Here is a 72,089-nt window from a genome sequence, read left to right as displayed (position 1 = left end):
ATTAAAATTAATTTAAAAATTCTGTTACTTCTGATATTGTTATTGTTATTTCCGTGACATAATTTGATTATGAAGAATGGTTTGCTAACGTTTCCATAAGCTTATTGGCAACATCAGTTTTATCAGTTAATAACTCGTCACCATCCTCAAGATTGGGTACAGGCGGTTTTGAACCTTTGCCTTTTATTTTGTGTCATGTTGATGACATAGGAGAGAGGGAATTTATTTTGGAAACATAGTTCCTCCAGGATTGATTTGCTGAAAAGGCGTCGAGTCTTGGCATTTGTAATTTTAACCTTTTCTAAATTATGAACTGTGGAACTTGGGAATTGTTTCATCAGCAATTTCATTCTGCAGGTCCGAAAGCAACTGTATCGGATCTTGAACATCTCTGAAGATGTCAAGTTTTAATTTTCAAGTACACACAATGACCGATCAGCCTTTATAAAAGTCATCTTGTTTTAGTTGATCATCATTAAGTTTAATAGTTTTAAGCATTAAGTGAAGTGATCACGTCATCATGAACTGGCCATTCAAAGTCTCTGTAAAGGTTTGATTCTGTGAGTGACAGATCGAGTGCTGAATATGTTCCAGTGGCAGGATGTGTTTTTATTTGGACTTACCCACAGAGGGTTATGCCTATTTAGATCACCCATGATATTCTGGGCCCGGGATCATGAAAGTGGTCTTAGCTCAAATTTTGCTAAGCACGAAGTTTGTCTTAAGTTTTTAAGATTTTGCTTAGCTAAGATTCGGTCTAAGACTGGATCTTGAAACGGTCTCAGCAAAATTTTAGCTAAGTCTAAGTCTAAGACCGTCGTCATAGGGACACGCGCACGTAATATCGCACTACTGTAATCATTGGAAGCCGAGGTTATTTTTCTGACGCACATTTTCCTAAGATCGGAAAAGAGAAGGTTGTGCGAGAATTGCGCTCACTCGGCACTGGACATACCTCTGGCTATAAAATTACGCAGTGATGTAGAATATTAAATTTCCTATCTGATGGTGTAAATTTAACTGTAAATATTAAACCGGTTTGAAAAAAAAGACGCTGCTAAGTTTTGTCCGAGAATTTATTCTGCGTCGAAAAACAGGAATTTTCTCCGCTTTTTAGCGTACACCAATAAAAGTACAGTGCGACAAGAAAAAAATATTTAGCAGCTTTACCGAAACTGTGAGCAAACAAATTACTGCCTAAAATTTGAACGACATGAATATATATATCAAATGGAGTTATATGAGTATGTATAACGACATAAATTCAATGCAAAGAATAGCCTGCCGTAAATGACGAAAACTGATTTTCCGCTATGACGTCAAAAGGCGACAGAGAGGTTACACACGTTCTAAGGAGAGGGGGCATAACTCCGCTATGCTTAGCACTAATTTATTGTAACTAGGGTCACTTGGTGAGAATTAGCTGTGGGTAAGGTCAGTGTATTTTCGTGGTGTTTTGATCACGAGGAACCAAACTATTCCTATGTAAACCATAAATTAGTCCTTAGATTCCAACATTCTCCTGATTGTGCAAGTGTGATTTGACTAATGTTGCACCTACATGTAGGTCTTCAGCAGCCCATGCTTGTCGTAAAAGGCGACTAACGGGATCGGGTGGTCAGGCTCGCTGATTTGGTTGATGTATGTCATCGATCCCAATTGCGTGGATCGATGCTCATGAAATTAATCACTGGATTGTCTGGTCCAGACTCGATTATTTACAGACCACCGTCATACAGCTGGAATATTGCGGAGTGCGGCGTTAAACAACCAACCAACCAACCAACAACATTCTCGTTGTAATAAAGAAGTTGTATATCCATAGAACTATCTCCCTTGTTATTCATGAAAACGACCAGGTGAGCTAGAGCTTATGGCTCTGTAGTATTTTCGAAAGTGGCTACCGGGTTCTTATTATTCAGCATAACGGGAACGGGAACGGATTTCCTTGTCGCTGTCTGTGGCAGACATTTGACTTTGTGAAACTCCTCCTTCTCAAACTTTTTTCCTGTCAACATTTTTCTATAACTGCATTAAAAGGGAGGAGGGAGAAGTTTTTGGAGATCAATCTATTTATTTCCACGTTGTAATGTTATTTACTGCCCTTTCATACAATAAACATTGAATGACTGAACACCATCATACTATCTACAAATTTTCACCTTTTTCACTCAAAAAGTCTTCACCCCCACAATTGCCATGAGTTGTGATGTCACCCCATACCATTACACTTCCACTCCCAAACTGACGACGTTCAGATCCGCAAACTGCACTAAAACGTTCTTCTGTATGCCTGTAGAGCCTTACACGACCACCTTACACTGCTGAGGCATGATAATGGTGTGAATGAGTGATACTTTTTTGTATTTGGTAGTTGTGGCACTTTCAGATAAACGCACATGTTTTATTTATAATTTGAGGTAGTCCCTCTGTGAATTGGATACATAATATTTCAATTTGGAAATGCTGCCGAATGTTTCGTTTTTTAATTGCACAAAACGGAATGATATTCGTATATGTTAATATAAATAGCGCCTATATTACCTCGAAATTCAATCAAACAATTCCATGCTTTACGGTTAACATTTGATCACAGTTTCATTTTGTTGCAAGAAAACATTTCACTACTTCAACATGTTAAGGTTATGTATATTATGACCTGTTATATGGCAGTCGCAAGGGCAATTTATTTATACAACTCTTTATGTATCTCTATCCTTACCCATGGGGTAAAACATATCAGTGCAAATATGTTTGACATTTGCACAGTGTTCACATATCACTCATCAGAAGGCGTTTGATTAGATGATTGGGAACCATGACCTTGATAGGACTAATTCAGTTACACTGATTCGTCCATATTAACCATCCCGATAAAAGTGTCACAAAACCGGTCACAGATATATCGAACTGAAGTAAAAGTGCTAGGTACTTTGTGATTTAACGTAGAATGATCAAAACAAACAACATTATATTTAGACTCATTTGAAAGATGAGCGATATTTTAGTAGGCTAAACAATACGAATAAACAAGTGTCCGTTAAATAATACCGACACAATAGCAGTATCATTGTACTCTATGTGACGCAATAGCTTTGAATTTATACAGATTATTTCGGTCTGACCGACATGATGTCAACCGTTATACGAGGAAGGTGCAACCAACGGACCATAAACACAATGTCTGTGTGCATGTTTTCTTCTGTATTAACGTGCGCCGTGATATAACTGGAATAGTGTTAAAAGCTGCGTCAAACCAAACTCACTCACTCACTCACTGTATGTACGTGAATCCAGAATGGTTGTGATAGATCGCATCTGTGGTGTAGTGGATAGAGGGTCTGTGTCCGATGAGCTGTGAAAGCTCCACCTCAACCACACAACAGTATCCTTATCAACCAGGAATATTCATCCTCATATCCATTTAAAACAACAGAAAAATTATATGCACGCGAATTAATTTACAAATACGAGATGCATGAAAAAGATCATTTATTAATGCGATTGAAGCACAAAGCTAGTGAGTTGATATATTCGGTCGCAATAGAATTGTTGAAGTTATACAGAAACGAGAACCCTTGCTGAATTAAGGACATGTCATAATTACAAAAAGGTATAGGTTACATTAATTACAAGTCTCAATTTGAATAAAGACACACTGCAATACCAACCACCGAGCATGATTTACAGCTACAAAACATGAATAAAAAAAGGAATAATATAATAAACCTACATCAATTAAAAACTTGTCATAATTACAAAGCAGGTATATGTTACATTGAAATGACACAAATCAAACGACGAGTAAATTAATAATACTAAGTGCAGCAGTGAGTTATGTGGGATAAGAACGAGAACACTATCGTTTTCCTTGTTTATTGTTTTATAGAAAGTACAACTCGACCTTAATACACAATAATAATCAAATGAATAATAAAGCCGTGCCTCCTTATATATTAAAATATTCTGTGTAAGAGGTATCTGACAGTTTCAATTGCTTTCTCCGGGAAGACAGCACAGGCTTATGTGACTACGAGTTCTGTCATAACACACATTTCATTGCCATAAGCTTCAAACTTACATTCCTCGGGAGGAGGCCACGTGCTTCAGAGGTGGGACACATCCTACTCCTTGGTCGGTCCAAATATATGTCGCGGGGAGCTTCTTTGTTGTTTGTTAAGGAGGGAAAGGTAGGTTAAGGTAGGAAGTGGTAGGGTAGGGTGTGGAATGATTGCGCAGGGCAGGAGTGGTTTGGTGGTGGGAGGATAGGACAAGAAAGGGAGGGGACGGGTTGGGTACGGCAGAGGAGAGTAATATGGACACGTGGGGTGGTAGGGAAGGAAATCGCAGGTAAGGGAAAGGTAGGGAGGGCGGGTCGGGATGTGGTAGGCTATTCTGGAGTGTGCATGTGTAGTGATATGGTGTGCTAGAGCAGGACAGGGCAGGGCAGGGTGTCGTTGCGTAAGCTAGGCTAGAGTGTGCAAGTGTAGTGAAAGGGTAAGGTAGGGTAGAGTAGGGCAGGGAAGGATGTGGTAGTAAAGGATAAAACCTCCTCCTCGGTCTTGACACTAGAATGTAAGACCCCGGCCCTTCGGCCCTCATCAATACTCCTCTCCCCGGGGCTTACATTCTTAGTCAAGACCGAGCAGGAGTTTTTTATCCAACATATAAACCATCTGAATGCAAGAAATACCAGAAAGAATAAGAAGACATCGGGATACCTTATGGTGAAACAATACAGTGATTCGATGAAAGCGTGCGAGAGAAATACCACGTGCAGTATGAACACAACTGAAGTCATGACATGTAAGATTTAACACCCTTTCATCACATGTCCCGTGGCTCAGTAGGTAAACAGTACTAGTGGGTAACAAAACTAAATATAATATGTTTGGTTGCAGGTTCGTTTCACGTCATGAAATTTACAAGCGAAAAAAAATACTTTTGAGCATTCCAAAATCAATATTAGATTCATATCAAAAGGCCAGTTTATAAAATTCAGCCGTATAACCTTGGTTTTACAATTCAATTAAAGCTAGTAGAAAGGCCCGGGGTTTCCTGGTCAGTGGATACATTCGCTTTTTTTCAACATGTTAAAGAACCGACTTAAACAGTTGTGGAACGTCACAAAAAGGTTTATATGGGTAAGTTAGGGTAAGGCACGGCAGGTATGGTAGGGAAGGACAGGGCAGGGTGTGTTAGGGTTAACGAGGCAGTAGTGATGTAGTGCGGTAGAGATTGTAGTTTTTATAGTTTTCATTACACCCGAAGAGCCGTTGAACGGCGAAATATATTGTGTGGATAAAGGAGTTTTGACAAGCACGAATATCTGGACTATAAATTACACACATCTCTATTCAGAACTGTGTGAAAACATGTCAATTTCACCTTCTCAATGTCACACACATGTATAAGATGCTTGATGTGCAACAGGCATACATGGCATGGCATTTTATTTCATCTGTTTAACTGCATTTTAGTTGACTCTTTGTCGTACCGAAGTACTCGGGAGCAATAATTGCTGTCACCATCTATGACTTACATTTATAACAGTTATTATGTCCGTAGTTTTAGAGAAAAATGGCACTGTTAGAGACATGTTCTTTAATAGAATTGAAGACATATTACCACTGAAACCGTGTAGGAGTAGGAACGTGAGAGTAACTCTTAGACTGTTTCAAGGACATTTCATTTTGACAGTGGTGACAGTGGTGATGTTTTTTTCAATTTAATGACTAACCTTCCATTTAAGGAAAGGAAATACCCGACATACGGTGATAAGGGCCTTTCTTGCAAACTCATGGAAACAAAACTGTCAAATCTGTTTCTCGTCAGAATGAATTGCGCCTGAATCATATTAAGAGAACGACATACATGCAAACGTCAGGGTTTTAAAATAAGGCAACTTTATTATTGAACGGTATTTAGGAAACAACTGATCCATGTCAGTAGCTTCGCGGCACAACGGTGTCAGTGGTAGATGTGCGTCATATAAGATATTTTACCGTTGAAGAATGTAGTACACTAGTTTGAGTGTTTGTAAGCTGCCTAACGCCGCACTAAGCACAAGTCCAGCTTTGCGAGGTCAGTCTGCAAATAATCGAGTTTGGACCAAACAAACCAGTAATTAATATTATGAGCAACGTCCCACGCCGTCGAGTTACGATGACACACCAACCAATTCACTTAGTCTGACCACCCGATCCACTGAGTCATCTTGTACGACAAATAAATGCGTAGGATGCTGGGGCCTATTCTAACCCGGAAACCAGGTCCTTGAAACAATGTGACATATTTCTTCAGAGTAAATGACCTTCTCGATGTTCTTACTAACAAATAGTTTCATGAACAGAACATTTCTCTCAATCCTACTCAAAGCACATGATAGAATTACATTTCTTCATCAAAACAAAACCAAGAAAGAAAGTGAAACAAGAACATGAAAACGAAAGATGTCTGGAATGACAACTCGAAACATATCTTAGTCCGTGTTTGTTGCGGCGTGTGGATATTGTGTCAATCAAATAATCAGGACACTCAAAAACCACGTCTCTACGAAATACATGTTTGGCCTCTCACCTTTAAATGAACCAAATAAAATGTCTTTCGGTCAAATGTGTCAATACAAATGAAAGCTTGCACGCCATGGTTGAAGTAAAGATGTGGTTGTTTACGTTAATTATTGACGAGCGACAATAAATATCAATTCATAATGTATTGCGTGTAATAACTGAAGACAAAAACGTTTAATGTGTTTCCAATGTACCCAAGCCATATGCATGTCATGCCGACATTTATTTTTATTGCACCTAAATCATATCCGAAACATTAAACGTTCAGTTATGAAACAAGGTCAAGGGCTGAGGTGGACCTTCCAGATCAGTGGACAGCGACATCCAAACATCTTCAGATTTATCGAACTGATCCAGAAGGTAGAAATTTCGGAGAGAGCGAAACTAGCACAGGTGTAATTTGGAGCAGCACCGCCAACCAGGTAGGTTGTCTACAGAGAGAAAGTACATCACCTTGTCCGATTCAAGGAACAGCTTCATCGCCGTGAAAAGACACCCCTTCAGTACCTGGATGCAGTTGGTCCACTGATGATAAACAAGTGAAAATGACTGACAATCATAAATGACAGTGAAATAACATTTGAATAAAAAATTGTGAACTCTACCCAGCTTTCTTTCTTGTTACATGGGTGATACCATTTTACTTAAGGTTACAGGGTACTAAAGACTGATGCAACCAGCCATAACGAGTGTTGTTTTAACGGGTCTGCGTTCTGGCAGGTCTACGTTTTGGGAAGATACCATTCACAACGATGTTGGGACCGCGCTCATTTACTCTGAAGGAAAAGTATTTTGTGTATTAGAAGCTGATTTGTCATCATCAATAGATTTTTTTTAGACAGAATACTATTTTTACCTAAAGTGCCCAACTCGTTTTCTGGTATGCATATCTTATTCAATATCGACAGCAGGACATATTAACAATACGTTTTCCCAAGTCAATGTACACAACAAAACACTCAGATATCTGCAACTTGATTACTATATATAAGAATCAGTATTCATAAATATTTTGTTTCCTTATACAACATACATTTGATTTTAACGCCAGTTGGCATTTTTTTCCGCAAAAACCTCAACGGTAACACCGTTTGAATCAAATTTGTACTTTTTACAAAGATGATTGGAGATGAGCCAGAGTGTGCTCTTTGTAAACATCTTCACGTGCAGTTACAGCCACTGCAACAGAGATGTTGCAATTGTGTTTCGATCAACATTAAAGTGTCTGGCAACTTCGTTTTGTGCCATTTCTGATTGCATCATGCCCACGGCGCGTAGACGTTGATATTGCGTAAGCGTTATTTACGGTTGAATAAAAGTGTTTGCATGAGGACATGATAGCTATACAATCATTCTGCGCTGTTAACATTCAGAAACGACGTACTGTGTTGTCCATGTTTGAGTTGCCTTTGCATGTGTTTCTAAAGGGTGCGACCGATTGGGTAGATATGATCCCCTTTCGCGAACATCTGTTATCGTTACCATATGATAGAGGTTCATAATCCCTTATGCTTATGGAACGGTAGTTGTCATTTGGTACACTTTAGTAAACATAATTGTAAAATAAAATAATTCAAGTTGATATCGTGTAATATCCGGTTCTGGTATAACGGTTCTATAATAAGTATACGTCCACATTCATCACACAACAGGAAAGGAATTCCATTGTAACCATTGGGCCCATGCGGTCTGTAAATAACAGAGTCTGGATCAGACAATCCAGTGACTGACATCATTAGCATCGCTCTACACAACATCATATATCATAATGAAATGTCATAGACAGAAAGTATCAACGTATAATGTAATGAACATGTGGTAAGGATGTCTGTTGTGAAAAAGATTGTACCTTTCTGATTTAATTTGGTTTTCAAGAAAATATTCTTTAAGTGGCATTTAGAAGTTTGTATGATGAACAAGGGAGATAGTTCTATGGATATACAACTTTATTACAACGAATGCGATGTTCGGTGTTACATTCTCATTGGACCCGTGAAGATTCCGGGGTAGCATAGGTCTTCAGCAGCCCATGCTTGTCGTTAAAGGCGACTAACGGGATCGGGTGGTCAGGCTCGCTGACTTGGTTGATGCATGTCACCGTAAACCCAATTGCGTGGATCGATGCTCATGATGTCAATCACTCGATTGTTTTGTCAAGATTCGATTATTTACAGACCGCCGTCATACAGCTGGAATATTGCGGAGTGCGGCGTTAAACAACATTGGCGGTGGATGAGTTATGACTCAGCGAACCCCATTCCATATTGCGCAAGGAGGCACGGGTGGCCCAGTTGTCTAAGGCGCGAAGATTTGCTGTGCAGAGTTGCGTCCCTTGGACACGCCAAAAACCTATGATCGTGTGTTCGAATCCCAGTTCGCCCCAATTATGTTTCTAGGTTTGTCAGCACCATACCCGTGCTCGTGGGTTTCACCGAAGTGGTAAACGTCTGTGACCTGCATCACTTCGGGCTTTCATCCATTAAGCTGACACGCCGTGATATGACTGGAATACTGTTAAAAGCGGCGTTAGACCCAACTCACTCACTCACCATATTGTGCAAGGAAGGGTCACTGGACAGTACTATCGGGACAACATACTGCCACCCTTAAATTTTTGTCCCATCTTTCAGGACGACATCGTCCCTGCTCACCGTGCATGAATATTCAATGCTCACCTCCAGCAGCACACCATCCATAGTGTTCCGTCTCACCCATGGCGGGGATCTGGCGGTTTAGATAACCCCGGTTCGGGAGCCTCACTGAACATGTACAATATATTACTCATGACAGCTTAACGTTCTTTGCATGTAAGGTTCCAGGCTCTTCTGTCACACCCTGTCCCACCCTGTCCTACATGCCCTGTCCAACCCTGTCGCACCCTGTCGCAACCCTATCCTACGTGCCCTGTCACACCCTGTCGCACCCTATCCTACATGCTCTGTCACACCCTGTATTACACGCCCTGTCACACCCTGTCACATCCTATCCTACATGCTCTTTCTCACCCTTTCCCACATGCCCTGTCACACCCTGTCGCACCCTATCCTACATGCTCTGTCACACCCTGTATTACACGCCCTGTCACACCCTGTCACATCCTATCCTACATGCTCTTTCTCACCCTTTCCCACATGCCCTGTCGCACCCTGTCGCAACCCGTCCTACATGCCCTGTCACACCCTGTCCTACTCTGTCTTACATGCCCTGTCACACCCTGACCTACTCTGTCCTACATGCCCTGTCACACCCTGTCGCATCCTACCCTATATCCTCTATCTCACCCTATCCTACATGCTCTGTCCCACCCTGTATTACACGCCCTGTCACAACCTGTCACACCCTGTCCCACCCTGTCCTACATGCCCTGTCCCAACCTGTCCTACATGCCCTGTCACACCCTGTCGCATCCTACCCTATATCCTCTATCTCACCCTATCCTACATGCTCTGTCCCACCCTGTATTACACGCCCTGTCACAACCTGTCACACCCTGTCCCACCCTGTCCTACATGCCCTGTCCCACCCTGTCCTACATTCCCTGTCACACCCTGTCCTACATGAACTGTCACACCCTGTCCTACATACCCTGTCACATCCTGTCCTACATGCCCTGTCACATACTATGCTACATGCCCTGTCACACCTTGTCAACCCTGTTTACGTGCCCTGTCGCACCCTGTCATACATGCTCTTCCCCACCCTATCCTACATGCCGTCCAACAATGCCCCATCCTAACCTACATGCCCTGTCCAACCCTGTCCTACATGCCCTGTCCCACCCTATCCTACATCCTTTATCCCACCCTATCCTACATGCTCTGTCCCACCCTGTATTACACGACCTGTCACACCCTGTCCAACCCTATCCTACATTCCCTGTCACACTCTGTCCCACCCTGTCCTACATGCCCTGTCCAACCCTGTCCTACCTGCCTTCTCCCACCCTGTCCTACATGAACTGTCACACCATACCAACATATCCTGTCACATCCTGTCCTACATCCCCTGTCCCACCCTGTCCTACATACCCTGTTACATCCTGTCCTACATGCCCTGTCCCACCCCGTCCTACATGCCCTGTCCCACCCTGTCCTACATGCCCTGTCTAACCCTGTCCTACCTGCCCTATCACACCCTATCCTACATGCCCTGTCCCACCCTGTCCTACATGCCCTGTCACACCCTGTCCTACATACCCTGTCACATCCTGTCCTACATGCCTGTCACATACTATCCTACATGCCCTGTCACACCTTGTCAACCCTGTTTACATGCCCTGTCCCACCCTGTCCTACATGCTCTTCCCCACCCTATCCTACATGCCCTGTCCAACAATGCCCCATCCTAACCTACATGCCCTGTCCAACCCTGTCCTACATGCCCTGTCCCACCCTATCCTACATAAACTGTCACACCCTGTCCTACATGTCCTGTCACAACCTGTCCTACATGCCCTGTCCCGCCCTGTCGCACCCTATCCTACATACAATGTCCAACCCTGTCCTACATGCTCTGTCCCACCCTATCCTACATGCAATGTCAAACCCTGTCGTTCATGCCCTATCTCACCCTATCCTACCTACCCTGTCACACCCTGTCCTACATGTCCTGTCACACCCTGTCCTACATGCCCTGTCCCACCCTGTCGCACCCTATCCTACATGCTCTGTCCCACCCTATCCTACATGCCCTGTCCAACCCTGCCCCATCCTATCCTACATGCCCTGTCCAACCCTATCCTACATGCCCTGTCCATCCGAGTCCCATATGCCCTATGCTCCCTACCATGCCCTGTCCAACGCAGTCCTATATACCCAGTCCCACCCTGTCCTACATTGCCTGGCCCACCCTGTCCTACATGCCCTGTCCCACCCTATCCTACATGGCCTGTCTCACCCTGTCCTACATGCCCTGTGCCACCCTATCCGACATGCCTTGTCCATCCAAGTCCTACATGCCCGGTCTCATCCTGTCCTGCATATCCTGTCCCACCCTGTCCTACCCAGTCCCTAATGCCCTGTCGCACATGATCCCACCCTATCCTACATGCCCTGTCCCACCCTGTCACACCCTGTCCCACCCTGTCACACCCTATCCTACATGCCCTGTCACACCCTGTCCCACCCTGTCCTACATCCCCTGTCAAACCCTGTCACACCCTATCCTACATGCTCTGTCACACCCTGTCCCACCTTATCCTACATACCCTGTCACACCCTGTCCTACATGCCCTGTCACACCCTGTCCTACATCCCCTGTCACACCCTATCCTACATGCTCTGTCACACCCTGTCGCACCCTATCCTACATGCCCTGTCACACCCTGTCCTACATGCCCTGTCCCGCCCTGTCGCACCCTGTCCTACATGAACTGTCACACCGTGTCCCGCCCTGTCGCACCCTGTCCTACATGCCCTGTCCCACCCTGTCGCACCCTATATCCTACATTCTCTGTCCCACCCTGTCCTACATACTCAGTCCCACCCTATCCTACATGCCCTGTCCAACCCTGCCCCATCCTATCCTACATGACCTGTCCCACACTATCCTACATGCCCTGTCAAACCATGTCCCACATGCCCTATCACAACCTGTACGACCCTATCCTACATGTTCTGTCCCACCCTATCCTACATGCCCTGTCCAACCCTGCCCCATCCTATCCTACATGCCCTGTCCAACCCTGTCCTACATGCCCTGTCCAACCCTGTCCCACCCTATCCTACATGCCCTGTCCATCCGAGTCCCATATGCCCTATGCTCCCTACCATGCCCTGCCCGACGCAGTCCTATATACCCAGTCCCACCCTGTCCTACATTGCCTGGCCCACCCTGTCCTACATGCCCTGTCCCACCCTATCCTACATGGCCTGTCTCACCCTGTCCTACATGCCCTGTGCCACCCTATCCGACATGCCTTGTCCATCCAAGTCCTACATGCCCGGTCTCATCCTGTCCTGCATATCCTGTCCCACCCTGTCCTACCCAGTCCATAATGCCCTGTCGCATCCGATCCCACCCTATCCTACATGCCCTGTCACACCCTGTCACACCCTGTCCTACATGCCCTGTCACACCCTGTCACACCCTGTCACACCCTATCCTACATGCCCTGTCACACCCTGCCACACCCCGTCGCACCCTATCCTACATGCTCTATCTCACCCTATCCTACATGCTCTGTCCCACCCTGTCCTACACGCCCTGTCACACCCTGTCCCACCCAATCCTACATGCTCTGTCACATCCTGTCCTACATGCTCTGTCCCACCCTGTCCTACATGCACTGTCACACCCTGTCCTACATGCCCTGTCACACCCTGTCACACCCTATCCTACATGCCCTGTCACACCCTGTCACACCCCGTTGCACCCAATCCTACATGCTCTATCTCACCCTATCCTACATGCTCTGTCCCACCCTGTCCTACATGCCCTGTCACACCCTGTCACACCCTATCCTACATGCCCTGTCACACCCTGTCGCCCCTATCCTACATGCCCTGTCACACCCTATCACACCCTATCCTACATGCCCTGTCACACCCTGTCACACCCCGTCGCACCCTATCCTACATGCTCTATCTCACCCTATCCTACATGCCCTGTCACACCCTGTCCTACACGCCCTGTCACACCCTGTCCCACCCAATCCTACATGCTCTGTCACATCCTGTCCCACCCTATCCTACATGCCCTGTCACACCCTGTCGTCCATGCCCTATCTCACCCTGTCCTACATGCCCTGTCCAACACTGTCGCACCCTATATCCTTCATACTCTGTCACACCCTATCCTACATTCCCTGTCCGTCCCAGTCCCAAATGCCATATCCTACATGCCCTGTCCAACCCTGTCCCACCCTATCCTACATGCCCTGCCCAACCCTGTCCCACACGACGTGTACCACAAGATCCCAGATGCCCTGCCCCACCCTGTCCCACTTGGCCTGTCCCACATGACCTTCTTGTCTACTCGTAAACCCAGCATTTGACACCTACTATGAACACCTACTAAAAAATCATTTTGATTTCCGAACAGACACTATGCATCATGCGCAAATTATCTGGCTTCAATTTCAAAAGGGGACAAATTGAAATGTACAGGTATTCTTAAATTGTATAATATCCTTAATAATCCTAATGTGTAACACGAAACTGTAACGTCACTGAACCCGCTTCTGTTAGAATGTATAATATAATGTGTGCTTACTTTATTTGTTTTTATTTGTAACTGTACATGTTTGGGTCTCATCGCATTGGAAACAAGGTTTCATTAGCGACAAAATAAATTAGTGTAATCACGTTAAATGAGAATGGTGAAGGTTGTATGGACAATTATATCATGGTGAAACAATCTTCTCACTGACAAATTGTTCTTGTAAAAGCAGCATCCCCGTAACCACCATTCCCTGAATAATCTAGAAACGAGTACATTGAACGATGGACATCCAGTCCGATATCAATACAGTCAGTCCATGTGAAAATAGTGTTTTCAAAATTATAAGAATGTCGGGGTAATGGCCTTTTTGTCCGCTTTGCATTATACCAGTTTGAAACAGAAAGTAGCATGCATCTTGTTTCCTTAATTTGATAATCAATTTCTCAATTTAGAAACAATGAAAACAATATTGGGGACAAATTTTCTCCTTGACGGACCCCAATAAGACAAAGGGAATTGTTCTAAATATACACTGTTTGAACACACACATGATTTAATGCCATCGTACATATTGACAATAATACGAATGAGTTTTCCATCAATACCTTGGGCTAATTTTGTTTCCATAAACCTATACGCCAAGCATTGTCAAAAGCCATTTGGAAATCAACGAAACCACAATACAATTTTTTCTTTCTATATTTTAGTAAATCAATGATTCCATACAGGGTAAAAATATGATCATTTGTGGAGTAGCCATGTCTAAAACCCGATTCGGACAGAATGTTATTACTTTCAACATAATCGTATTATCTTTGTAAGTTATAACTGTGGTAAACACTTTTCCGAGGCAACTTATAAGACTTATTGGCCGAAAGTTTCCAGGGTTATCTGCAGCTCCTTTACCTTTGTAGATCGGACAAATAATTCCGTTTAAACTTTGTTCGGGAAACATCCCAGTGTTAGATATAAGATTAAATAGTCTGGTATACAAGGGTAAAAATGTTGGCACCGAAGCTTTAAAATATTCATTGATAATGTTACCCTGACCAAAATGCCTTGTTATTCTTTAGTAGTTTGATGGCGCATCAAATTTCTTGTTCGCTTATATCAGTGTTTAAAATATCATTATAATTATTGACATCAAAATTCATATAAATATCAGTTAAATCATAAGGGATAGAGTCTACATTATCTGCATTTAGGTTTTTGAAATAGTTCAAAAGTGTATCGATAGGTGGCAAATCTGCATCATTATCTTTTTGGCGTAATATTTTCCAAAATGAGCGGGTGTCATTTATCCGTAAATTAGAAATATTGTTTTGCATTTTGAAATGATGACTATTATAGAATTTGAGAAGGGGCTTTTTTATAACGTCGACTACTTTTTAGAAGTTGAGTTTTGTTTTGTAACTTTTATGTTTATTAAAATTCCGTTTTGCCAGGTGATACCGTCCCCTACTGATCTTACATTGGCGTCCGAACCAGGGCTTAGATCTATTGCATCCGGGTCTACGCCGGTGTCACGAAATATATTCGCCCCCAGAATAAAATCTCCACCCCCCCCCCCCCCCCCCCCCCCCCGGCGAATTTATACCGGTACAGTTCCGCCCCTCTCGAAATAAACTCTCCCCCACCCTACGAAATAATATATAATATATAATTTCCGATTATCATTCTTAGTTTTACTTTTTCTCTTCTGCTGCAGTGATATCCATCCGAATCCAGGACCTTTGCATAGTCCAGATTTAAAGATTATATATCTAAACGTACGCAGTCTTAAAGACAAAGTAGATTTTATCAGTGCTGAATTAGATAGTTATGATGTTGTATGTTTAACAGAAACTTGCTTGCACCATGATATTCTAGCCACTGATATTACACTGATACCATTTTCATATTGTAGCCTGTATTAAGGAATATATTTTAGATCTAAAATCAGAGTATAACGGACAGCATGAGCTGGAGCCGCGCGTGGATATATTGACAGTTTTTACGTAGTTAGTGTTAAAACCGAATGTTTGTGAGGATTAATAAGATTTCTGAATTCAGTTACAACAGTAACCATACATGTATTTGTTACATTAAGTCATTTCATTCAAATTTGTTTGTTATGATATATGTCTTATAATTATTTTAGGATGGAAGGTACAGTTACCAAATAAATTATGCTGAAATATCAACTCATAATGACCATAATTCATAATCTATTTTTTAAAGTAACCCTCCTTACATTAAAGATAACTATTTAAAGAATATAGTACTTAAAGACATTGCAACAAACCGAATAATCAGGGGGGAGACTTTATACTGAGGGGGGCGCGAAACATATCCGCCCGGGGGAGATTTTATTTCAGAACAGATTCTCTGGGGGAGAATCTGTACCGGTATAAAATCTCCGGGGGGAGAATTTGTACGGGGGAGAGTTTATACCGGGACACCGGCGGATACCATGATTGACACGCTTCAGGCCAAATGCTGATTTTACTGTGAGTAAGAAAATGTTGTTAAAATAACATACAATAAGGGACATTTGATGGTTTATCCCACAGGACTTCATTCCTTGATCCATGGGACATTTGTCACTAAACGTGATGGCGATAGATATAATTACAGTGAAGATCCAGTGTGAAATAGGTCTGCAGCAACCCATGCTTGCCATGAAAGGCAACTATGCTTGTCGTAAGAGGCGGTTAACGGGATCGGTCAAGCGATCGGTCCCAATTGCGTGGATCGATGCTCATGATGTCAATAACTGGATTGTCTGGGCCAGACTCGATTATTTACAAACCACCGCCATACAGCTGGAATATTGCTGAGTGCGACGTTAAACAACAAAACAAGGACCATTTGTCAAACATGAAAGCAAATATCATCTGAAGTTAATAATGATAATAATTAATAAAAATGAGAGCAGTGATGCGCCATCGGATCAAAAGGCACTTAATGTGGATATTTCCCATATTATATTGACGCTTTGTCTTTGTGTCGAAAGAAGAATCAATCAAATCAGTTCGAAAACATATTTCTCTGCATCGACGGAGGGACATCTGTTAAGTCAAACAACGAAATTGATCAGCATGTAATCATGGTGTCACATGCCAATATGGAAGCTATTTGACCGAAAGCTATTGATATATATCATGTTTCATTCCGATTTTATGAATTAATGCATTCAGTTATTCAATCCAAAATGGCTCCAAGTCATACTATAAAAAAATACTGGGATCGTATGATACCAAATAAGTGCCAATTCTGGATGAGACAGTGAGGAACAATAGGTTACAAGATGTTGTTTTGCATGATTTATGTTTTATTTGTTTTAACCGTCGTGATGAGACCGGGAAAAATGTTTAAGGACAGTCATGGCCCAAATCGGACTACTGGTTTCTGAGTTGCAGGTGATTAAAAAGGGGTGTATTTTAGACTCAGGTTCCGTATTTCTTGTGGCTATGGAAAGGGCTTTTTGTCTCTTTTGTCACACTGAACGGATCGCAGAAACATAGCTTAGAACCCGTTCTTGAACGAGCGCATAGCTGTAAAACAGCAGAGAGGTTGCGTGATCATTGTTTAATGACAGTTAATTTTATTGTTTAACAGTTGTCACATTGTTTCTTTTGAGATTCGGTAGACGTTTTTTGCATTCTGTTTGGACAGTGATCAGTCGTCAGGAGGTTACTATATTTAGATGCTAGTGTGGTGTGTAAACTTCCAGTTCGGTATATCACGGGCGAGGATAGTATGTTATAGAAACATACAGAATGTTCTATGTTGTGAGGGCACTATGTGGAACTTTCCAGTAGCTGGTTAGACTATAAATATATCATTTTAATGCTATAAGATTGTCTTCATTACTCTCTTGCAAGGATCTTATAACACAACATCAACTGGCTTTGTACATACATAATGCTCTTTTGTTACGAAGTAAATTGTTACCTTGACTTTGTATTTTATAAAATATGTTATGTAACTCCGTTGTATATGGGCCTGTGGCCTTTCATACAATAAAGAATTGAATATATGAGGGGACAAGAACGTGTTTACGGATCTCTCACGCATTTTCATCACATCAAAACCAGCTTTCATGTGAAGATCGCTGATCATCCCTGATTCACTGCCTAGCCCCCCACGGAAAATTGACCACTGTCATCGCTGGGTGAATATATATTATTATCACTGACTTTTGTTATCACCACTGTATTTGTGTATTTGATACTGACCACTGCCATTATATACTGAACCAAATTAAAAACTTCACAATCCTAAACTTTTAACATTTTGACCAGTTATCATTGTGGGCCCTTATTGTGTATTTAAACAGTAATGGCCAGATAACACCCGTTTTTTGTGCAGATGATTCGATCAAAATCATGTGCACAGCACTATAGTGGCAAAAGTGTTTTTTCACGTGCAAACTGGTCACGTGGCCATAATACCGCACGTGTTTTCAGCCATACTTGTTAGCAGTAATTAACAAAAAAAGAAAAACACAAGAAAACAAAAGTCTTTACGGCCATTTGTCATGCCACGTCTTTCAAATGTGCAACGTGAACGTGTGCATGTTGCAGACGGGAAAGTCCGTAGCTGAAGTCGCAAGGACGATGGGTTGTAGTCGACGGACTGTTTATGATTTACAGACGCGTCTACGGCATACGGGTACCACCGCTGATCGCCCTCGGCCAGGACGACCACGTGTGACGTCACATGCAGAGGATCGTCAGATTGTCTTACGTCACCTCCGTAACCAATTTTGACGGTTACATCAACCAGAAATAAACTGTTTAGGGGTAGACTGGGTGCGCAAACTGTTCGAAACCGTCTGAGAATTGCTCACCTTCAAGCACGACGGCCATACTGCGGGCCGATTCTGACTCAATTACACAGACGTCAACGTCAATTGTGGGCACAGCGACACTTACGATGGACTCAGAGGAATTGGGGTCAAGTCCTCTTCAGTGATGAATCCCGATTTAAGCTCCGATTTGCTGATGGTAGGGCGAGGGTGTGGAGGCGCCGTCATGAACGTTACGCCCAGTGGTGTGTACAGGAAGTTGACAGATTTCGAAGCGGAAGTGTCATGGTGTGGGGTGCTTTCTGTGGCAATATACGTTCCAGGCTTCTTGTCATCCGTGGCAACCTCAACGCTGCTGCTTACCGCGACCAGGTACTGGCACCAGAACTTCTGCCTTTTATGGCAGCACATGGACCCGGTTTGATCTTCCAACACGACAATGCCAGACCCCACACAGCAATTTTGACAAGGAATTTCCTTCACAATGCGGGAGTCAAAGTCATGGACTGGCCGTCAAGGTCTCCCGACCTCAATCCCATCGAACACGTCTGGGATGCCCTTGGCAGAAGTCTGCGCACTCTCCAGAACCAACCACAGAATTTGCAAGATCTTGGCACCATTTTGCAGCAAGAATTGCGTCGTCTTCCCAATCATGTGTTCTCAAGCATCACAAGGTCCATGCGGAGGCGTTGTGTGGCAGTTGTCAACGCACATGGTGGCCATACACGCTACTGAACTTGTGTGCCATCAGATTCTCGTGCTTGGGACTTATGATTTAAACTGTTGATGTTATTACCGAATACCGTAGGTGCTTGGAACAAATAATGCTTACCACCGTTAATTAAAATCCTTCTTTGGACATTAATGATTAAAAATTACCTTCTCTGATACATTTGTCCGTTGTATATCATATACGGGATTACTTTTAAAAATGTGAAGTTTTTAATTTGACTCAGTATATTATATATTGCCATTGAATATTGTACTACCAGTCCGTTGGGTACTGCCATTGTAATTGCTCTTTGGGACTATTTTGAGTTTGGTATTCACATAATTTCTGTTTCTGTATTGATAGAATTTCTATTTTCGAATATTGACATAATTTCATTTTTATCTTTGGTTGCTCTGTTTATATACGTTCGAGTAGCTGCCCATCTCTCAGAAATAGAGTTAGTTTGGCCTTCGCTATTGCATCTCTTGGCTTTAGCACGGGCTGGGGCGTGGTCTTGACATTCCAGTAACAAGATGGACAAACCTTGTCATAGTGCTTTTTGTGACCGAGTCTGAGGCGTGAGCTGGCAATTTCAACATTCCTTTCATTTGAGTATGAGTTTGGCTTTTGGTGGATCTTGGGTTGAATTCTGTCGATCCTACTTGCGTCCCACTGGGCTTGCTATCTTTGGGCTATGGAGGCTTTGATTTTGCTTTTTATATCTAGTTTACTAAATTGAATAGGCTGTTGGCTATGGATTTACATTTACAAAAGCACAAAGGCATTTCATTTTACGTAAAATTATAGGTATAGCAGATGATATGATAGATGTCTGGTTGGTTTACTCCATACGATAATAAGGGCCTTGCTTGCAAACCCATGGAAACAAAACTGTCAACTCTGTTTCTCGTCAGAATGAATTGCGCCTGAATCATATTGAGAGAATGACATACATGCAAACGTCAGGGATTTAAAATAAGGCAACTTTATTATTGAACGGTATTTAGGAAACAACTGATCCATGTCAGTAGCTTCGCGGCACAACGGTGTCAGTGGTAGATGTGCGTCATATAAGATATTTTACCATTGAAGAAGTTTTATGACATGATACCAAAATATTAATAGTCAAATAGTACACTAGTTTGTGTGTTTGTATGCGGCCTAACGCCGCACTAAGCACAAGTCCAGCTTTGAGAGGTCTGTCTGCGAAATATCAAAATTTAAATTGATATTATGAGCAACGTCCCTCTCCGTCTCGTTACGATGACACACCAACCAATTCACTTAGTCTGACAACCCGATCCACTGAGTCATCTTGTACGACAAATAAACGTGTAGGTTGCTGGGGCCTATTCTAACCCGGAAACTAGGTCCTTGAAACAATGTGACATATTTCTTCTGCGTCATTGAAACCCCTTCCTTGAAATAAACGTTCTCAATGTTATGACTAACAAATAGTATCATTAACAGCACATTTCTCTAAATCCTACTCAAAGCACACAACAGAACTACATTTCTTCAAGAAAACAAAACCAAGTGAGTGAGTGAGTATGGTTTTACGCCGTTTGTAGCAATATTCCAGCACTATCACGGTGGGGGACACCAGAAATGGGCTTCACACATTGTACCCATTTCGGGAATCGAACCTCGGCCTTTGGCCTGACGAGCAAACGCACTAGGCTACCCGACCGCCCCTAATAAAACCAAGAAAGAAAATGAAACATGAACATGAAAACGAAAGATGTCTGGAATTACAACGCGAAACATCTCTTAGTCCTTGTTTGTTGCGGCGTGTGGATATTGTGTCAATCAAATAATCAGGGCACTCAAAAACCACGTCTCTATGAAATACATGTTTGGCTTCTCACCTTTAAATGAACCAAATAAAATGTCTTTCGGACAAATATGTCAATACAAATGAAAGCTTGCACGCCATGGTTGAAGTAAAGATGTGCTTGTTTACGTAAATTATCGACGAGCGACAATAAATATCTATTCATAATGTATTGCGTGTAATAACTGAAGACAAAAACGTTTAATGTGTTTCCAATGTACCCAAGCCATATGCATGTCATGCCGACATTTATTTTTATTGCACCTAAAACATATCCGAAACATTAAACGTTCAGTTATGAAACAACTGCTTCCATGCTCTCTTGGACTATATGAAACGATGTACCAAATTTTCCATGTTTGACTTGTGCGAACACCTGTTATCATTACTATTTCATAGCGATTCAAAATATCTTATGATTATGTAAAGGGTTTTGGCATTTGGTACACTTCAGTAAGTATATACTCAACAAAAAAAGAAACACAAAAGTAGTAAAATCGTAAATATCTGATCGAGTGTTGCCAAAATCCAAACAAAAATTAATATCAAAATTGAATTCATCACTTGGGATTGATTTGTCTTGGGGAAAAAATAGCTTGTGCAGAAATTTGGTGTCAAGATGGAGAACTCGCAGAAACACAACCACATGAGAGCCTGCCGCCGAAATACACCAATATGACATGAGATTCTTCGGCGATACGCCCGTCCCATTATGCAACAAGCGAACGTCATTTCCCAACAAGACAACGCCCGACCTAACACGACAAGAGTGGCAACAGCCTTTTTCAGTAATCAAAACATCCAGGTCCTACCGTGGCCTTCCAGGTCTCCAGATTTAAACCCAATCGAACATTTTATGTTATGCAATAGATCAACGACTGCGAGCACGTCAGCACCAACAAACACTGCAGGACGTCTTCAGCAACCCATGCTTCCCGTAAGAGGCGGCTAACGGGATCGGCTAGTCAGGCTCAATCCAATGATTGCCTGGTCCAGACTCGATTATTTACAGACCGCCGTCGTATATGATAATTTGCTCTCTTTATATTTCTTGTTGAATAGATAAATCGCCTTGATAACGGGCGTCCCATTGGGACTGGTCGGCAGATAAAATTCAAAAAACCTATCAGGGGCTGCAATTCCCTCAATTTCACTTTAGAACGATCTGCAAAACCGTGAAGTAAGTTTTTACATTGATTAATTTTGTCTGTCGGTATTCTCAAATACATTGTGACTGTATCAGTTTCAATTCTAAGGAATGTCAAACAAGGCCATGGAAGGACTGTCTTCTCACCAGGAATAGGAACTCCCAACTTCTGACATAGCGACATAAAGGTGTCAAGAGCGCCTTGGCAATGATTAAGGTTAGGTGAACTACCAAAAAGAAAGTCATCCGAATAGTGAAGTTATGCCCCATGTTTCTTATAAAACTTGCCACTTTTTCAAATACTGCACAGCTGGTGCGGCATCCAATTGGGAGGCACATAACTACATGATAGTTATCCTGGCATAATATACCTAAGAGATCAAAATCCTGCTTATTGATTGGACACAATCGAAATGCGTTTTTAATGTCTGCTTTTGCTTACATTGGACCTTTGCAAAATTGGTAGACTAAGGCCACTGCTTCGTCAAAACTTGCGTAAGAGACTGAGGCATGCTCATCATCAATATAACCATTGACTGAAGTACCCTCTGGGTATGACCAATGGTGAAGTAAACGACTTTCTCCTGGTTCTTTCTTTGGAAAAAGCCCAATTGGTGACACCCTTAAGTTTGGAAGTGGTGGGAAACTAAATGGCCCTGTCATCCTACCTGATGTAATTCCTTTCTGTAGTTTCTGCTTGACTTCTTCTAGTAGCTCTGTACATGATTTGAAGTAATGGGAATAACATGATTCCTTTGGACCTGATTCCCACAGGTATTTAGACGTATCTCGGTCTGGGTAATTTGTTAACCGAGCCAATAAATATTCTAGATTGACTGGTGATTTACCTTCATCAGGCAAAACTAGGTTGCTTTCCAATTTGGGGGGTTTACATGTGCCAACTTTGACATACTCTTACAAAGGTGAGGCTTACTACAACTGGTACACATATGTGCATATCTACACACACACTAGATTTCGTCGGATTGAAGTCATAGCATGGAAGCTGGCGCTTTGTCTGCATTTTGGGCTTAACAACTTGAACTTGGCCTTGACCTTGCTTGGAGTATGGATTGATACTAACACTGGATGATGGGGTTGGAAACATAAGCCGGAGTTCATTATTGATGACAGACCATGTAGTATGGATTGATACTAACACTTGATGATGGGGTTGCAAACATAAGCCAGAGTTCGTTATTGATGACAGACCATGTAGCATGGATTGATACTTACACTTGATGATGAGGTTGCAAACATAAGCCAGAGTTCATTATTGATGACAGACCATGTAGTATGGATTGATACTAACACTTGATGATGGGGTTGCAAACATAAGCCAGGGTTCATTATTGATGACAGACCATGTAGTATGGATTGATACTAACACTTGATGATGGGGTTGCAAACATAAGTCAGAGTTCATTATTGTTGACAGACCATGGTTCGTTAGGATTGTGAGCGTGGCAAAGTCGAAACTTCCATAGGAACTGATCATAGGAACGCCAACCATAACCCTTCATCCTTGTAGCTGCCAGGCCTACAATATTCATGTATTTGAGCATGTGCTGTGCTTTGCCCCCAAAAGTCTCCAGATGAATGCTAACAAATATCAAAATGCATCCATCCATTCCTCGATTGTGTTGATTCTGGGACAAGTGCGCCTTATAACCTCAATATCCCCTTGTGCATTGAGGCCCATGAGACCTACTGGTTTGTTGTCATAGTTCTCCTGTCTGAGCCCTTTAGTTATCATGTACACCAAGCCCCTGTGACGGACTAATGCCGGTTGCCATAGAAACCGTACCCCTGTCGCCGCTATCAAACGCATGAGGCCCATCGCTTACTGGGTGGAAACTTACTGCCGTTATACTACTGTCGGTATTTCTAGACCTAGCACTTGTAATATTTATGCTGCTGTCAGAACTGCTAGGCAAATCATCAACTACGGGGGATGACTCACTTGTAACTGGGTAGAAACTGGCGGGCGTAATCCTTGTCTGCTTGGCCGACGTCGCTACCCCGCTGTCCGCTCGCTGAACAACTTTCATCTTTCTGCCAGACCCTCCAGTCTGAACATACGCCCTGCCTGTCGACCCTAAGGATCTTGGAACACCCTTTTTATATTTTTGAGACCTTGTAATTAACAATTATACAAATAGCTGGTAGACAGACTTTGAACATTCTCATTACAATTAAGTTAAATGAGTGTTTGCTAGCAGCAGGTATCTACACGACCCTTGCTGTGTCTGTTAGCTGGGACATTTTTCATGCAATCGACTCCTGTCGATTTTTCCAGCTGATGATGCGACGCCCTTACTTGAATATTACTATACCACACCATAAATTCATATTATTTAGTATTATTTATACACTCATCACCTCGAATACATCGCTCACGTAGACATTTGAGTTTTTATTTACGTTTTTTTACGAGAGTCGTTACTGTATCTCAACAGCAGATGGCAGAGAGAGAGTCTGGCGACGCCGTGGGGAACATTATTCGGATGCTTGTGTTGATGAGAGAGACTCGTGTGGTGGTCCGAGTATCATGGTGTGCCGTGGAATTGGTCTTGCACAGAACATCGGTCCAGGGAGAGGCAATGGTGTCCCAGCAGCTCGGTACATTGATCAAGTCTTGAGACCACACGCCATAACTCATTGAGCACGTCGCCGCAACCACAAGTTTCAGCATGATAACGCCCGTGCCCACACTGCGAGAGCAACAAGAGACTTCCTCCAGCAGAATAGCACCAGAACCGTACAGTGGTCTGCCCTCGGTCCCAATTTAACTCCCATTGAGCACCTGTGGGACGAGATTCAAAGACGGCTGAATGACATCCGACCAAGGCCGACAACTGCACCTGAACTGCGTCAGGCGTTCCTATGGCCTTCATCAACCACCTCATCTATTCCATGCATCGACGTTGCACGGCAGTCATCAATGCACATGGCTGACACACGGGATACTGACTTGTGATGCCATTTTTTCAGAGACTAGTGTTGTGTTTCACTTTAAGAAATATTGACACTTTAATTTCAACCTTGATGATCAGTTTTGCCAAGTTCCATCTTTTTAATATGTCTCAAAGTATGTTAACAGTGTTTGGACAAATAGGTTTTCTCATATATCCATCCATGGTGACGTTTCTTTTGCGGTTCAGTATAGTTACCAGAAAGAGGTAATTGTATTTGTAATATTCAATGTAATTTACAACCATGGACCATGTTTATAGTGTCTCTTATAAGTAATGTCGGAATAGAGTTATCGCCATTGATGAATTGTCTGTTTACTATAGGGTTAAGATATGGATTTCATATATCATTGATTTTTAAGTTCATGTTCATGTACGGAATATAGACGTATATTTAAATTAAATGAATGTTCGCTTTGTATTGTATGACTATGTATATGTATGAAACATGTGTTCTATTGTCTTTTTATAATGTTATTGCTTTGTACATGACAGGGTGTCATTATCTACACGACTCACGTCTGGTAATAAAGAACCAAACCCGTACCCGAACATTGTGTTTCCATCACAAACCCGGTTAAACATATTTGAATGGTGGTGTGTTGTAGTTAAAATAATATGTGATACTTTACTTAATATATTGTCCTTTGGTGACAAGTTTAATATGTATATGACCATATGGCTGCAATATTGCCGACGCGGTTTAAAATTATAACTCACTCACGCATGTCAATACACTGTGCCAAACCCGATTTCGTCGTTTGTCTTTTGTGAGGCACATCAAACAATGAACCTCTCACATATCATCCCATGGCAGGCTTACAAGAAGTCGAATACATACGTTCAATCCCGTATAGAGGATCTGGACACTACCCCACACGAACAATACTCCACCCCGCTTTGGCGTGGTCGTGCCCATGTGTCAGGAGAGTGGGGTCGATTGTACAACTTTAGTTTAAATGTCTGTGGTATACGTTACATTCATATAATTTATCAAGAACAATCACGAGTGTATGAAGCATGTACACCAAGGGAACCTAACATCAGAATCGTTGGGAGAGTTGGAGAAGTGACCAATGATAGGAAGAACACAACATCAACACACTGTCAATCTAAACACTGCCTGAAGATTAGATAACAAGGCAATGGTCATGAGATGCGCAGTGTCTTTTGTGAGCAGATGTCGATTACTTCCTATGTTACGGAGATGAAAGAAACAAGTCTCTCAGATTTAGCTTACATGCGGTTGATCAAGGCGAAATGTAACGCGATAATAACGCGGAATCGCAACCCAAAATTTATCTCTTGAAATGGGGGGGGGGGGGGGGGGGGATTTTCGCGGGTACGTGACCTTGATCCCTTCGTAATCTGAAGTTTGCACACTTATTTATATCTAGTAATATCTAGCACATTAGATATAGTTGCACACACAAACGTGTGCTTGTCCCATTTAATTATTGCACTGGTGCAACCACAAAACTCTTCTACATGTAGAAAGAAAATTCAATGTTTGTATTTCATCTATATTCAAGTGGCGGCTCCAGCAGTCATTATGCAATGATCTTGCAATGCAGGATCATGCCAGGGTCAGTCAGGAAAAATCAAGCTCTTGACGCGTGTTGTGAAACTTCATTATACCTTAATAGGAAGAAGAGGAACGATTACAATCAAGCAGTTTACTTTTCAACCATGTTGTGTTTACAATAGAGAATACAGGAGATAAGACAGAAAAAACATGGCGTATGGAAAGAATACATGAACTATAGAATAACAATTTCAATAAGTAATGTCAATGGTTGTAATACTTAAGAGGGGAAGGTAGGGGATATAGCTACAGATAGATACATATATTAGCACACTTTCATGTCTAGAGGGGGCTTTACGCCACGCATATTAGGACCTATTACTGCATTTGTAAGTTTAAGCAATATACATGTGCTTGGATTACTACTAAGTGTAGATATACATGATAACAGATAATAACAATAACCTCAAACCACGTATAATAAAATGTGACATGATTGTATTTCGCGCATAACAATAGCAGCTGTAGGATATGAACATATTGGTATTCTTAGGATTATTAGTTGCAGGACGTTGATATATGCGTCAGATTTGATTTCTAAGTTCATCAATCCTTTGTTATCGTGTGTATCAAAATATAATACGTTGAGTATCTTAGTAACAATTTCTGAACATTACGTGTACATAGTAACTGTATGTGTCTTTATCGTTCACTTTACAGCCCGATTAACGTTACTTTCATAACATTTATTTGATATATAATGTATTCTAAAACTGTATATATTCGGCTATTGATGATGGAAAATAATATTCAAATGATAGTGAATAACTGTTCATTAACGTACACATGTGCCGCTCAATGCATTTAATAAAACATACAAAGTATAGTAAAAATTTGTTCATAATACATACAAGTTCTGGTAAACAAGTCTCTGAAACACACAGGTTACTGTGCATGATCTTTCATATAAACATGGGTAATAATGAACACTTCACTATGTAACCATACAAAGGGACCAGAACATGTCTCTACCGTCTCACATTAGATTGTTGAAGTTAACCACCTCTAAAAAACATAGAATATACCATATATAATGATATAACTACATAACAGTCTAATATACAAGAAAATAATCGAAGGAAAAAGGAAAAAGTCGAAGCAATGAAAAAACCTCGAAATTTCACATACTTTAAACACACTTGAAATAACGAGAAACTAATCGAAATCACGAGAAAAACCTCGAGGTAACGAGAAGAAACAATCGAAGGAACAAGAAAAAAAACTCGAAGTAGCCTGAAAATAACTGAAATTACGACAATATATTCGAAGTAACATGAAAATACTCGAAATTTCTAAAAAATAAACAAATAATTAAAATAAAAAGAAATTTCAATTTAAAGTGGCTTTCGTACCATAAGGCTATCGTATCCTGCATAACATTTTTCCTCCCTTTACTATATACACAACACTGTACTTGTTATTTTCGGAGCCAAAATAGCAATAACGATAACGATAAAAATAAAATAGCTATTGGAAAGAAACGTGTTAACGTACGGAGTCCAGAGATGGGAGGTACCTCCTTTCACGTTCAGGTATCCGGATATTCAGATGCATGTTGATTTGACAAGACTGAGGTGTCTGGATAAGTGGAATTTCTCTGTACTTCTCTTCAGTGCTGGCCGCAAAGAACAATACAAGAGCATTCATGTTAATAACATTGTCGACCAATCAGTCTTGATTGTCAGCTGATGATATATATCTGACATTTGTTTTTGAGTTTTCAACAATTTTCAGACGTCGTACATTACATGACAGTATGAATAAGAATTTCTGGTTGAATTGTCAGTTGTATCCTCTTCTGGATCAGTGTCATTTGTTTCATTAAAGTGTTCTGCTAGTACAGGCATGGAGTGAACGCTCGCTTCTTCCTGGCTGTGTTCTTGGTCCTGAATGGGTGGCATGGCTATGTCCATATATTCCTCTCTGATATCCACGTATACGTGTAGCGACTCGTAGCCTGTATTAGAAGTATCCACCTGTCTTGATACAGTATTGAGTTGGACGCCGTTTCCTTGATTTAACCTGAGTTAAGAAAATGTTGAAAGCTAATTAGAACTATGCAAGCAGTTAGATAATAAACATAGAATACTGAACGAGCGCCCGTGAAAAACCAATTTTATGAAAAAATCACGAGTATTTTATTTATTACTTGCCATTAATAACTTTTTTTAAATTCCGTCGTGTATGAACAGCTAGACATCCTACGCGATCCACAGCATAATCCAATTGAGTTTGAATAATACCAAAAAAACGACAAAAGTTGATACGAAATCAACATCATACAATGGCCGACCTTTAGAATTCAGGGGTCCATTCCACAAAGCTATCGTAGCGCTAAGGTTATCGTAACTCCCATACTATAACATAGACTCACGACTGCACTGCACCATAAAGTTTACAATACCCTATGACGTAATTTGTGGAATTTTGTTGCACGATCCATCGGTAAAACTATGCTGGGGTAATCGTTCTGTTCAGATGTTATTTACATTATATATATGTAAACATGGTATGGATCAAGCATGGTGAGTGAGTGAGTTAGTTAACATTTAACGTAACATCGGCATTATTTCAGCCATACAGCGACGGATAAAACATAAGCTTACTTACAGCCTTACATAATAAAATATAAATTGTCAATGCAAGAGAAAACTAACCTTCTTGTTCGCAGACAAGACACTGAGACAGCGACTGTGAGGGCAGCAATCAACAGAGAAATAACTATTCCTGCCACAAGCACTTTATGACTTATTCCAGTGTCTTGGTTGGGGCCTTTGAAGGAGAATACTATCAATATCATATTTGAATTTGACATGAAATAAAATCAGTCATAACCGACAGAGTAATATGTGTGTTTATGTGCACCTGCACTATCTTGCAGTCAAGATGCCTATCGTTTCGATGACTTTTAATATACACAATATAAATTTTAAAAATTATATCCATTTCAACCAGAATAGGAATGATCACTTTTTGTATTGCTTTCTTTCCGGTCACTTTCCCTTAAATTCATTGGCATAAATTAATGTTTACCTTTAGCACAGATATCCATGGTCCGGCAGTGTGATATGGAACAGTTGCTGGAACAGTTATGTTCACATCTTCTACCGCCGAAATACACTTCGCATCCTTGGCTACACTCGCCAGTCTTCTGGTGGCAAATACCATGAATACATGTGAAACAGCTCTGGTTACAAAATTCCCCATAGAACCCCTTTACACACCCAATTACACAAGATCCGTTGTCTGGGTGACACATGTGACTGACGCAATTCTTATGACATTGTGCGCAGTTTGCCCCAAAGTAACCAGGTCTACAGCCATTTGCACACGCACCTGTTACGTCACATGGGCCTGAACAGTTCTGGCATTGAGGTTCACAGTCTGAACCTGTAAATGATTTGTGACACTCGTTACATTTTCCTGTAATCCTGTTGCAAGATTTACATCCGAGGGAGCAGTTCTTACAATCAGAACCATAGTAGGAGTCACTACATCCAGAAACACAGGAGGAACCGAGCTGACAATACTGTCCATCACACTTCTGTGGACATTTCATACAGTTTCCAGAAGTGCTGCATGGCCGACTGCAGTCTGTGTCTTGATAACCTGGATTACAACCATCTGTGCATTTCATCCTGCTGGATTTGATGACTTCACAACTATTGTTCCTGCATCCCATGTTACAGTCACTGCATTGTTGATCTTCTTTACATATATTTGCTGAAAATAAATGATGGAACCAAGCTTGTAGATCAATGAAATTAAATAAATAGAAAATCGTCTATTTATAACTGATCATGTAATATATATCACACGCCGAGTATTATAGCCGTGTCCTTGAAAAGGACACAGCACAGTTGATCCTGAGAATTGAGATGATCCCTCCCCTCTCCCCGCGACACGAATGTTCAATCTCTGAAAGTAATTACTCTATTCTGACTTGTATTATCGATGTGAGTTTTTGACATTTATGTTTGCCCCGAAAGAAGTGGAACGGGGGTTTTCATAGCGATTGAGAAACACACAAAAACGAAAGGCTGTAATTTCAAGAACATTGAAGTATATGGCAATTTTCAAAATGTTCATTATGTGCAGTCAGTATCAATGGAGGAAAATGAACTGTAAACTCGTTATGTTTTAAGGACGCCAATAGCTTATATTTAATATCCATTAAAGTAACTTCTGATTCAACGTGAGTTTGAAAAGGTTAACTTTTGTTAAGAACTGACGATTCCAAAAACACCTCAATATATTTTTGCAATAGTGGACTCAGCACATATATTTGCCAGCGATGCCTAATGTATTCAACACGATGCAAGCCCAGTGTGACGTACAACGTTTATATTTATCCCCATGTGTACACCAGCTCGGATTTTAGGTTTGCATGCATCCAACTGTCAAAAGCTCATACAACATGGTATTTACGAAATTAACTAATAACCATCTCAGATTTATATATTGCGCTGTCGTCATGAAGAGAAATACAGCCAAATCAATCACACATTTGATCTTAGTAATTTTTTTTTTTTTTTTAAATTTTTATTCAGTCATATACACAGGATACATAAGCACTCGGAAAGCAATACAGCTTTATGAATACAGGTACTTCTTAAAAGGATATGGTACAGAGGAGGCCTAAGGCATAATCCACATCATGGTACAGATGAAGGCATAATCCACATCATGGTACAGATGAAGGCATATTTATGTATACAATTAAGAAGATGCGGTATTTATGGTACATCAAATTATGTTGCAAACATCAAGTGAATAAGTTATTTTGCAGTTTGAGGAAACAAAGCCCATTTTCTATTAAAGGCAGATAAGTCGTTATTTCTACGTGCAATATGATATTCAACGTCATAGATACTTCTTATTGTGTTCTTAAAAGCAACAAAGTCAACATTTTCATTCTTAATACACTGGACAAAGATAAATCTTTTAGCAGCTACAATCAAATGGTTAATCAATACATCCGAGGTACCAAAGAGGAGCTCGTTGTCAGTTATAAGTATTTTTCTATGCAAGATATGAGTCAAGTAAATACAGAAATCTGACCAAAAATTCTTAACAACATGATATTCGATATAAACATGAAAAATATTTTCTTTGTGAGTATGACACATAGAACATTCATCGTTATCAATAAGTTTCATTCTTAATAACTCACGTTTAGTAAATATTACTTTATGAATAAATCTAAACTGGAAATCCCTGAGTTTTGTGTCCCTTAACCCATGGCAATATACACTGAATATTTGATTCCATGGAAAAGAGCATCCCAGCTGATTTTCCTATTTCAAACAAGATTTAGGGAGAGGGAGGGAATTCCCTATCAGTTTATTATAAAACACTTTTGTTCCTTTAATAGAACGTGTAAGATCATAAATCCAAGGAGATACTTGAGATTAGAAGAGGAATGTAGATTTTTATCAATATTTTGTCTCCAACTTCTTGGAATATTAAAAAACATACGGTTATAGTCGAGAAAAGTTCCTTTAAGATCATAAAGTTGTTGTAAACGTGGGAAAGGGATCCATCCGTTTTCATCATACAAGTCTTTTATCGTAACTATACCTTTTTTAAACCAGTCATTAAAAATTAATACTGGTTCTCTAAAATAATGGTTTAACCATATGGGTTGGGAAGCAATTTCTGCTTTTTCTAAGTACTTAGATCTTAGTACTTTAAGTACCTGTATGGTTCTCACAAAAGTCTCCCACGCGGTTTCTGGGGCAGCCATGAGTACAATGTCCGTTATGTTGATTACAGATGTTCTTGAGACAGTACTTGGAACAAGGGCGTCCGCATTGATCACCATACCAGCCAGTTAAACATCCTACTGCACACTCTCCGCTAACCCCCAAACAGAAGACTAAGCCGTATATAGGCGCACAATTAATACTGCAGTCCTTTTCACAGTTTTTGCCACACTTTCCGACTGGACAGTTACCTGCAACTGAAAAATATAGATGTGATTGAGAGTCGACCAACACGTCCCATAGCTGTTAGCATAGCATTGTAACCTCACAATGAGATATCATTTTGCTACCGAGTGAGTACGCTGATCTGAGCAATATAACGTTTATCTCACAGCTTGTCAGTTTAATTTGGGAGGAAGGCTCGAAATGAGGCAGTCCTTAGACGTTTACCGCTAAATCAATCATCTGGGAACGTCGCCACATCTACATATTGCAAGATAACAAGTACGTTTTTGGCAAATCGAGGGTATTCCACCGGGGGTCATTTCCACCGGTAAGTGACCCGATTAATGGTTAGCATAATTACAGATCGAGGTTGTCCTCTAGGCTCAGGTAATACATAAATAGCACTGTCAAAGTGAATAATGAATTTGGCATCCATGAACAGTGAAAAATATCAAAAACATGTAAGTAAATAATCTCGAACTTAAATAATATGTTTTATGCCTGTCACTATCTATGATCGGTTTTCGGGATGTAATATAATAGCTAGCCTATTTGCTCATGTGTTCGTCCCCTTTCCAAGAGATCCCCGTTTTCAAAGCGCCCTTTTATAATAAAGCGTCGTTTTATAATGGCGATAAGCCTACTGTTAGACTACCTCAAATTTCCAAACACAGTAGGTTTATCTCCCAAAAAGAGCCCGAGATTCAAGATTGATATAAACTGTATCAACACTGGTCGATAAGTTAGAACGACCCTCGGAGGCTTTTTATATATTTAACATTAAACGGCATAGTAATCTAACTTCTATATCGTTTACGCGGTTTAAAGCTAACTTCACACATTTGTGATATCAAGAAAAGATGACTTTACCTTTTGTGACAATAATCGCAAAGACCACACCACGAAACACCAAAGCAACCATTGTTTTCCTGTAATAGGAAGTGGATGAAAATATGCACTGAGGTTAAAGTGTGTTTAAAGCAGTGTCATCAAACCTTTCATGGTACGTAATTTCTGAAAAATTCGCAAAACGTAGCTACGTATTAAGATACAAATCTGCATGATGAAAGATGTACGACTTTGTATATTCTACATAGCGTCGTTGCGGTATAGCGGACTTTTTGTGGTAATTATAGGGTTTCCGTAAAACCGGATTCACTCATTAAAATATTTCCAAAAGGGTTTTTCGCAAAGCATAATGTTCTATGGTATAGAGACATCATACGTATATGCTATTGTGATATCATACTTGTATCGTATAGGAAGATCATACTTGTATGGTAGAGCGGATCATACTTTTTATGAAATAGCAACATCATACTTGTATGGTACAGCGACTTCATACTTGAATGGTTAAGCGAAATCATTCTTTTGTATGAAATAGCAACATCATACTTACATGGTACAGTGATTTCATACTTGCCAATGAGTTGTTATTTCGTATTTGCCTTATAGAGCGATTTCAAACTATATGTTTTTGTGACATCATACTTGTATGCTATAGTGACATCAGACTTGTATGGTAAAGCGACATCATTCTTGCATCGTGTAGTTATTTTTTATGTTTGTGTAATATAGCGACTTCAAACATAATGGTACAGCAACATCAAACGTGAATGTATAGCGGCATCATACTCGTATGGTATAACGATTTTTAAATTGTACGGCTTAGTGACATCCTACTTGAATAATATAGCGAATTCAAACTTTATGGAATTGCAACATCATACTCGTATGGTACGGGAACTTCATACTTGTATAGAATAGTGACATCGTGGTGTCTTTGTCAGTCAAAAGCACCATATTAAATTCCGGGAGAAAATGATTTTCATGCTTGTAAACTAATGGTACAATGTGTTTTTTAAGAATAGTTTTATTCCATGTGGCAGGTGATGTCGCTTTCCCCTATGACTTTGAAATGCTATTTCATACAAGTATGAAGTCGCAAAACAATACAAGTATGTTGTCACTATACTACACAAATAAAAACACTTGAAATAACAATGTTTGGAGATGGTATACAAAATATTTCCGGGCCCACATTGACATGTTAATACTGCTTAATGAGACTGTTCGGGAAATAAGTAATACGCCAAGATTATGTTTATTCAATTTTTAGGTAAACTTTGAGGTTGGTATGTTTAACAACCCAGTTAATAAAACACGATTTACATGTTTGCTGGCAGATAATATTATGAAATTTGGGTAATATCTGAAAAAAGTAAACAACATGAACATGGTGAAGATATTCTATCTGCTTAACTTTTTATGAGATATATCAATGAATTAATACTTGAAATCATATTACAATGACATAATTTCAATACTTCGAAAATCAGATGTTTTTCTTGTAAAACTTAATAACCTGCATGTACGATATTGTATATATAATCTGTCTTGGATAATGCATAAACAATGTAATATTTACATATATCCAGCTTTCGAGATAGTTCATAAATATACTGTTAATGTATATTTGTATATTTATTTTGAAAGTTTACGGGGTTAAAATTTTAATATTTGTGTCATGAGTAGTATCAAAATCATACATTTGTCTGCGTGAACTTCACTATATAGACCAGACACATTGACAAGTACATTTCGAAATCTTTGTCACTAACTCTAATCCTGAAGGTTGCCAAATTTAATTTCCATGGTCAACAATAGTTGTGTAAATTTTTAGTAAATTTGATGTGTTAAGGTTTGGTAGCTAGTAGTTTCATGATCAGTGTCAAAGAAAGAATATACAAAAGTTTGTAAGAAGCTAGATTTATTCTTGTCACTCTGAATTGAAGTGTACCAAATCTTTCTACAGAACCAGATTGCTACCTTAATTGTTTTTGCAATCAAATGACAAGGTGTATATTGTCATTCTGAAATGAAACACATAATCAATTATTGTCCTTCTACGACTTAAAAAGAACAGCCAACTTATGTTTGGCTTTCTATTTGATGTCATAAATGAGACATTACATATTTTTACCTCTTTCCAAGGATGATATTTGCTGATTAGTATATTTTTCATTTTGTTTCTTCCATCAACAAAATTAGCAGCGGTACACTTGTTTATCTTGGTTTGATTACCGATTCAAGTTGATTCCTTTTCTTATTTTAACTGTCAGTTCTTCAATTAGGAGATAAATATTTCGTTTTGTAAGATTTGCGTGATGTTATGCTGAATGGATGTACTGAAATTTCATTTGAACACGACGCCGTAAGGCGGAGTGTTCAAATGAAAAATTTCCGTACATCCATTCAGCATAACATCACGCAAATCTTACAAAACGAAATATTTATCGACATTGTAACATGAACGTTAATTAAATCGATATTTAGGAGGAACTAATTTACTGAGCGCATGACACAACAAGACTGTCGTTAGTAATACGTCTCCTCGTGCTCACCTTCGAAAAGATGCATGATATGGGGTGCCGCGAAACCGATCAACGGTTTCGAGGTACTCCAATAATGATGGTTCATTTTACGAAAGGGGTGGCCACATGTTCAAGCCCATTTCTCAGAAAATAAACAAACAACAGGAAATATCACAAATTCAATTCTTTATCACAGTTCCTCATTTGTATCTTGGACAGGCACCAAATTACGTTCGTTAGCGAGCTGCTGCTGTCCCTGAAGAATGTTCGAATAATGTCGTTTTTGAGACGAGCTCGAGTCAATGGAATACGACTTCAACGATTCATCGGTTTTGTGGCCGGTAATTTTGCAAATCTCGCGATTTTCAATGCCTGCGTTTGACAGCAAAGTGATGGCAGTTGCCCGAAGACAATGGTTTGTATACACTTTGAGGCCAGCGTTGGTAGAAATTTCCTTCATCATGTTGCCAATGACATTTACACCAACTGGCCTCGTGGTGTACCATTCGGTGTCGTCGACGTGGACTCGTCTCTTGGGAGCCTGGTAAAAAGCACCATTGTTGGGATTGAGGAGAGACATGTATTTTTTTAATGAAAGTACAGGACAGAATTGATCCGATGTTGCATAAATGCGTTTGTTGGGCCCATTTGTGTCTTTGAGGTCCCCCCTGTGATTTTTTGTGACTTCGGAGTGTGTCATTTCAATGAACTCAAACCCCTGTTCATCGGTGGATACACGAAAGGAAGATGCTGTTAATTCCCTTTGGTTTTCTTTACCACGACGAGCGAAACCGAGTGTAAGGTCGAACCACACTTTACGAAGCAAGCCGGAAGGAGTTTCCGTATCCAAACTTTCACGAATTTTTTTTAAATCATTCTCTCTCGGGAATAGCAGCATGATGTGTTGTCTGGTCAAGGCCATCGCGCTTGAGTTTTTTTTATCATGGACAGAAAAACATTGTTTGCAGTGTGAAATTCCCGGTCTTGGATAATGTTTATGCTGCGCTCAAATGGCGGTCCCCTGATGTGCCTGTGTATGGCAGCACGCAACCCAACAAAACTCGATTTTGAGTAAAGATCTCCCTCAGCATTTCTGACTTCGGCATAAAAGAACCTCAGTCTCTCATTCAGTTGAGAAGCAGGAAGCTCTTCGAACTTGGGTTCAAAACCTCGGAAACCAAGCCATTCTGGAAGTGAAAAAGATTGCCTTGTTCAGGGTACAAATGTGACAGTAAGTGGGAGTAATTTGTTATTAGTCCTATTACGGCGTCGTGTTTAAATGAAATTTCCGTATATCCATTTAGCATAACATATCTCAAATCTTACAAAACGAAATATTTAATTTACGTTAAGATTTTGATTAATCTCGTTATATTATTGCCAATTTTTGCGATGACACATTGGTCACGCTTTACATTGCTATCATGGCAATGGTGTAAGGGAGGTAACTCTCGCTGATGTTGATCGAATCTGCGTAGGAATTTTAGGTATGTGTATTTGTATTCTTTTATGTTTCAATGGCTTACGTCGAAATATTTTAACTCCCCAGGAAGTATTACGCCCAGTAGATTTGGAGAGGTTCCCATCCACGATGTCCTGTACTGCATTTGCATCAAGGGACGCGAAGCGGTCACTGGACGCTTGAACTTTTGGCTCTACTGAAACGCTGGCTGTATTTCCTAGTTCAGGGGCCATCTCAGAAAGGTTTTCAGCTTCAACAGCTGTTGTGAGTAATAATAATAACAAAATTAGGTGGGTGTATGAAAGTCATAACTATTATAGAGTTGCAATAAATGTTTTTACTCTGTTAAAAAATGATTTTCTTTTCTTTTCCCGTTGGCCAAGCCCAAGAAAACTACATCATTTATGATTATGATTGGGTAATTAATGAAAATAGGTAAATTTCATTTACCTTCAAATTCTTGAATTATCTCTGAAAATGTCTCGTCGTCCCAATCACTCAATATTTCATCGAAATCTCCTATGTGGAAGTCAGGGTAAATTTCCATCTGTTCATCCATGTTGATGATTTCAAAAATAGTTCCATTAATTAATGTATACATACACGGTGATGAGACCCCAAAAATTCAGCGATGTTATGCTCATTCGACAACACTTTTTAACCAATCAGATCAGAGAACATACCTACTTTTATGTTACAATTTCTTATATCTCATGCAATTTTTCAATATTATTAATTTTCATTTTAACGTATTTTAAATTTTCCACACATCGTTACTTTTATTGTGCACGATGCAGTCGTAATCGGTTAAAAACGTGATGTTTGAAGGAATAGAGAAGCAAACGTAAAGTTCCATCTGTCATTGTACAAACCGAAAAGAGTTATCCATCCTTCAGAATATTTATTTTGATACACGAGTTATTAGGGCTCCAAGCCGAAAGGCTGGAAGCCCTATTGTAATCGGCCGATTTATTATTTATTATTATTCCGCCGATTTTTGTACCAGAGCTAGCAAAATAACCACTGCCTCAATTCCGTTCAAATTTTGTATGTGTATGAAAATAGTTGAGTTCTAGATACCACAATAATTCCAAGGACGTAGGCCCAAGGACCAAGGGCAGATAACTGAAGTTTTGGAATGTATATTTTGCCCTATTGCTCCACAACCGTTTGTCTGATTACTTTCAAACTTTGCATGTGTCTGCTGCTTTGGGTGCTTGACATTTCATATTCTTTGGCAGCCATTTTGGATTCAAGGTTTTCACAGTGTCTTTTGGGTACCTGTCTTCTCCTCTGAATCCACTACATGAAATGCTTTCAAACATTCTGAGAATTGTCTCCAAACATAACACATCAAACGTTAATAGCCGATTTTGGCTATCGTTTTTACTTGCTACCATATATGATTTTGATTTTGATCATTTCTCTCTCATAAATTTTACTTTAAAAGATGATATCTTGTAAGGTTATTAACAGAAACCATTGGAAGTTTGCATGTAGTTATTGTACCATATTAACATCATTTTTGTCTTGGTTTGCATGTGAAAGTACCACCGTTGGGAGGAAATATTTGATTTAAGATTTGCATTGTGTTTTTTGGGGTACATGTCTTCAAATGCTATTCCTCTGGATCCACTGCCTGAAACACTTCCACACTTTCTGAGAACATAGCACATCAAACTCTGTTAGCCGTTTTGGGATATCTTTCTTTGTGACGGCCCTATTGGATTTTGATTTTGATGATTTTTTTTCACCGAAAGTGCTCAGATCACCTAGGATTATCTCCCTTTCACTGTCAAGTGTCTTTTACTTCATGTGTACTACCCTTGAAGATGAGTGCTGGTCTGAAGAAGCGATTACCGGGATCGGGTGGTCAGGCTCCCTGACTTAGTAGTTCATTTCCCAATTGCCAAATGCTACCGTACCTTACTGTTGATGGCATTGTTAAAAGCAAACCCTTTGAGGATTCGCACATGAGGATTCGAGGTCGGAAATGGCCTTGGACACCCCGGCACATGCAAATGTCGTAGCGGTTATGTCAACAACCGGTGCCTACATTTGACGGAGTTGGTACAAGCAAACCCTTTGAGGATTCGAACATGGTCGAAGTCACACATGGGTTAAGAACACACTGGGACACATGTGGTGATGTCTCGCAAGCGGTTTTATGACGTTTGCCGGGGTTGGTACAACCAAACCATATGCGGATGCGAACATGGATAGCGTCTGAAATGGATTTTTGTACCAGAGCTAGCAAAATAACCACTGCCTCAATTCCGTTCAAATTTTGTATGTGTATGAAAATAGTTGAGTTCTAGATACCACAATAATTCCAAGGACGTAGGCCCAAGGACCAAGGGCAGATAACTGAAGTTTTGGAATGTATATTTTGCCCTATTGCTCCACAACCGTTTGTCTGATTACTTTCAAACTTTGCATGTGTCTGCTGCTTTGGGTGCTTGACATTTCATATTCTTTGGCAGCCATTTTGGATTCAAGGTTTTCACAGTGTCTTTTGGGTACCTGTCTTCTCCTCTGAATCCACTACATGAAATGCTTTCAAACATTCTGAGAATTGTCTCCAAACATAACACATCAAACGTTAATAGCCGATTTTGGATATCGTTTTTACTTGCGACCATATATGATTTTGATTTTGATCATTTCTCTCTCATAAATTTTACTTTAAAAGATGATATCTTGTAAGGTTATTAACAGAAACCATTGGAAGTTTGCATGAAGTTATTGTACCATATTAACATCATTTTTGTCTTGGTTTGCATGTGAAAGTACCACCGTTGGGTGGAAATATTTGATTTAAGATTTGCATTGTGTTTTTTGGGGTACATGTCTTCAAATGCTATTCCTCTGGATCCACTGCCTGAAACACTTCCACACTTTCTGAGAACATAGCACATCAAACTCTGTTAGCCGTTTTGGGATATCTTTCTTTGTGACGGCCCTATTGGATTTTGATTTTGATGATTTTTTTTCACCGAAAGTGCTCAGATCACCTAGGATTATCTCCCTTTCACTGTCAAGTGTCTTTTACTTCATGTGTACTACCCTTGAAGATGAGTGCTGGTCTGAAGAAGCGATTACCGGGATCGGGTGGTCAGGCTCCCTGACTTAGTAGTTCATTTCCCAATTGCCAAATGCTACCGTACCTTACTGTTGATGGCATTGTTAAAAGCAAACCCTTTGAGGATTCGCACATGAGGATTCGAGGTCGGAAATGGCCTTGGACACCCCGGCACATGCAAATGTCGTAGCGGTTATGTCAACAACCGGTGCCTACATTTGACGGAGTTGGTACAAGCAAACCCTTTGAGGATTCGAACATGGTCGAAGTCACACATGGGTTAAGAACACACTGGGACACATGTGGTGATGTCTCGCAAGCGGTTTTATGACGTTTGCCGGGGTTGGTACAACCAAACCATATGCGGATGCGAACATGGATAGCGTCTGAAATGGGTTGAGAACATCCCGGGACGTTCTGGGACACGTCAGTTTCGTAGCAGCGATGTCTCGCAAGCGTTTCCTTACCCTTGACGCCGTCGGTACAACCAAACCATTTGGGGATTCGAACATGGACGCTGTTAGAAACAGGTTCAGCACTTAATCTATGCAATGCGACAGAAACCCGGGGTCCTGGCGAACTCAGAACGCTAATCCGATTGAGTGACGCTCAAATGACAAAGAAGCTACGGCCTGTTAGAGAGTCAGCAAGCCGTTCGATTTAATATTACTATTATTCCGCCGATTTTTGTACCAGAGCTAGCAGCTTGCTCGATTATGTTCAAATTTAAATGTTCAGATTAGTTACGGCCCTATTGGATTTTGATTTTACTAATTTTTTTCACCGAAATTTCACTTGGAAGATCATATCTTGTAAGATTCTCCACAGAAACTATTGAAAGTTAACATGGAGTTAGTCGGACATATGTACATCGTCATTTGTTCTCGGTTGCATGCTAAAAGTAACACCGCTTGGTGGTAATATTTGATTAATATTTGGGACACCCCTGGAACACGCCAATTCGTAGCGGCGATGTCAGGTGACTTTTTTTGGAGTTGGTACAAGCAAACCCTTTGAGGATTCGAACATCTTCAAGGTCGGAAATGGTTTTAGAACAGACTTGCCCCAGACCCCTGCACATGACAATTTCGTAGCGGCGATACCCTGCAAGTGGTGCCTTCATTTGACGGATTTGGTACAAGGAAACCCTTTGAGGATTCGAACATGGACGTTTGTGCACTGTGTATCTTGGAGCCCGCCATTGCTGCTTTGCAGCCATATTTTTGTAAAAAAAATTCATCTCCATCGTAATATGTTTGGATGGAAACCATAGCACAAAAAGTGCCCTTTGTCAACAGGGTTCATGTAAACACCACACTAACTAGTGAAATAAACATGACGATCTCGAGTTGATTGTTGATTTACGAAACAAAAATTCAGTCTTTGAATATACTATCACACTGTATACATATGCCGTCGTGGTTATGTCAAAACAATCTATTTCGGAGCAACGTATTTCGAAATGCAACTTTCGATTCACTTCCGGGGTCTTGACGCCAAAATGTGAATTCCAGTGTATTACAAGCATATTTTAGTTGGACTTAAATTAGAATTAAATGTGCAATATCTTCTGTATTAGACAAATACAAAAACAGTGGTAACATAAAGCCAGTGATAATAATATATTCATCCAGCAGCGACAGTGGTCAAGCCTCCGAAAAAAGGCATAGGCAGAGAATTCGGGTGATAAGTGATCTTATCTGATATAGTGACGTCATACTTGTTTGGTATAGTGATGTCATATTGGAATGTAACAGTAAATGAATAGTGTATTGTATGCGACTTCATATTTGGATGGAATAGCAACTTCATACTTATATTTTATAGAGGCGTTATATTTGAATGGTATTAGCGGCGTCCTATTGGTATGGTACAGCAACTACATACTTGAGTGGAATTTGCGCTGTCATACCTGTACTTGTATGGATTTCATACTTTTATTATTCAGTGACGCCATATCCGTATCGTGTAGAAACGTCATGCTTGCCTAGTGACTTCGTACTTTATTGTATAGCGACTTCATATTTGTGTGGATTAGTGACTTCATATTTGTATGGTATAGCGACGTCATATTGATGTGGTACAGCAACTACATACTTGTATCATACAGTGACGTCATACATGTACTCTATTGCGACTTCATAGTTGTATGGTTTAGCGACTCCATACGTATATGGTTTAGCGACGTCATATCAGTATCGTACAGCGACGTCACACTTGCCCATGTAGCGACATCATCTTGTAAGGTAAACATGCAAAGGCGAATCAATTGTTCAACTGAAAAAACACGGAATCATCTGGCACTATTTAAAATAGTGAATTGCTCATTTTACAAAACTCGTACAGAGGTGTGACAATTCAATGTGTTCAAAGGTATGTCTTTAATAAGAATAAAACATAAACGTCATCCATTACCACTGATCGTCCACTTGTCCTAAGTTACCATTTGCTTTTGCTGGCGGTGCAATGGACAAGCTAATGTGTTCACGTTATATAACAGTAAACAGTCGACAATACCACTTCCTCTTGCGCATGAATGTCGATTGATATGATCTGAGGTAGTCAATAAATGTCAAGGTTACTGTTACATGGACAATTGCAATGACTTTTACATTCATTTGCCCGATGCAAGGAAACCATCTCGACAAAGCCTCGCATGTTTCCCTGTATAGTCCCAGGGAAATCTTTTCTCTTTGTTTGCATCTCGAAAGGAGTATTTTCGTCACAATGAAAATGACCCGTGAAGATTCCGGGGTAGAATTGGTCTTCAGCAACCCATACTTGCCGTAAAAAACGACTATGCTTGTCGTAAGAGGCGACTAACGGGATCGGGTGGTCAGGCTCGCTGACTTTGTTGATGCATGTCATCGATCCCAATTGCGTGGATCGATGCTCATGATGTCAATCACTGGATTGTCTGGTCCAGACTCGATTATTTTACAGACCGCCGTCATATAGCTGGAATATTGCTGACTGTGGCGTTAAACAACAAATAAACAAACAAACTAATGTGTTTATTTGTTGTTTAACGCCACAGTCAGCAATTTCCAGACTAGTCGAAACATATCCCATTTGTTGATAAACCTAAGATATTTACTTAAGGTAAACACATTTTAAATGCTGAGAATACTGACAGGTCCCTGTTTTGACCCCTTAATGCCGAGCGCCAGGCAGGGAAATAATAAGTACCATCTACTAAAATAGTTTGGTATGACAAGGCCGGGTATCGAACCACTGACCTTCATCTCTCCGAGCAGACGCTCTGTCCACTACACCACAGAGGCGGTCCATTCATATTTAAACTTAATACGAACAACATGGGATACTAGACATGCACTGAACATTAGATGGTTTTGAGCTTTCCTGAAGGTCTTCTTGACTTACAAAACAGTGTGATTCCTTTCTAACCCAGTTGTAGCCATGTAAATCGCCTCAGCTAAATGCGTGTACTTGTATCTGTGATAGAGGTTATGGTTTTACACTTCCGCCTAGTGATTATCTGATATTTACAGTCTAAACAGAATATCAATATCAGTGTTTGAAAATAACCTAATATCAACAATATGCAACCTAAACAATGCAGATTAGCAAGGCATGGTAATTATGATGATAATTCCAGAATCCCACATCAATGAACAAGGACACTAACACAGTACGTTGTACCGCAAATATAGCACAAGTGTGACCAGATAGTAGCTCTATTGAGGCGCAAACGTGGACGCAATAGTGTCTCGAAAGTGGCGAAAAGTCACGAGATAGTGGTTCGAAAGTGGCACGACTGTGGATAGCAAATGCCGCGAATAATTGTGTCTTGTAAGCCGCACAATAATTACGCGTTAATGCTTCAAAACTGACCCGACAATATCGCGTTCGTGCCGCATTAGTGGCGGGGACATTTCGCGGATATAGCAGAAGTTACTTCTGAAATGTAAAATATTTCTACATAAAACAATCTAGGAATCAGGAATTAGGTAATGATAAATGTCAAATTTATCCGCTGGGATCCAACAAAAGTAACTATATGTATTTATATGGCTCCTATAGAAAAGCGAGACAACGACACGAGAGAAATGTATGAGTGAATGGCTCTGCTTGTCATTATTTCTTGGACCTTACCAAAGGATTAATCGTTTCGAATACCGAGATTTCTCTTGAAATATGTTAATACGTATATAAAGAAACGACATCATTTCTACATTCATAAGAAATCTCTGACAATAACATATGCCATTATGATGCGTTAATATCAGGAATCAAACGAAATATCAGTCGAGCTCATGATTAGCAAATAGTAAGTTACATGGGCACACATCAATTTCCAGACTAGTCGAAACATATCCCATTTGTTGATAAACCTAAGATATTTACTTAAGGTAAACACATTTTAAAAGCCCATTGCTCTTACCTGCCTTTCATTCACGATAAACGATGTCAGCTGAGATGATGTCGAGAACTGATATTACAATCTATCATTCAGGTATTACTTTTTCTTTAAAATGTACGCGTCACATCTGACTAGCGTTATCCTGCAGCGTTTCCCTAATGTACAAGTATGATACGTGTAGCAGCATGATATTAAATACGTCATGGACATGAACAAGGAAAACGAAAACATTATTTTAATGGAGTATGTATATTTTTAATTCTTGCGGAAATGTTGTGGTGTTTAGTGAAGGGAAGGTGTTTTCAGATGAAACCGATCCCTTCGCCAGGATGTTTGTAGTTGTTGTTACATTGCCAAGTACAGTGTACTCAAATAAGTAATAAACGTTAATCGTGGAAATAAATGTGAAATTAGCGCTGTAGTTAATTATATTCTGAAATGTTGTCACCATCATCAGAGTCACTGTTTCAGTTTCTTAGTACAAGTATTCCTTGATGTTCATATCTCCTTAAATTGATTGCGGAACTTAGGTCACAACAAATTAATTATTTAATCTGTTCACAACAGAGTGGTAGTACAATATTGAACGATTATAAATAATATGAAGGCAAACTGGTACCGAATCGTTGAAAATGCCTGAGTGACGATAGGTTTGAGAGATACGTAAACACACTGTTGTCTCCTTGTGTACAACCTACCTAGAACCTTCAAGACAATGCTGTAAAGCAGCTCTCACACTTTGCCGAGGTGGTTGCCGAGCTCTCCCGAGCCTAATTCGGTTAGCACACTGAGATATCATGCCGCAGTTTAACATGGATACCCCACTCAGACACAGTATACTGACTCCGAACCGACCAGTCTTTGCTTTAGCCCTTTCATGCCGAGCGCCAGACAGGGTAGCAACAAGTACCATCTTTTAACGTCTTTTGGTATGACGCGGCCGGGATCGAACCCCGGACCTTCCGGTCTCCTGGCGGACGCTCTACCACTAGACCACGGAGTTGGTCTTAATTCGGTTAGGACTCGGGAAGAGACTACATATATACGAGTATCATACGAGTACGCTACGAGTGTTACGAGCACCATAGGAGTCCAATAGGAGTCCAGTAGGAGTCCAATAGGAGTCTATTCAGAGTTGCATACGATACGAGTTGCATTCGATACGAGCTGTACGACTTTGGTACGAGGTGGCTACGAGCTGCTAAATAATTCGGCGGGAATTACATTCGTATTGCTCGTATTAGACTCGGTCAACTCGGCAATAAATTTTGCATATACGAGTTTGTTTCGAGTTTCTTAGGAGTTGGCTGGCGGCCCGACTGTTTTGAGCAGTTCCAAAACTCTCGTAGATCAGTACGAGGTATCCCGAGTTACCCCGAGTTTAGTACGACCTCGCTACGAGCTCCATACGAGTAGCCCCTAGTCAGCTCGGGTCCATACTCGGGACGCAACTCGGCAAAGTGTGAGAGCCCTTTAAGGTTCAAAACAATGCAAGTCTCGCCGTTTTAAATATTTTACCTTCTTGACGACTCCTTACCTTAAATAGTGCTACATTCCTGACGACTAATCACTGCCCAAATACAATGCAATGAGCGGCTACTGAATCTCAACAGAAACAATATAACACAGTTACAATCATTGTTAAACAATAAAATACGCTGCCATATAACAATGAATAAAACAGAGTTCATATAGAGATTTGCTTTCTGCTTCTTTGAGAGGCATTTAACTGATATCAGCCATGTTCATTTTCGCCACATCATCAATTCATACAACTTCATTGAAAATTCGAAAGTTTCTTCTATTTATCAGAGGGGTGGTCGGGTAGCCTAGTGGTTAAAGCGTTCGCTCGTCACGCCGAAGACCCGGGTTCGATTCCCGACATGGGTACAATGTGTGAAGCCCAATTTCTGGTGTCCCCCGCCGTTGTATTGCTGGAATATTGATTCCGACTAGTGTTTATGAATCACTATCGCAGAGTGATGATACAATAGTGATGAAAAGGTGAGCCTATCTTATCTGTCATACCGGCCGCACCCATCACTTATATACCATAAAATTTTATGAAACTTCACTTAGGCCTTGAATGCTGTAACGCTGAACAAACAACTTTTGAGCAAGTGTCGTATGACGCTCTTTGAAATGTTCGTAGAAAGAGCCTCAAAAGTTGTGAAATTTAGACATATTTAGAGCTGCTGGAATATAACTAAACATAAATGGAAACTTGAATGTTGGAAATTTAAAAATAAGTGACAAAAAGCATTTCCATAATCGTAAACAAATCTCTGCTGAAAGCAGTCTAGTCGATTCTGACTATAGCATAAGCATGTGACTATTTGAAAACCTCTTGTCGTACTTGTGGAGAAACAACGTACACTTCTTTCATGAATGTCCCAATTACACTATTTCAGGAAATATCATGGTCGCTAATATTATAACAGCTGGAAGAACATGTACAATAAAAATATTCATTATAAAAATATATGAATCTCCAGCTAAAGGTCACAATAATCTCATTTTCAACAGCGTTTAAAAATATATACTGTCAACTAACAGATTCGAGTACCTCTTTATCATACGTATACAATATCGCTGTGCGAACACTTATTATTAATGTAGAACTTGGTTGGATATGGTATGTAGGACTGGGTGAGACATGGCAAGTGTGACAGGGTGGGACAGGAGATGTAGGACTGGGTGGGGCATGGTATGTGGGGCATGGCATGTAGGACAGGGTGGGGCAGGGCATGTAGGACAGGGTGGGGCAGGACATGTAGGACAGGGTAGGATAGGGTATGTAGGACTGGGTGGGGCAGGGTATGTAGGACAGGGTGGGGCAGGGCATGTAGGACAGGGTGGGGCAGGACATGTAGGACAGGGTCGGACAGAGCATGTAGGACTGGGTGGGGCAGGGCATGTAAGACAGGGCGGGGCAGGACTTGTAGGACTGGGTTTGACAGGGCATGTAGGATAGGGTGGGACAGGGTATGTAGGACAGGGTGGGACAGGACATGTAGGATTGGAAGGGACAGGGCATGTAGAAAAGGCAGGGGCAGGGCATGTAGGACTCGGTGGGACAGGGCATGTAGGACAGGGTGGGAGAGGGCATGTCGGACTTGGTGGGACAGGACATGTAGGATTGGAAGGGACAGGGCATGTAGGACAGGCAGGGGCAGGGCATGTAGGACAGGGTGGGACAGGGCATGTAGGACAGGGTGGGACAGGGCATGTAGGACAGGGTGGGACAGGGCATGTAGGACTTGGTGGGACAGAGCATGTAGGACTGAGTGGGGCAGGGCATGTAGGACTTGGTGGGACAGGACATGTAGGACAGGCAGGGGCAGGGCATGTAAGACTGGGTGGGGCATGGCATGTAGGACTGGGTGGGACGGGACATGTAGGACAGAGTGGGGCAGGGCATGTAGGACTGACTGGGGCATGGCATGTAGGACTAAGGCATGTAGGACAGGGTGGAGCATGGCATGTAGGGCTGGGTGGGACGGGACTTGTAGGACAGGGTGGGACGGGACATGTAGGACTGGGTGGGACAGGGCATGTAGGACTGGGTGGGGCAGGGCATGTAGGACTGAATGGGGCATGGCATGTAGGACTAGGGCATGAAGGACTGTGTGGGGCAGGGCACGTAGAACTGGGTGGGACGGGACATGTAGGACTGGGTGGGACAGGGCATGTAGGACTGGTTGGGGCATGGCATGTAGGACTAGGGCATGTAGGACTGGGTGGGACGGGACATGTAGGACTGGGTGGGACAGGGCATGTAAGACAAGGTGGGACAAGACATGTAGGACTGGGTGGGACAGGGCATGTAGAACAGGGTGGGACAGGACATGTAGGACAGGGTGGGACAGGACATGTAGGACTGGATGGGGCAGGGCATGTAGAACAGGGTGGGACAGGACATGTAGGACAGGGTGGGACAGGGCATGAAGGGCTGGGTGGGACAGGTCATGTCGGACAGGATGGGACAGGGCTTGTAGGACTTGATGGGACAAGACATGTAGGACTGGGTGGGACATGGTATGTAGGACAGGGTGGGATAGGGTATGTAGGACAGGATGGGGCAGGGCATGTAAGACGGGGTGGGACAGGGCATGTAGGACAGGGTGGGGCAGGTCATGTAGGACTGGGTTGGACAGGGCATGTAAGACGGGGTGGGACAGGGCATGTAGGACAGGGTGGGGCAGGTCATATAGGACTGGGTTGGACAGGGCATGTAAGACGGGGTGGGACAGGGCATGTAGGACAGGGTGGGGCAGGTCATATAGGACTGGGTTGGACAGGACATGTAGCACTGGATGGGACAGGGCATGTAGGGCTGTGTGGGACAGGGCATGTAGGTCTGGGTGGGACAGGGCATGTAGGACTCGTTGGGACAGGGCATGTAGGACTTGGTTGGACAGGGCATGTAGGGCTTGGTGGGACAGGTCATGTAGGACTTGGTGGGACAGGTCATGTAGGGCTGGGTGGGACAGGGCATGTAGGACTTGGTGGGGCAGGGCATGTAGGGCTGGGTGGGACAGGGCATGTAGGGCTGTGTGGGACAGGGCATGTAAGGCTTGGTGGGACAGGGCATGTAGGGCTTGGTAGGACAGGTCATGTAGGACTTGGTGGGACAGGGCATGTAGGGCTGGGTGGGACAGGGCATGTAGGGCTGGGTGGGACAGGGCATGTCGGACAGGATGGGACAGGGCTTGTAGGACTTGATGGGACAAGACATGTAGGACTGGGTGGGACATGGTATGTAGGACAGGGTGGGATAGGGTATGTAGGACAGGATGGGGCAGGGCATGTAAGACGGGGTGGGACAGGGCATGTAGGACAGGGTGGGGCAGGTCATGTAGGACTGGGTTGGACAGGGCATGTAAGACGGGGTGGGACAGGGCATGTAGGACAGGGTGGGGCAGGTCATATAGGACTGGGTTGGACAGGACATGTAGCACTGGATGGGACAGGGCATGTAGGGCTGTGTGGGACAGGGCATGTAGGTCTGGGTGGGACAGGACATGTAGGACTTGGTGGGACAGGGCATGTAGGGCTGGGTGGGACAGGTCATGTAGGGCTGTGTGGGACAGGGCATGTAGGACAGGGTGGGGCAGGTCATGTAGGACTGGGTTGGACAGGGCATGTAGGGCTTGGTGGGACAGGTCATATAGGACTGGGTTGGACAGGACATGTAGCACTGGATGGGACAGGGCATGTAGGGCTGTGTGGGACAGGGCATGAAGGGCTGGGTGGGACAGGGCATGTAGGACTCGTTGGGACAGGGCATGTAGGACTTGGTGGGACAGGACATGTAGGGCTTGGTGGGACAGGTCATGTAGGGCTTGGTGGGACAGGTCATGTAGGGATGGGTGGGACAGGGCATGTAGGGCTGGGTGGGACAGGTCATGTAGGGCTGGGTGGGACAGGGCATGTAGGGCTGGGTGGGACAGGGCATGTAGGACTTGGTGGGACAGGGCATGTAGGGCTGGGTGGGACAGGGCATGTAGGACTTGGTGGGACAGGGCATATGGGACTGGGGGGACAGGGCATGTAGGACTTGGTGGGACAGGGCATGTAGGGCTGGGTGGGACAGGGCATGTAGGGCTGGGTGGGACAGGGCATGTAGGGCTGGGTGGGACAGGGCATATGGGACTGGGGGGACAGGGCATGTAGGACTTGGTGGGACAGGGCATGTAGGGCTTGGTGGGACAGGGCATGTAGGCCTGGGTGGGACAGGGCATGTAGGGCTGGGTGGGACAGGGCATGTAGGGCTGGGTGGGACAGGGCATGTAGGGCTGGGTGGGACAGGGCATGTAGGGCTGGGTGGGACAGGGCATATGGGACTGGGGGGACAGGGCATGTAGGACTTGGTGGGACAGGGCATGTAGGGCTTGGTGGGACAGGGCATGTAGGCCTGGGTGGGACAGGGCATGTAGGGCTGGGTGGGACAGGGCATATGGGACTGGGGGGACAGGGCATATAGGATAGGGTGGAACAGAGTATGTGGGATAGTGTGGGACAGGACAGTTAAGATATGGTGGGACAGTCGCAGGGTATTCAGTTGAAAATGGCATGAGGATCAATTATTGGAAATATACATCTGGACATTCTCAGGAACATTATGAAGGTGTGTGATCTTAACACGAATCCTCTGACGTGCCGCATTCCATGTATTCAGGTTGCTGGAAGACGTCTGCGAGAACAATCACAGCTTCCTTACTCTCTTCACGAGACGTTGCACAGTTCTGGCCGACATATTCACCGTCGATTTCACAGTATGTGTGTAAAGATCCATACATCACGCTGAGAGTGTCAACCCGCCCAGGTCCAAAAGTTGACTGGTGACTTCTGATAACGTCCTCGTTGATTGTTCTGCTAACAAACATGCATTGCATTAGAAGACAGATGAATATAAGACCACGGACGTGTTTCATCACACAAAATAACGTTGTAGATGTGACTATGAGGGGTATTTTACCACGGAAATAGTATTGCAATAGTTGAAATAATATTGTGAAACAACAGCCAATAATACTACTAATACATATATTGCAATACCATGGCGATTCGTTGATCTCACTGCTTCATTTGGGTTGATGACAAAACTTAACACTTCCGCCAAAATATTCAACAGACTGCTTGGGAAGTTGCAAAGGAGAAATTGAGCTACATCTGCTTATTGCCTGTGATGTTAATGTATCAACGTTTTATAAACGGACACGGGCAAGCATTGCGTAGTTTAAACAACGCCCAACTGGCATGGTCGGGAAGACAGTTGTCACTGCACTCATCACCCCAAAGAGTTCCATAAAATCCAGGTTCACAGCCTGCTGTACATCCATTGATATAGGGTCTTAGGCAGTTTTTGGATGATTGTTCACATGTTGGACCAACATACGGCTGTTGACACACCTCACATGTTCCTGTTATCCTGTTGCATGACTTACATCTCCTGGAACAGTTCTTGCAGTCAGAACCATAGTAAGAGTCATGGCAACCAGAAAAACAAAATGAGCAAATGTTGCAATACCCATGGTTACATCCGTTCTGACACTGCGTACACGTTCTTCCAGGAGGAATACACTGACTATTGCACTTCAATCCACGATACCCTGGTTTACATTAAATAAAATGATAAAACGAAAAAATTTAAACAGATTAAGTGTACATGCATACATGAAGAACCTAAAAAATTATATCAAACGCCAATAATACGTATTAATAGCTTGGTTAGTCATCATTATTTCATTTTGCCCCTCTCATTATTATATCCAATTGTGTTTAGAATATTTGGACTAAAACAAAACATGAGCTTGTTGCCACTGATACGCGGACAAACGACCCACAGAAATAAATAGTTGAAAATAGATTTATTTCTCGGAAAATATTTTATGTTTGACATAAATTTTGAAGCCAAGAAAATATACAGTTAAAACAAATACACTATGTGATCCTCTACGATAGAAAAATATCACAACGAAATAGTCCCGTCCGCGCATGATGATATCACTCGCTGTTTAATAAAGGTACCGGTGTATTGCCACGTGGGGATTCCAAGAGGGATATAGGAGTGGTTCCTAGCAACCTATGCTCGTCCAAATGGATCTGGTGTCAGGCTCGGTGACTTGCTTCATTGCGTGTCATCGTTCTCCAAGTGATCACTGGATTGTCTGATCCAGAATTGAATATTTACAGGCCGTCTACATGTGGCTGGAATATTGTTGAGTGCGGCGTTGAATCCCCTGGATGTCGAGTTATTTTTCTGAACCACATAAATCTGAAAAGTGACATCTGGTGTATCGTTAGACATCAATGTTCTGTCAATCAAACGACCAAATACTATTCCAAGACCAAGAAAATTTCTTCTGTGTGCAGTTATATTTATTGGAAATATAATTCATGTTGTTAAAATAATATAGTCAGTTTTAGTTATATGATAAAATCAAAAGGCTATTCATTAAGCTATTTATATAACATATCAGTATTGAATATAACAATCCAAAGGAATTACGTACATTCTAAAACTTATGTAAAGGTAAGAAATATGGCATACGACACTAAATTCGTCCAGTTCTTCTGTAAATATTGTTTAAACAAACAGGAGATTATCAAAGATCCATTCGTTACAGGGGCTAGATCTACGTATGATATTATTTTGAACATCAATAAATATCCATATTGTAATTCATTGCGTGAAACTAATATGTAAAAGATATGCAAAATTTACATCATGATTGAAACTGTAAGCAGCAGGATAGAATGATCATGAGTACTTTTTTCACCCACCTTCACCTCAAAAAATAACCAAATATGCATTGCATTGTTTAGGTATGACATCACTACCGGTGACCGACTTGACGTGTTCACTGACAAAAGTTCTCGGGATTCTTGTTGACTGAGGATTTTTGTTTAACGAGTGATAGTATATATATATACATGTGTCGTGCATATGATCAGGAATAATTTGACAAACTGCGTATTGTTATTTACGTTTATGTTTTCCAATGCAACCAAGGTAATTAGTCAGATATGCAGATAAATACCGTCGTCGTTGTGCGCGATTTTGCGCCGGTCATGACACAGGACGGAAACTTTCACAATTTCTGTTGAATTTATCAAATCATTGTCATGTATCTAATTTAATTCCTTTATTCTTGCTACGATACCCTTCCCATTAACATGAATGGGTCTCTCAAAATAAGAGAAAATACTTCACAGTGTAAAATCAAAAGTTTGCTTTGTTAACATTTCAAACAAGTATAGTTTCCCGAGTGCAGTGTTTGTTTCCCACCTGATTTATGTCGCTTGATATCATCTAGATCATTTGCATCAGTGACAAAGACAGTTTGTCATTTGATGCTAAAGTGTATGGGTAATTCAGGGATGTATCGCAGCTGTGTGTGAAATGTATGTCACCTGCACACGCGAAACATGATTTTGTAAACACTATCCAATATGGCGGAAAATTCGAGTTTGCGTATTCTCTTTGGTGGATCAAATGTTTTTGTGACTGTGATTTTCACGCTGTATCGCGATTTTCCTGCACTTATCATCTTCCCGAGGCAAGGGAGTTAACTGACTTTAAAAGTCCAGTTTCCAACCTTGCCGAACTAGGCTGAATTTCTGGGCTTGATTGTAGCGCCGACAGTGGCTGTTACGAGTTATGACCCTTCTATGCCTAGCTCCTACGGACCAATCAGATTCAATCTCTCGTGTCACTTGCATTTGCTTCAACAAAATGGCGGCGCCCAGTCAAGACGATCTGATCGATAATCAAGATCTATATTGTGATAAAACGGGTCTTACATCGCGAAGTGCATCAAATCACGTGAGCACCTTGATTAAAAACATGAAAATATTTGGAATATATCTGTTGACAAAGAGTTGGCGGTGCAAATGATTAGCAAATCCTGCAATCGACCGAAATCTGCTTGACAGTTTTCAAACCGGATTTCGATTTCGTTGCGCGATTGTGATCGGACTATAGATTCCAGCCAAAACGTAACTCCATAATACCAGCCTTGTTCGGCAAGGGTGGAAACTTGACTTTTATAGTCAGTTAACTCACTTGCCTCGGAAAGATGGCACTTATATATATTTCCCATGTCTTCATGATCATGTTTGCCTCCTCAAAAATTGTACATATCTGGAAGTTAATCTTTAGTGGTACCACTGGATAGCTTATGTTCAGAGCTTTATACCTTACATATTCCGTATTGGTTTAGTAGTAAGTTTGCTATTTGGGTTTTCCCTTTGTTAAGAAATACACTTTAGTTCTCAGGTCTCCAGACTATAGCTTTCTCACGGCTGACCAGGAAAGGTTACCCTCTCCGACCCTCCGCCCACGCATAGGTTAGGTAAATTAGCTCAGATGTTAATTGGTCGCGGCCGCCTTAATTATCTGTCAATATCTTGTGAAAGTGTGATTTTATTTACTCTTTTTTTTAGTAGTAGTAGTAGTAGTAGTTCTAGTAGTAGTAGTAGTAGTAGTAGTAGTAGTAGTAGTAGTAGTAGAAGTACACTATACATTTATATACCGCAGGTATCCAGGTACTGGTCATTGCTCAAGTGCGGTTTAATTTGTTCCCCGATCAGTGGATCCGCATAGTATAAAAACGGCGTTCAAAGTTGAACTGTTGTGCGAAAGATGGTGGCAAAAGGAAGCTTTATCTCATGCTATGCAACTTCGGTAGATGGTGTTAAGAAACATTGTTGAAAAGTAGTTAATTATATGATGTTTACCCGTTCTCAGTATGTTTTAGATATATTAGACTGTTTACTATATCTAGGTGAGCTACAGTGCCTTGTCACTATTATTTCAGGATTTAGATCCATTCACTGATTCTTATTTGTTTGTAGAGACACGATGCGGAATGGGCTTTCAGATCCAGCTGATCATTGTTCTTCTGTTCTGTCAACTTCTGAGTGAGTATTTCTATGCATGACAGAAACTATTTTTCCTTTCATATAATGTATTGGAGGATACTTTTGAGCTGAGAAATGTCCATTACCTATAATTCATCGGGTAAACATTTATGTATGAATGTCCCAGTCATCCGCTATTAAGTGCAGGTTAAGATGTCTCTGGTCTCAAAGTACAAACGTTTACCCAACAATGACCTCTGAAATTCGAATTCCGATAAGATTTTAAACATGGCCACAACGGCAGCAGATATATCAATCATGTTAGTTACTTAGCCAAACTAACTCTATGTAGGCTGTTGTTGTTTTTAATTATTTGACATTCTTATTTTATGATAAGTTTGGTTTTAGATTATTCAGAATCTTTTCAACATTCGACATATAAAACATATATCAGTAGGTGAGTAACAGAGGTCGAGGCTATACTCTTCCACAGAAAGAAAGCTATGGGCTTCACACATTGTACCCATGTCGGGAATCGAACCCGGGTCTTCGGCGTGACGAGCGAACGCTTAAAACACTAGGCTACCCGACCGCCCCTTGGATTGTGTGTTTAACGTTTTTACGCATGCATGTGCACAAAGTCAAGCGTCATGAAGCCTTTTCAAGAATGATCTGTTTATACGTAACCAAATAATAATAAGGTAATTCATTTAAGTATGTGCAATTATTTTATTGAGGGATTTCCCATCTTTCCTTTCACATATGTGCGAAAAACTCAGAAGGTACATTGTTGTCGCATTGTTGCAATGTCTCCAGGCAAAGATAATGAATCAATGAACGATGGTAGGGTTGGTTTCCGGGCCGTAACTTGAAAACCGTTCAACATATTTCAACGAAACTTGGTATATGAATTGTTCATCAGCTTAACTGGTGCTTTTAGCTATTTTCAAATATTTCAAGACTTTACGTTTATTTCCATAGAAACAATTTGGACTTAGTCTCTGACAACTCTAGTCTTCGTTTCCGAGCCATTACTCTCACTCTAATGAATATCATGAAACAATACATGTGCAATATCAGCCTGTTAAACTATTGCCATTTCATATTTTTAATTTTTAATTTCTTTTATATCTTTCCATAAAACCAATTTGGACTTAGCCTCAAACAAGCAGCGTTTGTTTCCCGCCAAGCTTCTACAGCTAATGAATATTTCTGCGTGAAATCATTATCTTTCCGGGCTATTGTTAATGAGTGAGTGAGTACGGTTTTCGACGCTTTTAGCAATATTCCAGCAATATCACGGCGGGGGACACCAGAAATGGACATCACACATTTTACCCATATCGGGAATCGAACCCGGGTTTTCGGCGTGACGGGCGAACGCTTTAACCACTAGGCTACCCGACCGCTCCTATTATTAATGAATATTCATTTACCATCAGCTGAAGTGTTGCATATTGCAAACAATTATTTCTCACGTTTTCTTATGAACAGCAGTGTTCGCACCGAGTTGACAACATAACTCAAATATGTCCATACAAATTGACTGTTTGTCAGCCCTGGTCTACCATGTATATTGTTACTGTGACCTACTGTTTTTCAGTTTATTATAATGCTCTTGCTTAACGTGACACGCCATGCTGTCATACATTTTATGATGTTCATATATCTGCATTAATCAGAATCAGAATCAGACTAGTATTTTGGCTATTGTTGTTGTTGTTTCGGATTTGTAAACACATTTATAGTCATAACATTTAATGTATCAAAAGTAAGGAGGGCGGAGTCATTTGTTGTTATGAGCAAAACCCAATTCTAGTTAAACTGCGCATTTTTTTTAAAATCCACTTATTCTTTTTCAATTTCAATGAGTATACGACAATACAAGTACCAATGATAATACGTTTAACATATGATATATTTGGGATTACAAAATATTGCCCAATATAATATGTGTTACATTTGACCACTTTCTATAAGGCATTGTCTATTTATAGATAATATAGGTTGCTTTTCCCAAAATGGAAACCTCTTTGATCGTATCTTTAGAAATTATTTCATATATATTTAATGTCGGTATCGTTTTCATAAACAAACTTGTTTTGACAGCAATACACAAACTCTTTGTATACCTATTTAATTTAATTCCGGTCCCAAACAGCTTTAAAGATCGATGAGGGGGCACCTTTGGCATAGTCGTGTCACGCGGCGCATTTCGCTGCGTAGTGTTGCGTCCCCTTTGAAACCTATGATCGTGGGTTCGAATCCCCAATTCGCTCGGATTATGTTTCTCGGTTTTTCAGCACCACTGCTTCTACACATTGTCTGATCTTTGGACCCATGTCTTCAAGATGCGAATTAAAATCATAATTATAATTTCAAAACTTTCGTCATGGTCAAGGTATCCGTTCCCTTGAATGATATTAAGTAGAACGGGTCCTCCATTCTCAGGCAATAGAGTGTGCAGATTTCCCACGTCCCCAAATCGTGACAGAAACCTATGATTGTGGGATCAAATCCCGGATTGGCCCTGATTACGTTTCTAGGTTTGTCAGCACCAAACGTCCGGGGAGTCCGAGCAAAGTGATAACCGTCTTAACAGCCTTGAAATGCGACATTAAACTAAACTCTCTCACTCAGTCAAATCGATTATATCCTTTTTGATAAAGACGTGTAGGTAAATTAAGATACGAATATTGTGTTTATACATAATACATCAACCTTTAGATATTCGGAGTGACGATCACAGGTAACAAAATAGTGATGAAAAGTATATGCATGGATCACTGAAAATCAGTGATGACAACAGGTATATGCGAGTTTTACATCTCATTTGATCAACCAAATCGTACATACACTACTACTGCCACCATATAAGAATGTATGTATACAAAAAGACTTTTTTTTCATTATTACATCTACACGCTTGACTATCCACATCTGTAAGCCTTGAATACCAAACACGTCTTCTTAATCTTTTCAGCACTTGACGGACAATCGGTAAGCTGTCCTGCATCTGTACATAAAGAGTATTGTAACAGCAACTGTCCTCCACACTGTGCCCTTGTTGACGATAAATACTCACTCTGTGACAATAAAACAGGAGAGTGTTATGTGGGGTGTAAACCTGGCTGGTACGGATCAAGTTGTCAGCATCCCTGTAGCAAGAACTGCTTCACCAATATATGTAACCAACATAACGGACATTGCACCACCACCTGTAAAGCCAAGTACAGCGGAAATTTTTGTGAAGTAGACACAAATGAGTTTATGGGTATTAATTTAAAATACTTATTGCAACACATACATTGTGAAAATATCAACCTGAAACATGACCTAACAGTACACGGTGACCGAACATTTGATATTATTTTTTAAATTATTATTATTATTATTTTATTTAGTGGGGAGAGGTGGGGCGCGTTTTTAGATATATGTTTCTCCCCGAAGATACCGAGACGAATTGTTCGCTGGGCATGCTAAATGTTTGAAAAGATGTTTAACTAAAACAAATCGAACAAAAAACTACAAATCGGTAACTGGCCATTCTGATTACAAACTTCAATTTCACATACACATCATATTGTACAATTTATGTTCCATGCTTGTGAAGAAAAGGGTGACATTACGTGTTTCTTCTTACTTTGTTTCAGTGTGTGAGTCAACTGAAGGTGGTTTACTTCTGCTTCTGGGATATCCGGTCCTTATAGTTTCAACCATAGTTTTCATGTACGTTATCTTACACTAGCAAATGTAAACTTATCACTTTTAACTATAGCTTTCTAGAAATAGCAACATGGTTAGAATCGATATACCTGGAATATTGCTGAGTGCGGCGTTAAACAACAAACAAACAAACGAGGTAGGCGTGTACTAGCGGTGAAGCGCACTGGCTACGCAAGCTGCCATGGTGGCCGTGTACGAAAGTGTTCACTGCGCGTGCTGAATTAGATGTTTTTTTCAACAGCTAACAGTCCTGCATGGATCTCAGTTTAGGATGTGGTTCGCAGTTATATATACTAGCCACATAAAGAAACTGTGCACGGAGAAAATATATTCTGGATTGAAATACAACACAGCACGAACAAAATGATGCAGACGCTGTAGCAGCTGAATGATCAGACCATAAGAAAATGTCAACGGGACCTGAACAACATCTGTTACGATGACGTCAGAAGATCAAAATGGAGTAGGGGGTCAAACGACAAAGTCACAAAGTCAATAACGGGTATGACCACCCTGTGCGTGAATCACAGCAGTGCATCGGCGACGCATGGAGTCCAAATGGGCATGGAAGGCCTGGGGAATGGCCTGCCATATCCTCCTCAAATCCTGTGCCAAGTCACGGACGTTATCTGGAGGATGCGGAAGACGACGCAGACGGCGCTCCATTTCATCCCACACATGCACTGTTGGGGAGAGATCTGGAGAAATTGCAGGCCATGGCAGTAACATGACATTGTTATGGTGAAGGAAATCCATTGCGACCCTAGCCGTGTGAGGACGAGCGTTGTCCTGTTGAAATGTCAATCCCGGCGATGACGTTGCAGGAAAGTAATGACCACAGGCCTCAGAATCTGATCTCTGTAGCCAACACCGGTGAGATTGCCCTGAACAACCACCAAAGGGGTTCGGTGCCGTGCTGTTATCCCACCCCAAATCATCACAGAGCCACCTCCAAAACGATTCCTCTCCACAATACAGTTGTGTGCATAACGTTCCCCCAAACGCCGGTAGACACGTTGGCGCCCGTCACTGTGGGAAATGTTGAACCTCTTTTCATCTCTAAAGACAACATTTCTCCACCATATTCGAGGTTGGCGAACATGATTTCGACACCATCTTAGACGGTTGACTCGGTGACGGTTTGTCAGGATGGGAAGTATGGCAGGGCGTCGTGGTCGAATCCCGTACTGACGTAAACGATTCCTGACAGTGTTGGGATGGATACGGCGCAGTCCAGGAATTGTCTGTGACGTCGTTACTGCCGTTTGGGATCCTGTGTCGGAGATGTGTCACTCGAATCCATCTGTCCTGTCTTGGCGTCGTTACTCGGGGACGTCCTGAACGTGGGTGGTCGGCAACGTCATTTGTGTTCTGATAACGCCTCACCAATGCCGATATCGTGTTACGATGGCATTGGAAATGTGTTGCCACCTTTTGTTGCCTCATTCCCGCTCGGATCATTCCAATGGCTTCATGACGCTGTGCAGCTGTCAATCTTGGCATAATTTGCTTGTGATATGCTTGTGTCTGCGCCTGAGAAGTTTTGAATTTTTGAATGACCACAGATCATGCTTTCCAAAGTAACAGCGAAATTTGAGTTGCACATGCTGTGTTCAGCTGCACAGGATGCACGTGCAGTAACACATTGCACGTCAATAGGCCCCCATCAATGACGTCATATCGCATGGCACGTGCATGAGCGTTTGAATGTCTCCAATAATTGCTGTGTTCAAACCTATATTTCATATATGGACGGTGTGCCCTTATATCTATATTTTCTCCGTGCACAGTTTCTTTATGTGGCTAGTATATATCATCGAAAGAATGAACCTATGCAAAAGGCCGATGCGCGAAGGCTTCGTCCAGCCATTTAAGCCCAAAACGAAATTACTGAATTAAGAATTGACTTTCACTTTGTGTGAGTTCATTGGAGTATGAACCTTCATAGATTGAGGGCAAAACTGTATGAGCGATGCGACGATGTTCATACAATTTGGCCCTCACTCTATGAAAGTTCATACTCCAATTAACTCACACAAAGTGAAAGTCAATTCTTACACTTTTTTATCACAATTTCTTACCTCAAAGGATGTAGGCCAAGATCTATACACAATTTTATCTAGTACGTGTGACTTCATGTTTACACTGACAGCCATACAACAACCAGCTACGTATATCACAGAATAAAATAGTTCCTCAAAAAGAAAGGTGACATGACCATATGGATGCTCAGCTTGCTCTTCAGAAACATCTTGTGCAACACATGTATTCAAATAATATCACCATTAAATCACCATCACCATTACCCCAGTAAGCCAGTCACAATGACAGCGCGTCGTATACATTTACATCAAGTACAAGACGTCAAAATGGCCGACGCGATAAACGTGTTGGGAGAGATTTCGGGAGTTGCCAATGAACCCATGGCGGTTACATGTTTTAGTCATCGTTGATCAAGTGGCCGATCATTAAAAGGTGATAAAAGATGTGTCAAATAGATCCTAAGGTAAACTCATAGATTGCTTTGGACTCTCACTGTCAGCCTAGACACGGATCGAGTCGATAGTTTGGATGTGCATTTCTTCGTTTCGTTCCCTAGGATTGGTCGTAGCGAGGATATTCGTGAACGATCGTGCATTCAAACTCTCTTAAGTTTCTCAGTGTATACTACAACGCTCAGTTCCAAATTAAAGGGTCTTAATGATCAGAAAGAACGCTTCTGTATGTAATCGTGCTAGGGAATTCCCAGGGGTTTCCCCAGGAATGTGGAAGTAGTCCGTCAGTGTTTACGTCATTTCAAGAACTGTGTCGTTCTTACACGTCAATTTCGCGGTCAGGTGACCGACCTCTCGTCCAATTGAAAACCAGTATATCGTGTTAACTTCAAATTAAAAAAATGATTGTATGTTAACGACCAATATTACAGATATAACATACTATGTATAAATGAAAGGCACGTGCTAAAATGTCAATCAGTTCCCAAGTGTAAATGATTAATGTTAGGATACACTTGTGAACGACGAGATTTAGGTGCCATGGCATGCTGCTCGTTATGTTCCATCGTAGCTACCCACAGTGAAATAATTGAATACTCTCCGACATAATACTTACAGGTCTGGCAGTCACAACCACCAATCTAAGATCTATATAACACCCTATGCACAGTTTCTTGTGGGGCCTAGCATAATGCCATACAGCTGAGATATTGCTAACTGCGGTGAAAAGCTACTTCCTCATCATATTTAATCTCATACAATCTTATTTGAAACTAATATTGATATTAATTACAATTTCATTAACAGGACATTAATTAATAAGTAAGTGACAAATTACCGTGGACCAAGGAAAGAAGTATTTACAGGTTGTTCTGGGTTGAATTTGGTTCTTGTGTGAGATTTCAAAAACGAGTTTTTGAGAATCCGCTTGGCTTCTGATAGATTCAAGAGAACAGACAGCGTGATGATCCATTGCTGACATGATGTCATTATGGACCCACATCAGTGCTGTTTCTGTGCTTTTGATTTAAAACAGACTGTATTGCACAGACAGTTCTCGGGGAGATGCTCAAACCGTCTATTGGACATGTGGAGATAAAGGGCAGGTTGGAGGCTGCCCTGAAGTTCTTGCTTTCATCAGGGTAAAACCTTGGTTTCTTCAACAGTGGAGTAACTGAGATCTGCTTAAAAACGCTTGGTACACGAGAGGAAACCACCGATGTGTTGATAATGTCCAGCATTGGCTCAATCAAGTGGTCAGGTGTTGTGCTCATTAGCTGTCCTGGCTTTGCATCCAGTGAAGAAGATTTGGACTTCGCTCGCTGATTTGAAAAGATCAAATGCTTTGCCACTAAATTTTGGTTTCAAGTTCATTACGAATTGTTTCGATTTTAGTATGAAACAAATCGGCGAATCGATTAGCTTTTTGAGCTGGCTTGTTGTGCTCTGGACGATTGTACTTTGTTTGTGGTGTATAAACTAGTGTCCAAAAGAAACGATACCACCTGTTTGCAACGACATAAAAGAAAAACTAAACAATGCAGAAGTTTAGGATTGGTGTTATGCTTTTGAGAAATGCTTTCACAACATCTGTACAAAAATTTCATTTCAATACAATCTGTACAACCAATATGACAAGCCTTTAAAGATGGGTGGGGTCGAAAAATGAACATTTGGTTAGAGCGCTGATCACAGAAACAACGGGAAATGTCACACCACACGTCTCAAAGTCAAGTCAGTAGCGGGTATGTCCACCGTGAGCATCAATACATGCCAGAACACGCCTACGAACTGATGACGTCAAACGTCTGATGACGTTGGGAGTGATGCGTTGCCATTCCTCGAGGAGACATCGTTCCAAGTCCTGGACGTTGACTGGAGGCACACGGCGACGTCGGATTTGCCGATCGAGGTGGTCCCATAAGTGCTCGATGGGATTCATGTCCGGTGAACATGCGGGCCATGGCAAAACATGTACGTTGGCGTTGGCAAGGAAGTTCTGTGTCAATCTTGCTGTGTGTGGCCTTGCATTGTCATGTTGGAAAAGGAGTCCACGAGGCTGTTGCTGAATAAAGGGCACCACAACAGGCCGTAGGATGTCATCAAGATAACGCTGTGCATTCAGGTTTCCACGAATTACGACAAGCATCGTTTTGACGTCACCACATATGCCACCCCAAACCATCAACCCTCCACCTCCAAACGGCCGGACCTGTTGGATACAGTTAGGCGCCAAACGTTCACCAAATCGTCGGTATACAAGCTTCCGTCCATCGTTTCTGAAGATGAGGAATCTGCTCTCATCAGAGAACATAACACGTGCCCAGTCCCGCCGTTGCCAACGTCGAACTCGCCTGGCCCAGATCAGTCTGTTGTTCCGGTGTCGAGGCGTCAGGAGCGGTCCGCGGTAGGGATGATGTGGCCGGATACCATACTGCCGTAGTCTCCTGTAGACGGTCTGTCGACTGATCCTGTGTCCCAGTGCTGTAGCCGCCGTGGACGTCGCTGTTACGGTGCGGTTCCTCAGGTGTAATACCCGGATGTAACGATCTTCACGGGGCGTGGTTACTCGTGGTCTTCCACTCCTGGGCCTGTCTGACGTCTGACCTGTTTGACGTTACCGCTGCATCAACCTGGTGATAGTGATACGTGCACAGCCCAACCTTCTGGCGACGTCGACGTGTGACGCTCCTTGTTGGACCATTCCAACGGCTCTCTCTCTCTCTCTCTCTCGATGGCTGTCAAACGTGGCATATCTTGTGTTCTTTTTGTTGCTGTGATATCAACGTATCTGATCAGCCGTTTTATACAGTTTTTCTGCACGTGCAGAACATGCTAGAGAGGGAAATGTCACTTTCACGAAATTTACGTATTTTCCCAGAAGTGATCACGTGTTCCCGGTATTTTTTATCGACTATGCTGTGTTTGGGATGTGCAATGCGAATTGGGATGTGCAATACGAATTGGCATGTTTTCATACTTGACAATTCACTTAGTAAAAAACAATTTTGAAAATAAGTTGGTATCGTTTCTTTTGGACACTAGTTTATTATATGAATGGATCACCGAAAGTCATGACACGACTGACGGTCTTCACACGAGTGGCGTATTAATCACAAAGCATGTGACTAATTCTCTAACATCTAACACTTTACAAAGGACAAGGTTGAATTATCATTTGTAATTTACTTCTATACAAGTTTATTATTTTATAGCATCCATGCATGATACAACTGTGACAGTGAAATAAAATGTCAACTAATTGTCGTTCAAGGCTGGTGCGCGTAATGTGTTTAAACTTTATCAAAAACAAACACATCCACCGTTTTTAAAAGTTTTTGATTTGCATCAAAACATAGTTTGAAATAAAAGAAAAAAAATCAATATCTGAATGGTTGTTTCGTCCTTTTATACATTTCAGGTTGCTGTATTGTCGACAAAGGAGAGGTGAGTTTAAACCACAGCATCTGTGTTTATTATTAGCTGTAATGTATCACTATATAGGTTAAGTATTACAAAGGTTGTTTCCGTATAAAGAGTTGTATAAAGGACTTTTTTTAAAGAAAACGAAAAGTTTATCATCTTATCTCGTATCATCGTATAGTTTGTATTAGAATGAATATATGAGCAAAACAATTTCACTTCATGTAATTACATGTTTTGCTGGTCAATAATGGTTTTCAAATTCTGCATAAACAGGCAGACCGCTCTACTTGCAATCAAAAGTTAATACCATATGAAAGTGAGCCGGGAAGCTTCGTAACTCCTGACAATTTGGCTTGCAATCACATTTCAGTGGTGAGGCTCGGAAACTTGGCTGATTGGATACCAGCGTACCCCAACGTTGCTCATATATATGCAAAGTATCAATCAATGATTGCCTAGTAACGACATGATTACTTACTGGTCTTGTTCATATAGCTTGACTAGGGATGACTGCGGTTTTAAACCAAAAACACACAAATAATACTGGCCGATCTGAGTCGTTACTACTTGAAACTGTTTACAAATTGATTTACTTCAAATTAATATTTGTTAAATTTATCAACCTTTCAGTGTGTTGCAGAAATGTTAGTGATCTCCTTCATGTTGACTGATATATAAAACTGTTTAAAAGTAGGCTTTTCATGTTCTATTTGCTTATCATGAGTTAATATTATGCCAAAATGTAGATCTGCTGGTATTCTTTTGAGGTTACTCTCTTGGAAAAGTATAACTTATAAATAACATATAACTACAAGATTCCGTATATGTGATTTCAATCATACGGCCTACCTTTAGGTAAGTATAATGCTTGACTCAGTGGTGGGTAAAGGAAAGCAAGTGGCATTACCATACGCGGATATGTATGTATGTATGTGTGTGTGCGCGCGTGTGCGTGCACGCGCGCGAGTGCGTGCGTCATGTGTATGCATGTATGTAATAATATTACATGTACATTACAAGAACGGAGTCTTGTAGAAGTGTGTCAAATTTATGGAAATAAGAAAGTTTATATTAACACTACTGTAAAGACATATTTATTATGACCTTATGCCGATGTGAAGCGTCTTATCAACAAGGCCACACAGTTCCACTGAAAACAGCAAGAGAATCAATGCGTAACGGCTGTGCTAAAATTTGGTTGATGTGAATGTGTTTGTGAATGTGTTTAGCTACGTCACTACACTGCAACGCTGTAAGCTCATTATATGTTAAGGTGAGGTGAAATGAGAGTTAACGTCGCGTCCAAGATTATTGCACTTATATAGCGACGTACATGCACGTGTGTGTGTGTGTGTGTGTGTGTGTGTGTGTGTGTGTGTGTGTGTGTGTGTGTGTGTGTGTGTGTGTGTGTGTGTGGCTGCTTGTACTAGTCCGGACTGATGCCGATTTATAGTGCTAGCTCACTGAGATACCATGCCGCTGTTTAACATTAATACCCCACTCAGACACAATATACTGACTCCGAGCAGACCAGTCCTTGTTTTAGCCTCTTAATGCCGAGCGCCAGACAGGGTAATAACAAGTACCATCTTAACGTTTTTGTATGACGCGGCCGGGAATCGAACCCCGGACGCTCTACCACTAGACCACGGAGGCGGCCCATTACATGTTAATGATATCAGCGATGAACATGGCTGTGGGCTGAAATTGAGATAAAAAAATACATCGACATTTGGAAATTGTAATGTTTTCAGGAGTACTAGAGTGCTGAAATTCAACTAACAAATCTCTTTGACTTATACCAAAGCATATGCCAACCCTTATGACTTCATACTACCATATGTACTTTTGCGAAGGATTCTGTTGTTGATGTCATTTTAGTATTTCCGAAACCGCAGTATTTCAAGCATGACATCTCTATTGTAAACTTTAACATATACCAGTAATAAGGGAAACGAGGCTTAAGGACCCAGGTCTGTTCCACGTGTCGGTATCACATGTTGTAGCAAGTCTAATTACAGGGCAGTCATAATGCCCTTTTTACTGTACTAATATAAGTTCCCGTTTTTGTCAGGTATATCACTTGAGGCATACAAAAAGAATCGGTCTTATGCTTTAGTGTGTACCTCCATAGTATTTGATACATGCAGGTGATCTAAAAGCCAGTGACAACATAGCAATTGGTTTTCATGTATTTGTTCTTCTTTAAACAATATCATAATCTCACATATGGTTTTGTAATCGTCCAGTTAGTTATTATATCAAAATGCTACAACTAACTGTAAACTGATTTGTGTTTAACAGAACTATTGCGTTTGAAACAAACGAGACGCCAAACACTCTGATGGGTTTGTATGGCTTTTTGTATTTCAAAATATACCTGGAGTAAAAGTGACAACAAAACAGATAAAAATAGTTCTTTCTACTTCTGTGAGATTAGAGAAATCATATACGAAACGAGTAAAAGCAATGATCTTGTCGTAAACTTCCATTTTGTAAACAATGTTTACATTACCGTGTTGTGACATATGTGATCATTTGTAGGTGTGACAAAGAAGTCCCAAAGGAAGTGTGAATACCTTTTCAGTCTTCTTTTGGGTAAGTAAGTTTCTCAACATACTATCCACTATCCGCCTCCATAAAGGATTACGTATTCATTATCATGCCATTACATGAGTGATTCACATTTCGTATTTCAGTCTTCATCACTCCACTATTTGCCACTGAATGCGCACAATGTCTACACAACAAATGTGATAGCACTGGACTATGTATTAAAGGATGTAATGCAGGATTTGCAGATAAGTATTGTCAGCATGTCTGCCCGGAAACATGTCAACGGTCCAGATGTGAAGTGGGTGCTGCTGGTGCGATCGTGTGTTGTTTAGGTTGCATAGATGGATACCATGGTCCACGGTGTAACATCCCCTATGCAGATGGGTATAACCAATGCTTTCTAAGTCCCAGGAACGGTTCAAGTGAATATAAGACTAATCGGTTTTGGAATCACTGCAAGCATTCGTGTGAAGATAGATGTGTGTGTGTGTGCGCGCGCGTGTGTGTGCGTCCGTCATGTGTATGCATGTATGTAATAAAATTACAAGAACGGAATTTTGTAGAAGTGTGTCAAATAATGTGTGGAAATAAGAAAGTTTATATAAACACTACTGTAAAGACATGTTTATAATGACTTTATTTCCCATGTGAAGCGACGAAGAGTCTAATCAACTCAGTTCCATTGAAAACAGCAAGAAAATTGCTGCCATGTGCGTAACGGCTGTGCTAAAATTTTGTTGATGTGAATGTGTTTGGGGATTACCTGTTTAACTACGTCACTACACTGTAACGCTGTAAGCTCATTAAATGTAAAGGTGAGGTGAAATGGGGTTTAACGTCGCGTCCAAGATTATTGCACTTATATAGCGACGTACTTGCTCGTGTGTGTGTGTGTGGGGGGGGGGGGGGGGGGGGGGGGGGGGGGGGGGGTGGGGGGGGGGGGGGGGAGGGGGGGGCTGCTTGTACTAGTCCGGACTGATGCCGATTTATAGTGCTAGCACACTGAGGAGGTACCATGCCGCAGTTTAACATGAATACCCCGCTCAGACACAGTATACTGACTCCGAGCAGACCAGTCCTTGTTTTAGCCTCTTAATGCCGAGCGCCAGACAGGGTTATAACAAGTACCATCTTTTAACGTTTTTATATGACGCGGCCGGGGATCAACCCCGGACGCTCTACCACTAGACCACGGAGGCGGCCCATTACATGTTAATGATATCAGCGATGAACATGGCTGTGGGCTGAAATTGAGATAAAAAAATACATCGACATTTGGAAATTGTAATGTTTTCAGGAGTACTAGAGTGCTGAAATTCAACTAACAAATCTCTTTGACTTATACCAAAGCATATGCCAACCCTTATGACTTCATACTACCATATGTACTTTTGCGAAGGATTCTGTTGTTGATGTCATTTTAATATTTCCGAAACCGCAGTATGTCAAGCATGACATCTCTATTGTAAACTTTAACATATAATAAGGGAAACGAGGTTATGACGAGGTTTAAGGACCCAGGTCTGTTCCAAGTGTCGGTATCACATGTTGTAGCAAGTCTTATTACAGGGCAGTCATAATGCCCTTTCTACTGTACTAATAGAAGTTCCCGTGTTCCTTAGGTATATCATGTGACGCATACAGAAAGAATCGATCTTATGTTTCAACGTGTACCTCCATAATATTTGATACATGCAGGTGCAAGAACTTACACCCAAGAGCCAGGGACAGCATTGCAAAACGATTTGGAACACCAGTCACTGACGGGACACCAAACACAGTGATGGGTTTGTATGGCTTTTTCATTTCAAAATGTACATGGCGTAAAAGTGACAACATAACAGATAAAAAAGTACCTTTTACTTCTGTGATATAAGATTAAGGAAATCATAGACCATACGAGTCAAAGCAATGATCCCATCGTAAACTTCCATTTTGTAAACCATGTTTACATTATCGTGTCGTTACATATTTTCACATAAAAAAAGTCAAGCACAGAAATTGTCTGTATAGTAAATAAGAGTCACGAACATGATAAAATGGACAGAGTGAAGTTGAAAAAAGCATTATGTTTGTAAAAAGCAAAAAATAATTTTGAGCCAGAATGAAAGTTTATTTGAGATATGGTTGCCGTAACACTAGTACTGTTTTTACCACAACACAACACCAAAAATAAGTGTATCACTGCTAATCTTGTGCAATGATAAATTATTGCACATAATATATAAAAATGTTTATCAACGTCCATTAATGACATTCGCTTGACAAAAAGTTTAATAACGGGTGGGGCCACCGATTGCCCTCCAGTCAGACGTCGGATCATCTGAAGGGGAAATAGCGACCATTCCTGATGCAAAGCTGCTGCAAATAGATCCAGATTGTGTGGAGGAGGGTCCATTTCCTACGCCGAAGATTGTAACCAAATGTGCTCTATGGGGTTCAGACCTGTTGCAGGCCAAGATAGAGTTGCAATGGCGTTGTTTGCCAAATATGCAGTCACAACTCTTGAACACTGGGATCTAGCGTTATCGTCCATGAACAGAGCGGCATTGATGCCAGACAGCGGTTGTCAAAATGGGGAACAACAACTGGTTCCAGAACTTCCCGGATGTAACGTTCACCATTGAGACTGCCCCGTATAGTCACAAAGTCTTGGGGGTGTATGCTGTACCTTGGTGCCGCCACACTCTCGTTCGGCCATTTTCAAATGCAGCTGAAACCTGCTTTCATCTGACCAATGGACACGTCTCCATTTTCTGAGGTTCCACCCTTGGTGTGCCAAACACCATTGTAATCACAGTCACCGATGATGTTGTGCCAGTAGGGGGCGTTGGACGACTCTACGGGCCCTCTTAAACTATTCCGAAATGTTTGGCAAGACAGGCGTCTATGGGGTAACCAATTACGCCTCAGGTAGCTGCTCGTCGCAAATGGATTTCTTCGCACTAATCGCAGTAATATCCTGTTTTCACGTCCTTGCGTCACATGAAAGCGTCCTGTACGAGGCAGGTACTTCACTGAATTGGTTTGGGCGTGTTTTTGCACTAGTCGGCTGATTACTGAGTAATGGTAACCCAGTTGACGCCCAGTCGCCTTGAAAGACATCCCTGCGGCATGCATACCAATGATTCTCCATCTTAGTGCTTCACATAATCTCCTTGCCATTTTCAGACTTGACGATGACACAAACCAGTGCACACTGTTTTCAGTTCCAGTATTTGCTGTGTGAACTTACTGTCTTTTGCTGAGTGCTAGGGAGGCATGATGCACGTGCAAAACACGGGAAAATGGGACGTCACCATCACGCATGAACGGTCACATTATTCGGACAAAGCAACATTTATATCATAATTAGTATTGCCATCAACAATAAGCATTATGTTAGTGTACTATCATACATAATATATTAGGAGGTGCTTAACATTTTTATGTGTATATATGTGATCATTTGTAGGTGTGACAGAGAAGTCCCAAAGGAAGTGTGAATACCTTTTCAGTCTTCTCTTGGGTAAGTAAGTTTCTCAACATACTATCCACTATCCGCCTCCATAAAGGATTACGTATTCATTATCATGCCATTACATGAGTGATTCACATTTCGTATTTCAGTCTTCATCACTCCACTATTTGCCACTGAATGCGCACAATGTCTACACAACAAATGTGACAGCTCTGGACGATGCATTAAAGGATGTAATGCAGGATTTGCAGATAAGTATTGTCAGTATGTCTGCCCGAACACATGTCAACGGTCCAGATGTGAAGTGGGTGCTACTGGTGCGATCGTGTGTTGTTTAGGTTGCATAGATGGCTACCATGGTCCACGGTGTAACATCCCCTATGCAGATGGGTATAAACAATGCTCTCTAAGTCCCAGTAACGGTTCAAGTGAATATAAGACTAATCGGTTTTGGAATCACTGCCAGCATTCTTGTGAAGATAGATGTAAAGGGTTTGCTTGTGATGATCAAGGGGCGTGCTTGTCGACTTGTACTGATGGCAGATTTGGAGTAGACTGCAGCCTAACTTGCAGATCACATCAACAGTCATGCAAACAGGACAGCGGACAATGTGTGGAATGTAAACCTGGATACTACGGTGATGTCTGTGAGAAGCCATGTCCCAGCTGTTTACCTGTCTGGGAAGACAAGGTTCAGAGATGCAAACCTGGATGCATCATATGCACCGAGGAAGATAAAGGTAATGTCATTGTGCACTGAATATCACACATAATTGTTTTAGTCGAATGAGGGTTAATAATGCAGTATACTTTGAACACTTGTCATTTGCAATAATCAAAATAGCTATTTACGTCAAGGTTGACAGTTCACAGAGAAGCACTCATTTGTGTGTTGTAGGCAGCGTCAGCTTAAGCCATCAGTTAACATGTTAATCAAACGTGTAAGCCATAACCATTTTCAGTTTCAGTCTATCAGTGTTTCAATCTGACAAATGTGACAAACACTTTTTCCATAATGATAAGAACTCTAAGCAGAGTCCATTGGACG

General features: G+C 41.4%; 3 protein-coding genes across 3 annotated transcripts; 1 reads left to right on the top strand and 2 right to left on the bottom strand.

Moving 5' to 3' along the window:
- Nucleotides 1–47,555: 47,555 nt before the first annotated feature.
- On the bottom strand, nucleotides 47,556–48,455 carry LOC139448691 (putative uncharacterized protein DDB_G0290521). Its single transcript, XM_071230242.1, has one exon. It carries the CDS (start codon nucleotides 48,453–48,455, stop codon nucleotides 47,556–47,558), a length of 900 nt encoding a protein of 299 aa, XP_071086343.1.
- Nucleotides 48,456–48,731: 276 nt separating this feature from the next.
- LOC139448690 (uncharacterized) lies at nucleotides 48,732–50,540 on the bottom strand. The gene has a single exon (XM_071230241.1). The coding sequence runs from the start codon at nucleotides 50,538–50,540 to the stop codon at nucleotides 48,732–48,734; it is 1,809 nt and encodes a 602-aa protein (XP_071086342.1).
- An 18,771-nt stretch (nucleotides 50,541–69,311) lies between these two features.
- Nucleotides 69,312–71,801, top strand: LOC139448689 (scavenger receptor class F member 1-like). Its single transcript, XM_071230240.1, has 3 exons — nucleotides 69,312–69,368; nucleotides 71,036–71,089; nucleotides 71,191–71,801. Exons 1-3 carry the CDS (start codon nucleotides 69,365–69,367, stop codon nucleotides 71,799–71,801), a joined length of 669 nt encoding a protein of 222 aa, XP_071086341.1. The 5' UTR covers nucleotides 69,312–69,364.
- The last annotated feature ends 288 nt before the right edge of the window (nucleotides 71,802–72,089 follow it).

This window comes from Haliotis cracherodii, unplaced genomic scaffold (genome assembly GCF_022045235.1).
Source record: "Haliotis cracherodii isolate W230 unplaced genomic scaffold, xgHalCrac1.p SCAF_7, whole genome shotgun sequence".
NCBI lineage: Eukaryota > Metazoa > Mollusca > Gastropoda > Lepetellida > Haliotidae > Haliotis > Haliotis cracherodii.
This window is presented reverse-complemented; position numbering and strand designations above follow the sequence as displayed.

Coding starts and splice junctions, on each gene's coding strand:
- LOC139448691 (XM_071230242.1), bottom strand. CDS start 48,455: ATGCCATGCCCCAGTCAGTCCTACATGCCCTGCCCCACTCTGTCCTAC.
- LOC139448690 (XM_071230241.1), bottom strand. CDS start 50,540: ATGCCCTGTCCCACCAAGTCCTACATGCCCTGTCCCACCCAGCCCTAC.
- LOC139448689 (XM_071230240.1), top strand. Junction 71,090..71,190: donor CCTTTTCAGTCTTCTCTTGG/GTAAGTAAGTTT, acceptor TTCGTATTTCAG/TCTTCATCACTCCACTATTT.